Raw genomic sequence first — 72,089 nt, 5'->3', positions numbered from 1 at the left:
TTCTGCTTATGGGGTTGACTCTATATTAAGAGATTAGACACCCGACATCTGCTTGGGAAGATCTACTGGAGAGATCTATATCACCATTAGCAGGAGACAACAAACAAAAGATATATGGCAAATAATGCAATCATGAATATCTGAATGTTGAAAGTATGCATGAATATGCGTAATTTATGTTTGATGAATGCTGACAAAACAGACATATCTAACACAAACAGGCCCAGGAATCAAACGCCCGGTACTACACTTTCAGAGGAAAGTCCAAGGAAAGCCAATCTGCTGGAGATCTAACTGCTAAAAAGCAAAGATCTACTGGAAAGCAAAATATCAGAGATAACAAAGAAATCACAAAATCTCTGAGTGATGGATCATCAATCAACCCAACTGGGGAACAGAAGTTCACAACAGGCAGAAACTGCCACAAAAGCTAATCCGTTGGGAAAATGGAGAAATCCCGAGATTTCTGCAGGGGATCCTCAGCATCAACCGGGAAACAAGAGTTCACTGCACAAGCAAGAACTGCTGAAGAGAACAGAACACGCAAGTAGAATCTAGCCGCACAAGCAACTCTACTGGGGATACTGTCAGCCACTCCATTGGGGATAAACCCACTGAGGAAAAAAATAGATCACACAAGTAGATTCTGCCACAAGCCACTCTACTGGGGATCAAAAGCATCAGGAAATCAACCAAATCTATGGATGATAGATCACCAACCAACCCGGCTAGGGAACAAAAGTTTACAACAGGCAGAAACTGCCGCAAAAACAAATCTGTTGAGGATACCAACTCCGTTGGGGATACTGCAGGGAAATCACGAAACTTCTGCAGGGAAATATCACAGACACAATCCACCATATCACAAATCTACTGGGGAATTATCTGAGGATGAGAAGGAGAACTGGTGATCAACCACCAAATACTGAACCTTCCAAGAGGAAACCACCAACTGCTGAGGAGGAAATAATCACTGCTCTGCTGAAGGGATGAGAGGTGAAAACCTCAACAAGCACAACCTCAACAAGCACTCTGATGGGAGAGATAGCATAGATGAAGCACATCATGCTAACAACTCCGCTGGCAACCGTACTGAGGAAACAGACGAAGCACCGGGATGTCAATCCACCAACTACCGAATCTTCCAAAAGGAAAGCACCCATGCCGGGGAGAGAATATTGTTGGAGGGGATTGTGAAGTTCTCAACAAATACTCTGCTTAGGGAACAACCCCAACAACAATCTGGATAAAGAGGATACAACCATGCCAGGAATATGAACAAATGTCTTACCCTGTTGGAAATCATGCCACCCTTGGGAGAGCACTGAGAAATTCTTAGGTATCCTTTCATCATTGTGAATGTTCACTTTGTTTAAAACAATTTTATGAAAAGTTTGTTTGTTTAAAACAATGACATTTTACCAATTAAAACATGCAAAACATTTGTTGAATTGGAGCAAATAAGAGTGCAAATAATTGGATAAAAGCTCAAATTGATTTGATGGAATGGTAGTCTGCAAATGGCAAGACTCCATAGATCTGTACAAGTTTGAAATCAGTGATATATATTGGAAGAGGGCTACATTGAACATAATGATCCTTTCTCTACCAATTTGAATTCGATGTATTCCAAGCTTCAGTTGACGACGAATCGAGAATCTCTGACGAACAGACGGCTGTGGAACATAAAGTCTTGTCAGGATGCAGTTACTTGCCGAATCCCTAATTTTTGCCTAGATTGCCTCGGGGTGAGGTACTCAATCTAGCGGGATGCAAATATTCTCTTTTTTTTTCATGTCTCTAACTTTTGCCTGGATCGCCCTTTCGGGTTCTCCACCGAGACGCTCATTTTTGCCTAAGCCGCCCTTTCGGGTTTTCAACTTAGCGAGCTATTCTGTTTTTCTTTTATATACTTTTTTTTAGGCAAAGTAATTCTTGACTGCATCTGAATTCACAGGACGAGTGAAATCCTCCCCATCCATTGTTGTAAGCATCAAAGCACCGCCTGAAAAGGCTCTCTTAACAACATACGGCCCCTCATAGTTTGGAGTCCACTTGCCCCTGGAATCGGGCGCGAAAGACAAAACTTTCTTGAGCACGAGGTCACCTTCTTGGAACACCCGAGGCTTGACCTTCTTATCGAATGCTTTCTTCATTCTCTGCTGATATAACTGACCATGGCACATGGCAGTTAATCTCTTCTCTTCAATCAAATTCATTTGGTCATAACGACTCTGAATCCATTTAGCATCAGTCAACTTGGCTTCCATCAAGACTCTCATTGATGGGATCTCCACCTCTACTGGGAGAACAGCCTCCATGTCGTAAACAAGAGAGAAAGGGGTTGCCCCTGTTGAAGTGCGGACAGATGTACGATATCCATGCAAAGCAAATGGCAACATCTCATGCCAATCTTTGTACGTAACAACCATCTTCTGGATAATCTTCTTGATATTCTTATTAGTAGCTTCAACAGCCCCATTCATCTTAGGTCTGTAAGGAGAGGAGTTATGGTGTGCAATCTTGAACTCAGCGCACAACTCTTCCATTATCTTGTTATTCAGATTAGATCCATTATCGGTAATGATCTTATCAGGCACACCATAACGGCAAATAAGCTGATTCTTGATAAACTTCACGACCACCTGCCTGGTCACATTCGCATACGAAGCGGCTTTAACCCATTTGCTGAAGTAATCAATTGCTACGAGAATAAACCTGTGTCTGTTGGACGCTTTCGGTTCAATCATGCCGATCATGTCGATTCCCCACATAGAGAAAGGCCATGGTGATGAAATCACATTCAGAAATGTCGGAGGAATATGAATCTTATCCGCATAAATCTGACACTTGTGGCATTTCTTCACATATTTGCAGCAGTCAGACTCCATTGTCAGCCAATAGTAGCCTGCTCTCAGCATCTTTCTAGCCATGGAATGTCCATTGGAATGAGTACCAAATGAACCCTCATGGACCTCAGTCATCAACAGGTTTGCTTCGTGTCTATCCACGCATCTGAGCAAAACCATGTCAAAATTTCTCTTGTAAAGCACTTCACCGCTGAGGTAGAAACTGCCTGACAACCTTCTTAAAGTTTTCCTGTCTTTTACAGATGCACCAGGCGGGTAGACCTGGTTCTGGAGGAAATTCTTGATATCAAAATACCAAGGCTTGTAATCATTCACTTCTTCCACTGCAAACACGTGAGCTGGTCTATCCAAGCGCATCACAGTGATATTGGGAACTTCATTCCAATACTTGACTATAATCATTGAAGCAAGCGTAGCAAGAGCATCTGCCATCCGATTATCTTCTCGAGGAATATGATGAAAGTCAACTTCTGTAAAGAACGTTGAAATCCTCCTCGCATAATCTCTATACAGAATGAGATCAGGCTGATTCGTCTCCCATTCACCCTTGATCTGATTGACAACCAAGGCCGAATCACCATACACATCAAGATGCTTGATTCTCAAATCAATACATTCTTCTAATCCCATAATACAAGCTTCATACTCAGCCATATTATTCGTGCATTTGAAAGTTAGCCTTGCTGTAAACGGAATATGCGTGCCATGAGGAGTAATGATTACTGCCCCAATACCATTTCCGTACTGATTTACAGCGCCATCAAACACCATCGTCCATCTGGAACCAGGTTCTGGACCTTCATCAAGTGTAGGCTCATCACAATCTTTCATTTTCAAATACAGAATCTCCTCGTCTGGGAAGTCGTACTGAACAGACTGATGATCTTCAATCGGCTGATGTGCTAAATGGTCAGCCAAGATACTACCTTTGATAGCTTTTTGAGCTCGATACTCGATATCATACTCAGACAACAACATCTGCCAACGGGCAATCCTCCCAGTTAAAGCAGGCTTCTCGAAAATATACTTGATTGGGTCCATTCGGGATATCAACCAAGTTGTATGATTTATCATGTACTGGCGCGAACGCTTAGCAGCCCAAGCTAAAGCACAGCACGTCTTCTCAAGCATAGAGTATCGAGACTCACAATCAGTGAACTTCTTACTGAGGTAGTAGATAGCAAATTCTTTCTTCCCTGATTCGTCTTGTTGACCGAGTACACAACCCATGGAGTCTTCAAGAACAGTCAGATACATGATCAGAGGTCTTCCTTCTACAGGCGGAGACAAGATCGGAGGTTCAGACAGATATTCTTTGATACTGTCGAAAGCTTTCTGGCAATCCTCGGTCCAATCAAGAGATTGATCTTTCTGGAGGAGCTTGAATATCGGCGCACATGTGGCAGTCATGTGGGATATAAATCTGGAAATATAGTTCAAGCGGCCAAGAAAACCTTGGACTTGCTTTTCAGTTTTGGGCGCAGGCATCTCTTGTATTGCTTTGACCTTTGCAGGATCAACCTCAATACCTCTCTCGCTGACAATAAAGCCCAACAACTTGCCGGAACGGACTCCAAATGTACATTTGTTCGGATTCAGACGAAGCTTATACTTCCTCAAACGCTGAAAAAGCTTCAACAAATGCTCAACATGCTCAACTTCCGTTCGGGACTTAGCAATCATATCATCAACATAGACCTCTATCTCCTTGTGCATCATATCATGAAACAAGGTAGTCATAGCTCGTTGATACGTGGCTCCGGCGTTCTTCAAACCGAAGGGCATCACTCGATAACAGAATGTTCCCCAAGGTGTGATGAATGTTGTCTTCTCCATATTCTCGGGTGCCATCCTGATTTGATTATACCCGGAAAATCCGTCCATAAACGAAAAGACTTTGAATTTAGCTGTATTGTCTACCAACATATCGATGTGTGGTAGAGGGAAATCATCTTTTGGACTAGCTTTATTCAAATCCCTGTAATCAACACACATACGGACTTTTCCGTCTTTCTTAGGCACTGGCACAATATTGGCCACCCATAGAGGATATGTAGAAGTCACCAGAAACCCTGCATCAATTTGCTTCTGAACTTCCTCTTTGATCTTCACTGCCATATCTGGATGAGTTCTTCTGAGCTTCTGCTTCACAGGCATGCACTCAGGCTTCAAAGGTAGGAAATGTTGCACAATATCTGTATCTAGACCTGGCATGTCTTCATACGACCAAGCGAAGATATCGGAATATTCTCGTAGCAAACTGATCAACCCCTTCTTGACAGACTCTTCAAGAAGTGCCCCAATCTTCACCATACGAACACAATCTTCAGACCCCAAGTTGACTGTTTCCAGATCTTCGAGATGCGGCTGAATGATCTTCTTCTCGTGCTCAAGGAGACGGGAAATCTCATCAGGAATCCATTCAACATCATCTTCCTCTGCCTCAAATACAGGGAATTCAAAATTGGGAGATGGCGTTGGATCATTATGTTCAATGGGTTTTAGAATCAACCTGCATAATGATTTTGGATAATAAAACTTTAGAATTTAAACAAGCAAATCATTATGCAGATGAAAAAAGATTGCTTTTATTCTTGTTTTTAGGGTTTTTTGTGATCACCGATTTCATGCAAAAGCGAAAAGTGAAAACAAATGGAAAAACAAATGTTTAACATGCATTAATTGAATGAAAATATCATTGTATATATGATGCCGACAATGTCATCACTTCTCCTTTTGGCATGGGAGAAGGGTTTTTCGAACAAAGTGAACATATTACGCTGACTTATGAATGACCGTAAGAACATCCACATCGACCCAATTGTGGCAGATCCCGCCAGGGATGACAAAGTTGCTCAAATCCTCTGCATCCTCTTCCAGAATAGTAGCAGTTTCTTCAGCTTGATCAGCATGGATGAAACCTCCACTCTTGAACATTCCTTTCTCATTGAATGCCCCAGAAGAATAGCCAATGCCAGCCCGGGACTTATTATCTTCAAGCTCGATCATCTTCCCTAAACCAGCAACTGCACCACATTCAATGGCCAGTTTCGTGTCACGGTAGGAAGCAAATGAAGGAGACTTCTTCTCAATCGGCTCAGCAATAGACAAAGCTTGGAAAGGCGTCCCAACTTCATCTTCAGCATCAATATATGAGAAAGAAGACAAGTGGCTAACCAGGAGAGCCTTTTCTCCCCCTACCACGACCAGTTTCTTATTCTTGACGAATTTCAGCTTCTGGTGTAGGGTGGATGTCACGGCGCCAGCCTCGTGAATCCATGGTCTACCAAGGAGACAGCTATAAGATGGGTGGATATCCATAACCTAAAAGGTAACTTAGAAATCACTTGGTCCAATCTTGATTGGGAGATCAACTTCCCCAATCACGGTCTTACGCGACCCATCGAAAGCTTTCACAACAACACCACTCTGCCTCATGGGAGGCCCCTGATATGACAATCTCGAAAGAGTGGTCTTCGGCAATACATTCAAAGATGACCCAGTGTCCACCAGTACGTTGGACATGGCGTCGGTCTTGCAATTCATGGAAATATGTAAAGCCATGTTGTGGTCTCTTCCCTCCTCAGGGAGATCAGCGTCACAGAAACTCAAAGCGTTGCAAGCAGTAATGTTTGCAACTATACTGTCAAACTGTTCAATAGTGACGTCGTGATCGACATAAGCCACGTCCAATACTTTCTGCAAAGCCTCCCTATGGGGTTCTGAATTCAGAAGCAATGATAGCACGGAGATCTTGGACGGCGTTTGTAGAAGCTGGTCTACAACGTTGTACTCACTCTTCTTGATGAGCCTCAGCATCTCATCACACTCTTCATTCACAATGCCACTCGGGCCAACAGAAGAAGCAGGAGTCTTTTGTACAGAGGAGGGTTTGGCAACAGCAAGTGCCGGGTTCGGAACATTCACTGCAGTCCCAACCGGACGCACAACAGTATCAGAAACAACATAAGGCTTCGGGGGTGCAGAAAACACACGACCACTACGGGTCAACCCGCTCACATCAGCAATATTAACCACAGAAGTTGAAGGCAACGACACTTCTTTCCCATCTTCAACAGCAACTGGGTTATAGCGGAAGGGAATTTCTCTGTCTGAAGCATAAGGCACAGGGCCTGCAGGCTTAATCACCAAAGAAGGAGAGACCTTCGGCTTGCCACCATCATAACGGATGACGACAGGCTCAGGAATCTTGAACACAGGAGAAATCACATTTACTTCTGGTTCATCTTCATCAACATTTCTATTTTGAAGAATCTCAATAGTCCCCTCATCCAACAGCTCTTGAAGCTCTCTGCGCACTTGGCGACAACCCAATATATTGACTGAGCAGATACGGCATTTGTCATGGTCGTGCTCCATATGACTGTAATCACACAGCAGACGATGCAACTCGACCAATGACTGTCGAATATGGCTTACATATTTGACCTTATATTTGCCAGGGCAACCCTGGACCATGTTAACCGACTTCCCATGCTCGGGCAATGGGTTCTTCGTAACATTGGGGCCTGAGTCCTCAAAGCTCAGAATGTCGCATCTCATAAGGTCTTGAACCTTAGTCTTCAACGGATAGCAGTTTTCTATATTGTGACCGGGAGCACCGGAATGATAAACACAATGCTAGTCGGGCTTGTACCACCACTGCGGGTTAGCAGGTACAGCCGGAGGATCCCTCGGGGTAATCAGTTTCCGCTCTATTAAAGAGGGATATAGCTCAGCGTATACATAGGAATAAGATCGAAAGTGATCTTCTTCCTCTCATAATTCAAATTAGCCTGATTACTGTTGTTGCGAGGCTGGTAAGCCTGTTGCTGTGGGCGATGTTGTTGTTGATACTGAGGTTGTTGCTGATTATGCTGATTGTTGTCTCTGAAGACAGGTGCTATGTGAGCCACCTGATGCTGGTTACTGGCATGACGCACAGGCTTCCTCTTAGCAGAGGGTCTTCTGGGTTTAGCATGGGATTGCACAACATGTGCCTCCTTATCTTTCTTCTTAAACGCCCCATATCGTTTAGAAGAGCCTTCATCTTTAGTCAAACGTCCTTCCCGGACTCCTTCCTCCAATCGCATCCCCATGTTCACCATCTCGGTGAAATCAGAGGGAGAACTAGCGACCATCCGCTCATAATAAAATGAACTAAGAGTTTTCAAAAAGATCTTAGTCATCTCCTTCTCTTCCAGCGGAGGAGTAATCTGAGCTGCCAGCTCTCGCCACCTCTGGGCGTACTCTTTGAATGTCTCTTTGTCCTTCTGGGACATAGCTCTGAGTTGATCACGGTCAGGAGCCATATCCACATTATATTTGTATTGCTTGACGAAGGCTTCGCCAAGATCGTTGAAGGAACGGATGTTGGCGCTATCTAGGCTCATATACCAACGAAGAGCTGCACCAGACAGACTATCCTGGAAATAATGAATCAGCAACTGATCATTATCTGTTTGAGTAGACATTTTCCTGGAATACATAACCAGGTGACTAAGCGGGCAGGTGTTCCGCTTATACTTCTCAAAGTCAGGAACTTTGAATTTGACGGGAATCTTCACACCGGAAACTAAACATGATTCAGCAGCAGACTTGCCGAACAAATCTTTCCCTCGGAGGGTCTTCAATTCCTTACGGAGCTCAAGGAATTGGTCATTCATCGCATCCATCTTTTCATTAACATCTGGGCCCTCAGACGGCTCAGAATGATAGATGGTGTCGTCTACCCTGGGAATGGTATGCACGACAGGAGGAGGCATCGCAAGGACCGGGCTAGATGCCGGCATGAAAGCAAATGTAGGCGCTGGAATATCTGGCATAAAACCTGGAGGCATACCCCACGGAAATCCGGCTGGCATGGCATTCGGCACAAAATGGGCACTGGCAGCTGGCACAGTTGACGAAGCAATCTCTGATATCACAGTCCTCTGGGGAGGAGTTACAGGCGGTGGAGACGGTTGATTCTGGGCAGCTAAGAATTGCTCCATCAGGGCACTCAGTCTAGCGACCTCTTCCTTCAGCTCACGGTTCTCTTGTTCAAGTTGATCCATCACTCTTGCAGAATTAGCTCGGGTGTAGTACCGATGAGTCAGCTTGTCTTCAAAATAAATGAAGAGCACAGAGTTAGGCCACAGACAAGAAGACCAGAACAACACCTGCTTATGCAAGATGATGCATGCAATGCTTGTGCATATGCTTTGTTTTTTTTTATTTCAAGGAACTTTTAGGGTTCTATTTGCAAATTTTGAAATATTAAACATTTAATAGCATATGGAAAAATATCTCATCAAACATATTCGAGACAAAGAAGTACAGCATTGTCGATCATATTACAAGGGAAAAGGAAAATGAACATCCTAGGATCCCTAGAAGCTCGAGATGCCGGAAGACGAGATACACAAAGTCTCTTGATCTCTCTCTCGTATGCTGCTTCCATATCCGCTTTCTCTTTAGCAAGTCGATCATACTTCCTCTTCCAGAATTTGGAAGACTGAGGAAGTAGAGAAGTCCAAGTATCATTCGGATCATCTATCACCCGATGCTCGAGGAATTCGATCAGAGCGTCCTTCTCCTTAAGTTGTTGAAGCAACTCTTCTCTTTCACGGATCCAGGCACGTGAAAGGTCTTCTTCTCTCAACTCCTCTACGCCTTGGTTAGGGAGGGTTGAAGGCCCAGCCACATCCAAAGGTGTAGGTCTCGGATAATCATATGGCATAAGATACTCAGACGCTCTCTGCCTGACCCAAGAAGTATACGGCTCCAAAGCAATGCAATTCTTCGGACCCAACTCATTTCTACCCTTCTTGTGAATCTTGCGCCAAGCGCGGACCATCCTGGCTTTCAGACCTTGGGGATCTTTACCCTCTTGAAAGAATACACCTTCTAACAGAATGTTATGAGGTTTATCCTTTAGGGGGAACCCAAGCTGACGACGTGCTAAGATAGGGTTGTAGCTGATCCCACCACATGTACCAAGAAGAGGCACATTAGGGAATTCACCACAATAATCAATGATCTGAACTGTATCATACACGCGATCATACCAAGAGATATCGTCATTAGTGAGAGACATAAGTCTCGTAGACCACCGTAGACATCCCTTGTTCTCCTTGAAAGCGACCGTCTGCGGTAAGTGAGAAATAAACCACTTATACAACAGAGGCAAACAGCACACAATGGCTCCTCCACCCTTTTCATTCCTCAGATGCAAAGAGAAATAGGTATCACCCAACAGAGTAGGAACGGGATTAAGAACAGAAAAGATCCTAATGGCGTTCACATCCACAAATTTGTCGATGTTGGGGAACAATACCAATCCATAGATGAGCAGCACGAATATGGCCTCAAAGGCATCCTCACTCATGGCCTTCCCATAAACGGTAACTTGAGTGATGAGGAAATCAGAAGGAAGACCCTGAATTCCACCTTTGGTGGTCATATGCGTTTCAATCAGGGATTCATCTATGTGCAACAAGTCTGCGATCTCTCGAGAAGTCGGAATACTCTCTAAGCCACTGAACGGCACCTGATCCAGAATAGGAATACCCACAAGATGAGCATACTCCTCAAGCGTAGGCAACAACTGAAAGTCCGGAAAAGAGAAGCAATGATACAGAGGATCATAAAACTGCGCCAAAGTATTCATCAACCCTTCATCAACCTGAGTGGTCAACAGAGGCAGAAGCTTCCCATAACGAGCTTTGAAACCCAAGGGATCTAATACATAAGATGTCAGATTCCTTAACTCTTTCAGATCGGGCTGTCGAAAGCTGTACTTCTTTGTATGCCTTTTTGGTCTTTCCATGTCTGAAAATTTTGCAAATAAACCCTTTAAGTTCCTTGAAAATTTTCTCATTTTTCTGATGACATGAATGCAGATGAATGCATGAATGTATGAATGCAGCAATCACACTCAAGGATCAAGCAAAACACACCAGACAAAGGTCATGGGAAAGCTCATAGTATCCTTAATATCAACCATCCATCTTGGTGGATTATGGTTTTCACCTTATCAACACCCAAGTTCCATTGATATTAACGATACATGAACCGACTCAATCATCCTTAATATCAATCATCCATTTTGGTGGATTATGGTTTTCACCTTATCGACACCCAAGTTCCATTGATATTAAGGATGTCTGAACGACTCAACCATGAATCACGGGTTTGTTGAGAGTCACGAGCATGGAGTCTCGGTTAAGAACCACCCAAAGGGAGTGTACTAGGGTTTAAACCTGCCGAACATGTTCTATCAGAGGTTCCCATAGTCATCATCCCATCTTTCGAATATTATTGGGGGAACGAATACTCGTATTCCAAAAATAGTCTCAAGAGAGACTCTTATGAGTGTAGTATCGCGTAACAATCGCATCAGATCTTACATTTGAACGACCTCCGCACTACGTCCTAAAAATAGGCCAAGATGGGCTTGGTAAACTAAGGTCCTTGGCTTCTAAGGCGCATGATTGAAAGAATAATGCCTAACCACAAATGACTTGTGTGACATTATTAATCCAACATGACCTCCACCAAGTGAATGGACTCGCAAGTCAACTTGCTAAGGAATACTCCACACAAGTCGACGAGACTATGCCATTCTCCTATCCTAAGGTGCACTCGATTTCGGGTATAGAACTCATCTCACAGAGATCACCAAGCAAACAACAATTATATATCAAGCAAATCAATCATTACAATCAATACAGTAATCCCAAATTGTACAAAAATATGTCATATAACAATTAAACAATATCATACAACAAGGGTGAAAAGTAGGCAAAACCACCAAGGAGATAGTCCCCAGTGGAGTCGCCACTTTTCTGTAGCGGTGTATTCGTCACTTTATGATTTATTGACTAAATCAAAAGCAAAGCATACAAAGAATCGAGTCGCCACCGCACTTTTATTTATCCAAAGGAATGGCTAAAAAGCGAACAAAAGCCTAAGAAGTTTTACACATAGAAAACTAATGAAAGGTCAGAGATATGGGTAAGGGGTTAATTACGCAATGGGAAGGTGTTAGGCACCCAAAACGTCCTAGGTACTCCTAGGGAGCCCTTTTCACAACTTGTTGTACGAAATGTTATTTGTTTATGAAATATTTATTGTGCAAACATGGATTGAAGGGATGAGAAAAGAATATACAAATTATTATTTTTGTGTTTGAACGGATGAACCCGTTGCCTACGTACCTTTCCATGGAAGGTAAGGATCAAAACGCCGTAGTTCGGCTAAAAGATTTCCAAAAGTATGGGTGGATTCATTTTAAACAAAAGCCCTAAGGTCTTTCGTTATCCACGGGAGAAAACTCAACCTATACAAACAACAAGTCCACCATGTAAGAAAAGCTTCAACTTGCTAGTGAGGGGTTAACCCTAAAATAAGCAAGGAAGTCTTACAATTCAATCACTAAGGACAAAAGGTGAGATTAACATCAACCAACTAGGATAAATCAAACCTATGGCTAATGTATGAAAACTTATCAAGAATGGACAAAGCCACAAAACAATTGAATGAGTGAAATTAACCAATTAGGATTATTCACAAAAGTGGTCAAGATATGATTAGAATTCAATTCAAAAGAAGTATTATGAAAATGAAGTTTGAAAAATCAAAGGCCTAAGGCCTAGGTTTCTAATTTGAAAACAAATGAAGATGTTTGCACAATAGTTTTCAGGTTTTGGGTTAACATGCAAATGGAGGTTTAAAGAAACAAAAGGTGGGAGGGTGAGGAGGTAAAACTTCTTAGATGTTCACCTCTTGAGATCATATGTAGATGATTCAAGTGATTCCTTTGGAATAGGCAACAATGCAATAAGCAAATAACAAGATGGATAAAGTAAATGGATATTGGATGCCAATCAATGGACTTATCCCAATCTCACAAAACAAAAATGGATACCGGATGCCAATCAATGGACTTATTCCAATCTCCTAAGACAAAGAAACAAGGATACCAGATGCCAATCAATGGACTTATACTAGTCTCCTAAAACAAAAAGAAACATGGATACCAAATGCCAATCAATGGACTTATACTAGTCTCCTACCATATCATAGGAAACAACTGCCAATCAATGGACTTATGCTTGCCTCCTCCATGGACAAAACACAATGTCACAAAGTAATGAACAATGATTATGAAATGATATACAAGTGATGATGATAAATGCACAAAGGCACACATAAGCAAATATACACAGATGAATCAAGTAATCAAACAAACAAGTCAATTAGCACACACTATACACAATCAATTAGGCTCAAGCAAGGTTAGGCTTTGCAGCCAACTGGAATGGGGTATTTTGAGCTCTTAACCCTAACATTGAGAGTTAGGGTGAAGCAGATGAAAAAGAGATGAGGGGTGTGCCTCATAGCTCTTATCCCTGGTCAGGGAGAGCTTTGATCAATGGAAAGTGTGGGAGTTCAGAAAGTTGGAACTCTTCTCCACAAATGATTGACTCTATAAGATCTTGGGTTATTATTCACCATGCATCAACACATGGTGTGAGCAAGGTGAATGACACACTGAGTAGCAGGAGATGGATTACACATCTCTTTTATCTGCCAATTGCCTCATAAGAGGACTTTACCTGCTTGGCACAAAATTAAACAATCACAAGCATTGCCTCTTAAGGAGGGCTTCAGACAGGTGCCTACCAATAACAGTAGGTCTTCCAGACTACATGAAGATTAGAGGTTATACCTAAGTGGTTAAGCAACCAAGCAAAGCAAAGTTCAAAATGAACTTAAAGCAACTTAGGTACCTGTGGAAACACCAAACAAATCAGTACAATGCTCAGACAAACAGACAACGGTCATAAGCAGTAGACAATCCCAATGTACAAAATGTGTAAGCCAAAAGGCAAACTCAAATGAGTTAGCATCAACCTACAAAACACACAATGTTAGTAATCAAGAGCAAACATCAACAATCACATGAGGAAGCATCATCAACTATGGAACTTGGAGGCTTAAACCTGAAATCAAAGCTCAAATGTAAGCAACAAACCACTAGGTCAAAGCCTAGGGTCAAAGATGGAGAAAAAATTCAAAACAGGGGCTGAAATTTAACACAAAGTAACTTCACACACATATTGACATATCCTAAAAAGGTTCACATCAAAATCAATCACCAAAAGCATTTCATGATCAAAAGAAGTTCAAGGCAATTTCAAAGCTCATATGTGATCAACATGAATGAAAAATTCAAATCAAAACAGAAATGATTCAAATAAATCTGGAAAAATTCATGCACATTCAAGACATCTAACATGATCAACATACAAAAAATCAGGGGAATTAGAGATTATTTGGCATGGAAATCACATGGTACAATTTGAACATTCAAAGGTGTGACACAAATTGTAACACCAAGTTAGCACAAGCATAAAACAGAAATGATAATTGAGAAAAATGTCAAACCAAAACCAAAATGTCCAGCAATGTGTCTAGAATCAGCATGCAAAATTTCACATTCATTGGATAAGAAACAAGCATTTCACAATGAGATACGCAAGGCAAGGTCAAAAATGGATACATGCTCAATCAACCTAGCACCAAACAAAATCCAGCCATGCACAATTTGCAAATTTATACTCATAAAAAACTAGACATGATAAGGAGCATTATGCAAAAAATTGGAGTGAAATTAATGCATTTTTCAATTTATTGTGATTTTTTGAAGTTAAGGAAAAAATTAAAAATGGAAATGGACATAGCATGTGAAAATAGGAGGGAAAGTGAAAATAGCATGGCATTTTGAAAAAAAACTCGCTCGCTCAGACTCGAACCCGGTGCATATTCAAATTTGGCACTCAACATGAAACGACGCCGTATTGGCCTTAAACCCTAGCGCGCCCAGAACTCCAGAATTCGTAGCAAACTGATGAATTTTTCGTAGCAAAATGGTAGCGAACTGGTAGCGAACCTGGAAAGCTTAAGATCTTCATATGTTGAAGATGAAGATCATGATGATCTTCATCTGGATTTCCAGATTTTTCAAAATATGTCTAGAAATTAACAAGACTAACACCAAACAATTCATCATGTCATGTACATTCAAGATCCATAAGCAATTCATGCAAAAACATCAAAACAAACTCGGATCGAAGAAAATCATTTCAACATGTCAAATATTCAATCATCCATAATTAACTCAAAACAGCACCAAATCACACGATTCAAAGCTCAGATTCATCAGGACAACAAGATCTACAATAATATCCTAATGAATTCAAGAATTATTGAGATCGAATCCTGACCTCTTGAAGTGCAGAGCCTTTGAATCGCGCGCTACAAGCTCAGCCAAGCCTCAAATCTTCTCTACAATGCTTAATGAAGTGATTGATGATGAATTTGAAGCTCCAGCATACACAAATCCAGCTCAATTTACAAAATCCATGGAACCTTCAAGCTTCGAGTATGGCTCAATATGGCCCCAATTGCTCCAATTCCACATCCAATTCTACTCAAAAATGCTTCCTCATCATGAATCAATAAAGAGAAATGGCTTTTGTGTGAAGAAATTGGAAAAAAAATTGAGAGAAAAAATTTGATGATTTTTGAATCTAGATCTGAAAATGAATGCTAATGCTGAAAACAGTGAGGATTAACAATATATATCCCATGCTAATCATGTTTAGAACCTGTTTAAGCCAAAGCAAATGAGATTAGCAACTTATGAGGTGTATGTGCAAAATTGGTATTTTCACCCTCATGCATGAAAAGCCACGTGAACAGTACCCAATTTTGATCCAAAATCACTTAAACAAGGTCCATGCACACTTTTGAATTGGTTTTGTATGCATACAATCATCCAAAATGGTTTTATGAAATTTCCTTCAAAAATCTTCATGAGTGAGAACATGATAATGCAAATGGAATTCATGCCATGTAATGGATGTTTTGGAAACTACAAGTCATGATGAACAAAATGCCAAAAGAACCACCGAAATTGGAGCTTTGGTTGAAAAGTTATGCCCATTTGAATTTTTGAACACACTTTGCCATGATTTGATCATATCTCCTCAACCACACATTAGAAATTCATGATCTTGAACATTTTGGAAATGGGAGAGAAATATCTATAACTTTCATGTTCAACAAAAGTTCATTTGAAGCCTTCTTGATGATGTAATATTGAGTTGAAGTTGGTCCAAAATCTTTCCATTTTTGGAAAGTTCAAATTATAGGTCACTTGCTATTTTTGGAAATTCTTGACCTGACTTCAAATTCTTCAATGTGAGTGTTTGAAATGTCAAATGAGACTTGTTTGAACATGAATGAAGTATTTCTAATCACTTCCCACTTCCAAATCCACAATTGACTTTGCAGTTGACTTTCTAGGTCTTCAGATGACTTGACAATGTTCTGATGGAATTCAAGCCTCTACCACTTGGGATTTTGCTTCAAAATGACATCATAACTCATATGAACTCTTGTGAATGATTGTGGGGTCCAAATCTCAAGAATGACCACCATCTATTGCTCAATGAATGCCTTTGATTGCCTTGACCTATTATTGCTTCATCTGCAAGACAAAGGTTAGATGACATATTTTTGTACTTTTGGTTAGTGATTAAAAGAAAAGCAATGATATACAAATGCAAACACGCTTGGTGATCAAGAATCACTCTAAAAAAGATGACCCACCCACAGGGAAGGAAGCAAGGTGTCCAATGATCCTTGAGGCAATGCAATGTTATGATATGATGCCATGAGGGATCTTAGGGACAAAATTGGGGTCTTACACTTACGATGTTCTACAATTAACTTAAGTGCATCGTACCTTACGGTGTTCCTTAGTTACTCTATCTCTCATCAATCTGTCCTTTGTGTGTGACCCTGTAGGTTTTCGCGGCATTGGCAATTATATTAAATCACGTATTTAACATAATAAACACTGAGCGGTATCTAGCAACACATCACTTCTACTCAAGACACGAAAATGTCATGTGATCTGACAAAACCTTCTGTGATAATACTTATGTGTATAATTACCCTTTTGCCCTTATGTCTATATTGAACACAAGGCATAGACCGTGTCATCCTTGTCTAGTTCAATGTTGGGCCCATAGACATTTATCTTGTTATGCAGGATGGGGAAATTCCATCTAGGTCACTCATGTCCCTCAGCATGCTTCGTGGAGTACCCATCAACTGTCTTTATGGTTATCCAGTTACGGACAACGTTTGATCAACAATAAAGCACTCGACTCTACATCTAGGGTCCATAGTGGTTTCAGGTCGAAGGGTGGTATACACCACTATCACCATGAGAATAACTTATGATACTTTGCATAACATTCTATATAGTATTCTCATAGCGGGTTAATCCAGTATAAATATTACTCTTAACATTCATACCTATGTTTAAGACTTGATAACTCCTTATCCATGATCCATGAGATGTGATCATCAGTCTATATACATAATAGTCTTAATGCTTTAATGTTATCCCACTTCACAATAAAGCTCAACTACGGATACTTTAAGAATAATGTCCTTATGTTTAATGTGATCTCATGATCAAGTCACACTTGATACATTAAACGGACTAGCTATTCTAGGGACTTTATTAAACAAATGTAATAAAGAAAAAGCCTTTTATTATTAATAATTAATTCGATACAAGTACCAAAAGTATTGGCCTCTAGGGCTTACACCAACACCATCTTGTGATATATGCCAGGAAATTGTCTACTCAAACTGATAATGATCAGTTACTGATTCATTATTTCCAAGACAGTTTGACTGGAGTTTCCTTGAGGTGTTATATGGGTTTGGACAGTGCAAGCGTTCGTACTTTCAACGACTTGGGCGAGGCCTTTGTCAAGAAGTATAAGTACAACGTGGATATGGCGCCTGATAGAGACCAATTGAGGTCTATGTATCAGAAAGATAAGGAGACATTTAAAGAGTATGCTCAGAGATGGAGAGAACTGGTTTCCCAGATTAGTCCATCTCTTGAAGAGAAAGAAATGACGAAGATATTCTTGAAGATGCTGAGTTCTTTTTATTACGAACATATGATTGCAAGTGTCCCCAATGATTTTACCGAAATGGTAAATATGGGGATGAGGCTGGAAGAAGGAGTCCGTGAAGGACGGTTGTCTAAGGAAGAAGCCTCATCCAGTAAGAAGTATGGTGAGAGTTTCTCCAAGAGAAAGGAAGAAGAAACTAATTCAGTATCAGTTGGGAGACAGAGGAGGTCTCATGTCAGAAAAAGTTCTCAACCTCGTTAACATCAACACTAAGTTTCATCAGTAGTTCCTGTATTTTCCAATAATTCTAATCAATCAGTTCCAATTCAGCAACAACAACACCAACAACAACTGCAAATCCTTTGCTTAATTATACTCCATTTTGATCAACTCAAGTTGACGTTTGTGAGTTTCTATCCTCACCACCTTTGCTTTGTCAAACCACGCGTATGCATTCTCCAATATTTCCCACGCTTGCTTCAATGATTCACAACCACCAACTTTCTCAAAGTTATCTATATCCAGACATTGATGGATCAAAAGTAGCACCTTGAAATCTTTCTTCTTTTCTTCCTTATGCGTTGCTCGTTGTGCGTTGTACCTTCGAAAAGAGGATTCACACTATTCTTGATCACTTCAAGAATATCTTCATAGCTAAACAACACCTTCATTTATTTGCACCATTTATAATAGTTCTTTGCATCAAGTATGAGTAGGTTTGCATGAATTCTTTCATTGGAGACTTAATTCTTGTTGTACAGTACTAGGTGTTTGGTAGATCGAATCAAGCTCTTGATGCCAGATGTTAGAGTAGAGAGTATAATTGAGGGTGAGAATGCACTTAACATTCATAACAATGATACCTCAAAGGTGTATATATATATATATATATATATATATATATATATATATATATATATATATATATATAAATTATAATAGATTGAGACACAAGTAACAAAACTGAAAAAATTGAAACTAACTGTCTGTAACCGATTACAACTATTTCTTGAAAACAAAATCAACATAGTGATAACCGATTATCAAAAACTAAAGTTACTACCACTACAACAAACAAGACCTTAGACAACGCTTTTTTTAGCCTTAGACAGCGCTTTAAAGCGCTGTCTAAACCTCCGCTGCTAAAGGTTTAGACAGCGCTTTTTTAAATCTTAAAAGCGCTGTCTAAGCCCCCCCCCCTAGACAGCGCTTTGGCCAAAAGCGCTTTATAAGACCCTCTTATTTTAAAAATTTTAGGTATACCTTAGACAGCGCTTTTCAAAAGCGCTGTCTAAGCCCCGCCCCCTTAGACAGCGCTTTGGCCAAAAGCGCTTTCTAAGACCCTCCTATTTTAATTTTTTTAGGTATACCTTAGACAGCGCTTTTCAAAAAGCGCTGTCTAAGCCCCTCCCCTTAGACAGCGCTTTTGCCCAAAGCGCTTTCTAATCCCCCCCTTAGACAGCGCTTTTTACAAAAGCGCTGTCTAAGGTATACGAAAATTTTTGAAGCTTTTGTTTTAAACCACATTTTTTCCAGGTTTATAAACCAGAATTTCTACCTGTTTTCAACCAGATTTTGACAGACAATTATCACATTTTATATATGCCATTTTGGCCTTTTTTCTACCAATTTTTGGCTAACAAATATATATATACCAATTCAAACCAATTTTGCCTTAAATGTATCAAAATATATACAAATTTATGTACACATTTACAAGTCATTACATATACTACAAATGTACACATTAATTACACAAATTTATGAACAAACATTGAGCTCTATCATGAATTGACACCACTCCTCTTTGATTTCGTCCACTTTATCCTTTGTATAAAATGCACACTTGAATTCCTCAAAGTACTACATAATAATATAATATATTTTGAATTAATTCCAACTATTTAATTATATGAGATATGTGTAAATATAAAAATAACTCATAAGTTAGAAATACATACATCGGTGAGAATCTTTAATCGGCCCAAAGCAAGAGTATCTCGCATAAACCTCAACATGAAATACCCGCAATCTATTTGATTACGTTGTTGAGGACACTACATATGAAAAAAAAAATATGGATTATAAATCCTAAGTTTTATCAAGTGTCATCACTAATATAATAAAAAATGTGGTAATTAAAAATATACCGCCACTTTAATCCATGTAATGGAGTTGGCGCCCCTCCTTGAGGTTTGGATATCTCGTTGGGCCCGAAAAGCTTGTAGGACGCTAATAAAATAAAAATGAAGCAATTAGAACAATTCACATAAACTAAGAAAAATTTTGAACATTCTCACTTACGTGTCAATTAGGACCTTCATATCCGGGTATGTTGTCCAATCATTTCCTAACGAGTCAAGATAATACACAATTTCTCGGATAGGATTGATTGCGAGCAACAACCAATGTCCACTGTAATGATTAGGCAAATGTTAGATGGTAACTTGGAAAATAATTATAATAGATGAATTTAGAATGAAATGCTAACCCGGTATTAAACGGTATAAAAAACAACTTCTCCGCATCTTTATTGTCCATGAGGATCCGAAGAACGTACTCCGTCACGGTATCCGGTCTACTTAAGATTAAACCTAAGTTGACGGTCGCGGGTGCTAAGAATCCGAATGACACGTCCAAACCATTGGGGCACATCAATTTGTCATACAAAAACCTAATATAAAAACATCATTAACACCTCTTTTGAAACATAAAGTAAACCGGATTAACATAAAGTAAACATCATTAACATAAGTTGTTTAATTAATAAAACAAAGTAGACCGGATTTACCTAATATATGTATTGACAACGGTGACGCCGATTTCTTCATGACTAAAAACTTGCATGAAGTCTTCATTACCAATCATTTGGTCGTAATCAAAGCCGAAAATCCCTACCTCCATATGTACAGTCCGAACACCTCCGGTCGGTATATCGGTCATCTCTAGAAATGTCCTGAGGCACGACCTATACTTGGTGGTAGGTTTTTTCCTAGCTACGGTCTTCTTAGCACCAGAACTATTATATGTAATTACCTCTGGAATGTTCGGCTGAAAGGTACAGTTGATACTGTCTTTGTAATTACCTCTGGAATGTTCGGCTGAAAGGTACAGTTGATACTGTCTTTGTCCGAAGCATCTCTGTATACTGTTGAGGCGCTAGCCTCTCTTTCTCTCCTCAATGCATCAAGCTCAGCTTGCATGGCTTCCAATCTTGCATGAAGCTCCCGATTACTAGGAGCCTTTCCTTTTTTAATACTCAGGGAGGTCGGAGTGACTCCAAATCCCTTACCCCTCACCCGACCAGAATACTCAGGGACATCTAATTCCCGACTAAGTATGCCCTTAGTATCATCGGGAGATAAAGACTGAGATAGCTCCTCCTGAAAAATCAGATGAATACCGTATACTTGTCAAATATTTGTGTATAAAAATGTTATTCAATTAATGAAAAAATGTTATACTTACACATTTCTGGTATACGTGTAAAACTTCTTCTTGAGGAACTCCAGATTTGCCCACACGGGCTTCCTTCCACAAAACATGTGCAGGAAGAGATGTTTCTGAACTTTCCTCCTTCTGCAGCTACACATTAAGTCATACAATTTGATCAGATAAAACTAATATATGATGAACAAATTTGTTATCGCAATTTATAAATACTTACCATGGATTGTTCTAAGCGTCCATATCCGACACGTCCTTTTCGGTACGGATATGCGGGACTTGATGCTCTTTCCCGATTTGTAGCACTTATTCTTTGAAAAACCGGGTCTTGTCTTTTGGATTTGAAAGCTTCCCATTCTTCAGCCGATATCAAACTTTCATATTTTTTAGGAAGCTCCGCATCCACAAAATTACCATCCGCATCCTTAAGGAACTTGGATGATAAAAATGTCCGAAACCCTCTTAGAAGCTTTCCGGCCAATTTCATACAAAAACCTCTTCTTTCTTCTTCGATGTTAAAACATCGCTAAGAAAAACATACAGATTGATAGTTAGTATCGGTAATTGAAAAAACATAATTGATACCGTATAATTAAGGGCCAAATGATTGTACCTTTATCTCACTCCAAATTTTTTCTTTGGACTCATTCAGCTCTTTGTTTCTCCAATCATCACATGTAATGGGAATTTCATTCCTTACTAGTGCACCGATAAAACTAGTTAAGGTATGACCATTAGGTTCTATAAGCTGTCCCTGGTTGTTCCAATAGACATCTAGTATGATGCCTCGAGATCTTCCTTGGACCACCCTTCTCATTACTGTGATGCCTCTTCGAATTTCTTCTTCCGTGGATACTTTTTTACTAACTTCCTCATGTTGGTCATCAGCCATGTCTAACCTGTAATAAACCAAGGAAACCATCAAATATCAAATATAACTTATAATCAAAGCAATTGAAAACAAAAAAATAAAGAAATCATGCATTATCAGATATAACTTATAATCAAAGCAATTGAAAACAAAAATATAACGAAATCATGCATTATCAGATATAACTTATAATCAAAGCAATTGAAAACAAAAAAATAAAGAAATCATGCATTATCAGATATAACTTATAATCAAAGCAATTGAAAACAAAAATATAATGAAATCATGCATTATCACATATAACTTATAATCAAAACAATTGAAAAAAATAAATAAAGAAACCATGGATAATTTACCTAAGTCACTAACATCTCTTTCTTTTCTTTGTTGGAATATTAATCACTTGTTTCTTAGCAATGCGTACGGATGAATTGATCCAAATTCCCTCATTATGATCGTTTCTTATATATGACTCATCCGGTATAAGATCCTCAACTTCATCATTTCTATTCAACTCATTCCGTCTAATGCATGACTCATTCTCAACATCAATATCACATTGATCGACACCGCTATCATCAGTCACTTTGTTAGAGAAAAGCACTATAGACCATTTTGTACTCTTCGGGTCATTCACATAGAACACTTGTTTAGCTTGGATGCTAGAATAAAAGGTTCATCTTTGTACCCCACCCTAGTAAGATCAACTTGCAAAAATCCAGACTTATCCATTCGTCTTCCTTTCTTCACGGGTGCTAATTCAGTTCTCATTCCCATTTTTAACATGTCCTCCCTTGCTTTAAGGCCATCCTTAGACTTGCCTTTTATATTGAGTAATGTACCGATCCATGTTTTATCCATGGTTTTCCTACTTATTAAAGTAAACAATTAATCCAAACGAAAATACATAACTAAGGTAGTATCTTTGAATATCCTAACAATTATAAAGTTCAATTCATTTTAAACTTCAAAAACCTATACATAACCAATGTTAATATAAACTTCAATAACGTATCCGATACGCCAATATACCAACTTTAATTACCTCATCACTTTCATTTTTTATATTACAAGAATCAAACTTTTTCTATTACAATATACCTATAACTATACCTATAACACGTTAATTTTTCTATAACTAACTTTAATTTTCTATTACAACATTATTACTTATCAAACATAACAACTTTAATTACCTCATCACTTTCATTTTTTCTATTACAAGAATCAAACTTTTTCTTCCATTACTTTTCTCTTATTAACATTATTCTATTATCAACATTTTTCTATTATCAACATTATTACTTATCACACATAACAACAACAATGTACCTTATGAACTCAGTTTTTACAAACTCAGTTTTCTAATCAAACATAACAACAACAATGTACCTTATTGTTTTCCTTACAAACATCAACATTTTTCTATTGTCAACTTCTAAACTCAGTTTTTATGAATCAAAACAACTTCAACAAGAATAATACACTAAACTCAGTCAACAAGATTATGCACATTCTCAACATTAGTAAACTACCGCAAGATTATAAACATTCTCAACAAGATTATAAACATTCTCAACATTCTCAACAAGATTATACAGTAGAAACGAAGAAATGAAGAAATATTGAAGAACATACCGCAAGAAATGAAGAACAGTAGAAACGAAAAACGAAGTCAACACCCAAATGTCGAGACACGTACGATTCTTCAAACACGTTCAATGATTGAAACCGAAAAATGGAAGTGTATTCGTGTTCGCTGTTATGGTTTTCGCTGATAGGGTTTCAACGTTCGCAGGAGGGAAAACAAAAGAACAGAGAACGAAAATTGAAATGGAGTCTGAAATTTTATTTTAATTAGACCTTAGACAGCGCTTTTGTGGAAAGCGCTTTCTAAGGTATGCCGTAGACAGCGCTTTCCAAAAGCGCTTTCTAAACCCCCCCTTAGACAGCGCTTTTGGTTTTAATTTTTTTTTTAATTTAAAGACTTTAGACAGCGCTTTATCAAAAGCGCTGACTAAGGTCTATATTTAAAAGCGCTTTCTAAAAGCGCTGTCTAAGGGGGGGTCTTAGACAGCGCTTTTAGAAAGCGCTGTCTAAGACCCCCCCTTAGACAGCGCTTTCATTATTTTTTTGGAACATTTTCCGTGTTTTATTTTAATTTTAACCTTAGACAGCGCTTTCTCTTAAAAGCGCTGTCTAAGATGCGCTGTTAAAAGTCATTTTTGACGTAGTGTACACTCTGTAGCCGGTTACTGACTACAACACTTTAATTATTGATTTTTCATAACAAATGCTTATTACCCACCAGTCATTAAATCTCTTTCGATAATAATCAAAGGCAAGCTTATTTGTCATATGTGTTTCAGTGTCCTTTTGAATAGATTACCAAACCACCAAAATATGATTGATATTGGTAAGAAAATCTTTCGTTATACTTATATGTTCACTTTTCTTTTTTTAGACTCAACTAGTTACTATTTATTATTTGGCATATGAAAACATTTTTTTGTTTGTTTACTATGTCATGTTGCAGCAACAATAGTTACAAAATTAAATCACTTCATATTTGGAACAAGCAAAATTGGTTTTTCTGCATCTATTCTCAAGGGAGTGTGGAAGCTTTTTCATGCTTGCATCATAAAGCAGTTTAATTGAATGATTAGTTTGATTTCTACCGTTTACTTTGGGGAGTCTTGATTTTGAAATAGAATGACATAAAAGCATTGCTATCAAGGGTACTTCCATACATAATACTATGATACTGATTACGTCAAAGCATAATGTTCTATCTAGTTATGAGATTTGGAGGAATGAAGCGGTCTACTGATGCTTACAAAGAAACTGATCATAGTGTAACCTCTATTTTTCGTGCAAATAGCATGTTTATAGTTTCACACAAACAAAATTATAATCATCAGAATCTAAAACTTATATATATATATATATATATATATATATATATTCATTAACATAAACATCAAAAAATAACAAGCAGTATATCAGTCATTTTGTTTCAACATAAACATAAAATGTAATGATCATAATATCATTCATGCCAGGTGACTGCTTGCATCAGCAACATCATTAGTCGGGAGCTCGTTCAAATCAAAGTTTCGAACAACTCTTGGTCCCAATTCATGACGTGATTCTATCTTTATTTCACCTTCATTCCTATTCATCACTATTTCATCAAGACCACTTGTTGGAAGCACACGTTGTTTCTGCATCATCTCGGTATCATTCACATTTTTACACTGAAGAGTGCATAAAAATTAATCTCTTTATTAAATGTGTTTACAAATACAAGATCTAATTAAATCTCTTTAGTAGACCATTTTGAATATCGAAAACTAAGATAGTTGATTACATATAGCAAATACGATTTGATGGAAGTTACAAATGTAGGTTAAATATACATGTTAAATATTCATTTGACAAAATAATTTAAAAAGATTCGGTTAACATAATCCCTGTACTTAAGCCTCAAATTTTTAATAAAATAAATTAGATCTTATTAAAATTATCAAAATATATATTAAAAGATTTGGTTAAACTATCATTGCCTATATTTTCAAATTTCCAAAAAACTATAACATGGATAGATTAGCCCGTAATTATTGGTGGGGAGTTAAAAAAAATGAAAGGAATATATAATGGATTAGTTGGAACATGTTTTACCTTAATAAGAACAAAGGATGACTTTTTTTTACACAAGAACAAAGGATGATTTGGTTTTCAAAAAGTAAATATTTTTAATGATGCTTTTTTTGGTAGAAAATATGGGGGCTCACCATCAACAAAGATACTTTAATCCATAAATGTATTAAAGCCAAATATTTCCTTAACACTTCCATCCAAGAAGCCAAAGGTAAACCTAATGACAACTGTCTAAGGAAAAGTATTCATCAAACTAAAGACAAACTTTTAAAAGGTTGTTGCTAGAGGGTAGTGAATAGTAATAATATTAATGTGTGAAAAGATTCTTGACTATCTTATCAAGGATGGCCCATCACCTGAGCTATTGTCTCGAGAGCATCATAAATCACACGATCTTTTCTAGTAGCCATTTCTTCATGTGCAATTAGCCATAAACAAGTTAATCAGTTGTAATCAATAAAGTAAATATCCATTAAATGAATATAACACTGAGAGTGTTAACACATATGTCGTATACACAGATATAATATATGTATATCACACAACCCGGATAAACCAATCCTCTCTAATACCAAGTATGTCACACCCTAAATCCACAATAAAAAAATTATTTTTATTTATAAAACATTGCACAATATAATAGAAACGATGGGGGCGTCACTTAACAAAGTACTCAACTTTTATTTTAAAATAAAAAATTAAATCCAAAACATAATAACTCAACTTAAGCCAAAATAAAGCAATTAATAAAAGACCCCATTTCGATGTTACAATATCAAAGCAATTAATAAACTACTAGCTTCCATTCGGTCCTCCATCACCAAATTTTAACACTGCTGGTTAAGGTTAACACTGGTTCTTGTGAACCTAATAACATTGCCAGTTAGGTTAACACTGATTCTTGCGAACCTAATAACACCGCTAATTAGGCTAAATACCGGTTCTCTTGAACCTAATCATAAGAAACACCAGTTCTTATAGAACCTAACACAAACAACACCGGTTCTTACCAAACCTAAACACATACGACACTAATTCATAACAAACCATAAGGTATTTAAAATTCTTTCACATACACTATTTATATCTTACTAACACAAAACTTGTGTCCCAACTTACAACTCGACTCATAGATAATTTACCCTAATAATACTCATAATTATGGCATGCATGCTTTAAGTATATTAATGCTCACTAAACTCATGTCATGTATACAATTATTCATCTTTCACATTTCATATTCACGGGGTTACCAACAATTGAATTCTTTTACCATGAAGGTATCACTACCTACTACTTCGGTCCTAAAATATCATGAAATAAGTCGAGGAATCAGAACCCCTACGAAAATTTGGGTTAAACATGAAAACAGTTGAAACATGCTTGATGGTCGGACCATCGTGACCATGACGGTCGTTGCCCCTTGGGGTTACCCGTCACTTCACTGACGGTCTGAAAACAAGAAAGGTGTTTGTCATTCAACACTGATGGTCTAGGAAGGTACCCGTCAACCGTGTTGATGCCCGTCAGTTGGACAAGACATCGTCATCCACCCCAATGAGACGACGCTCAGTCTGTCCCCAAGGTGACGACTGTCATTGCATGCAAGTAATCGATTCGTACGTTTTTCACTCAGCAACAGTCCCTAAATCCTAATTTTTAACTCCATGACAGTCCCAACACACATGGATCGGCTTATACACATCATACACATTTATCACATCAAAATTCTTACGAATTCAACCTATACATGCATCAATCATTACAAACATAATAATTTTTCATCAATTCGGAACATCATTACATTAACATACCTTCAAATTCAGCACCAACATAATTTCATATTTCAACACCATATCAGCATAATAATTGCACAGAAAATACACAAGATATGCATGGTATAATCTATTAACATACGTCAATCATAAACATAGAGGTTTTTCACAAATCTCACAATTCAATGATCATAAAAACTAATAGGGGTTAAGGGAAACCCCATTATCCCGATGTTGAAGCACCAAGTCTAGAACAATCTCCCCTACCCCTTACCTCGATTATGTCGAAAAAATTATTGAGTTCTTCGTGATGTGAGATCCTACTCTTGCCATTCTTACTGCTAGGGTTACCTCCTTTTTCTCAAGAACAAATACGTGTTTTCTAAGAACAAATACGGGGTATGCCTGATTGGCTCTAGTGCTAGTGGGAGATTGTGGGTGCACTACGCCAAATAAGGGAAAAGAGGGCGCTTATTTTGCCCTATAACAGCGCTTTTAAGCGCCCTCTAAAGTGGCGCTGGCATAGGTAAAGACAGCGCTTTGTTTTCCTGGAGAAAGCGCTGTCTAAAGTGGCCCTTTAAGGGCCACATTATAGTGCGCTTTCAGAAAAAAGCGCCCTCTGGAGTGGTCCATAAAGGGACACCTTAGAGGGAGCTTTCTGGAAAAAGCGCCCTCTAAAGTTGTCAATGTAAAGTGTTTAGAGGGCGCTTTCTGGAAAAAGCGCCCTCTAAAGTTGTCAATGTAAAGTGTTTAGAGGGCGCTTTCTGGACAAAGCGCCCTCTAAAGTTGTCAATGTAAAATGTTTAGAGGGCGCTTCCTACATAAAGCGCCCTCTAAAGTGTTAAGCGCCCTCTAAAGTTGTCAATGTAAAGTGTTTAGAGGGCGCTTTCTGGATAAAGCGCCCTCTAAAGTTGTCAATGTAAAATGTTTAGAGGGCGCTTCCTACAGAAAGCGCCCTCTAAAGTGTTAGTTATTTTAAAAAAAATTGTTTGAAAAACAGTGGATATTTAATTGGTAACCTGTTCGCATGCTGCAAAAGTGTAAAATTCATATTGATTTCATCCTTTAATCCAATGTTATACACCATTAATCCATTGATATTTACAACATGAATCCATTTATATACAACATTAATCCTCCATATATACAACATAATATATGATTCTTTGATCAACAATATACAACAACATATTCATGAGTTAGTAAAAGTACAACAACAATATACAACATATATACAACAACAGCATACAACAACAACATTCCATACATATATGTACAACAATATACAACCTAGCTATATGATTCTTTGATCAACAATGAATTGACACAATTCATCCTTCATTTCATCCAAATGAGCTCTTGAGTAAGATTTGTATTCCTCAAAGTACTACAATTAAGAGAATAAAACATATTCATGATTTAGTAACAAATTAGATGAAATATCCGATAATATTAAAATAAACCCTAAGTTATTATTCCATACCATTTTTGGGATGTCTATACGATTCAACGCAATGATATCTCTCATAAATCTCAATACAAAAAATCCGCAATCGACCGAATTATTTTGCTGAGGACACTACACAGAAAAACAAACAATATATATATAGTTAATTTCTTACAAACACTATTATAAGCAAAAAAACAAACACTATTATAAGCAAAAATAAGATACTTAATATATACCTGAACTCTGATCCAGGTAATGTCCTTCCTATTGCGATAATTCTTTTTCGATCTAAATTTTATTATTTCCCTAACAAAATAAAAACGTATATTGAGATCAATCTGACAGACATAATTAAATATACAAATACACACGAATATTTAGGGGAATTTCACTTACGCGTCAACCGTCTTCTTCATACTCGGATATTTACTCCAATCACCCGATAACGAATCGAGATAATACACTATTAGTCTCGAAAGATCCATAGCAACCAACACCCAGTGACCACTGTAAAATAAAACAAAAATTTAGATGAATGAAAATTTTCTACGTAAAAGATATACATAGATTAGAATGAAATTATTAGAAAGAAAATCTAACCCGTTGCCAGAATTAAACGGTAAAAAATACAAACTGGGTGTAGTATTATCGCCGGCCGCCATGAATCTATCGACTAGATCATTCTTTACGGATGTTGGATTTTTCGTTATTAACGTTGCGTTGATACGGGAAGCAGCAATAAAATTGAAACGGTTACACAATTCAGTTCCCCGCAGCAATGTTACATACATATACCTTAAATAGAAACATAATAAACATTAGACTACTCATTGAAATGTGTAAATAAATTGTTCAACTAAGTAAATTATAGATTGATCGGAGTACCATATGTATGTATGAATGACAGCGATGCCCAATTCGTCGTGTTCAAAAAGTTGTTGCATGTCCTCCTTTGCAATTATTTCGAAATGAGCAGCTCCGAAAACACCTTCATCAAAATCTATACTACAAATGGCCCCGTGCATAATATCGGACTCATTCACCATTTTCTCAAGACGCATCATAATTTGAGATTTTGTCCCGGACGTCGTTGGAGGAATATCGTTACCAACTTTTTTCAACTTTCGACCGGGAACCTAAAAATTCATATAAATTAAATCATGACTTTTTGTGATGCAACAGAATCGTTGTGTATATAATTCAATAGGTATATATATTTGTACCTCTTTTAGAGATGCAACCGACTCGATGCGTCTTGAAATCCCTTTACCAGCTTTATGCGTGGGTCTTGTAGGAGTCTAACATTACCATGTAATAAGGATTGATTAAATATCATAATTGTAGCTGAATTGAAATGTGAATACTAAAGATTCATAATCATTTAGAACATATATACCTCGGCATCTGGGAAAATTAGATCTGACGGCCATCCAACAAAGGATCTGACTGCTTCTCGCATCAACGTTGTCTCTAAAACAACGTCAGGTAATGGTAGAAGCGCGTCGGTATCTAATACAAGGTCAACCGAAACTTTCATATATCCCACCGGGAGGGGATTATGGTGAAGTAATTCACCCGAAGTGTTGTGCACTTTTCCCTTGCCAACCATGCGATAAGTTGGTGACGATAGATACAGCTGACAAGGTGAAATGCCCTAAACCAATAATAAATGTTATTGTTAACGTGTATATGTGTCAAGTAAAAAAGTGCTATTTTAATTTCATAATAACATATATAATTACCTCGGGAAATTTCGGTTGACAATTGATACTAGCTCAGTCACTAGTATCTTTTGCCTCGGAGGCGCACCTTTCCTCTCTATACCTTGCATTCTCGTTTTGCAGTTGGAGTACTTGTGCCCTTAACTCCGCCAAGGTCTCCATCACCTCTTTGTTGGTAGGATTTTTTGTTTTTGGTTTTTTATAAAATGACGACAGAGTCACACCAAAACCCTTACCCCTCACACGACCGGAATACTCAGGAACATTTAGTACTCGACTAAGTACGCTCCTGCAATCCTGGACCTCGGTTGAAGGTACGGTTTGGGATAAAGTCTCCTGAAATATTATTAGAGGAGATTAAAAATGAATTATATGTCTAACAAAATTTTCGATATAATTAAAGAAATAATGTTACATATACTTACACATTCGTCATAAACAGTTTGGACCGCTTCAACGACAGCCCCATCCTTCCCAACCCGAGCAGCCTTCCATAATACGTGCTCCGGAAGAGATGTTCACTTTTCTCCTCGGCTAGATACACATTGAATTAGATTATAAGATCATCAATTATAACATATTATGACAATGTATAAGCTCATAGCATTTGAATATACTCACAATTCTTTGTGTAACCGTGCATATCCCGTACGCCCTTTTTTGTACGGATACGCGGGTTTTGATGCCCTTTTCCGATTTATGTCGCTTACTTCCTGGATAAAAAAGTTTAAGGCATATTAGAACCAAGTAACTTAACAATTGTATAATACCATAATTAATAGACATTACATGGAATTTTTCGTTTCTTCGTTTGGCGTCAAAGTTATTCCATTCATCGGCTGAAATAATCTCGGCATACTTCATTGGCCGTTCTGCTTCAACAAATTTTCCTTCCTCATCCTTGAGAAATTTGTTGGACAAAAAGGATCGAAATCCTCAGAGTCTTTTTCGGCCAATTGAATACAATATTTTTGCCGGCTTTCATCGATGTGAAAGGATCTCTAAAAACATACACATGGAGTGTGTTATTATAAAGTAATATTATAACAATATATGGTCAACAAATAGTCAACAAAAAAAACATATAACAATATATGGTAAGTACCTGTATCTCCGACCATATTTTTTCTTTGCCAACCTTCAAGTCCGGACTTCTCCAATTATCACATGTAATCGGAATATGTTGTCGAACAAGGAAACCAATGTAACTTGCCAACATTGAACCGTTAGGCTCAATTAGTTGGTCTTCAGCACTCCAATGTACTTCAAATTTTACACCCTTGTCTCTTGCACGAATGATTGACTTCATAACAGTCAATCCTCGTTTGATTTCTTTTTCAACATTGTTACGTGATCCATTCGCGTCATGGGTATCGTCTTGGTTAGCCATTTTATCTGTAATATAGAAATGATTCAATAAGACCCAAGTAAGACAATGATTCAATACGTGAACACATTCATATACCTTCCATTTCTCACATTCAGTTTGCCCTAAACAACATTAATCAACATAATGCACAAAATGTAAAACTAAGTTTAGAAAATGCCCTAATCAAACACATGAAGAAAGTGAACGGTAAAGATGGAGAAGAGAAATACCTTCAAGGTGACGGTAACGATGGAGAAGAAAGTGAACAGTGACGGTGGACGTGAACGTGAACGCAGAAGCAGAAAAAGGCGACGGCGACGATGACGGTGAGGGAGGGAGAACGAACGGAGGACGAGAGTAATCGCAGTAGAGAGTAATCGCAGTAGAGAGAAAACCCAGTTACGTAAACGAAATAGCTTATAGAGAGGGAAAATAAAGAGACATGCAGTATATGTTATAATTTTAATGTTTACTAAAAGGGACCTTAGAGGGCGCTTTTGTAAAAAAAGCGCCCTCTAAAGGGGGCCTAAGAGGGCGCTTCTGAAAGCGCTCTCTAAGGCTTTCCAAAAGCGCCTTCTAAACTGGAAATGTACATGGACTTAGAGAGCGCTTTTTTAAAAGCGCCCTCTAAGGGTAACCTTAGAGGGCGCTTTCACTAAAGAGCCCTCTATTGTTGTCCCTCCATTTCCTCATTATTTTTTTTTTGCTTCACTTTAGAGGGCGCTTTGTTACAAAAGCGCCCTCTAAAGGGGGCCTAAGAGGGCGCTTCTAAAAGCGCTCTCTAAGGCTTTCCAAAAGCGCCTTATAAACTGGAAATGTACATGGACATAGAGAGCGCTTTTTCAAAAGCGCCCTCTAAGGTTACCCTTAGAGGGCGCTTTCAATAAAGCGTCCTCTATTGGTGTCCCTCCATTTCCTCATTATTTTTTCGCTTCACTTTAGAGTGCGCTTTGTTACAAAAGCGCCCTCTAAAGTGCGCTGTCTATTCCAATAGTATGTTCCTTATTTTTTCTCTTCACTTTAGAGTGCGCTTTTGTAATAAAGCGCCCTCTAAGGGGCGCTGTCTATTCCAGTTTTTGGCGTAGTGGTGTAAGCCCTAGAGGCCAATACCTTTTGGTACTTGTTGGTGTAAACCCTAGAGGCCAATACCTTTTGGTAGCAGTGATGTGTTGCTAGATACCGCTCACTGTTTATTATGTTAAATGCGTGATTTAATATAATTGCCAACGTCGCGAAAACCTACAGGGTCACACACAAAGGACGGATTGATGAGAGATAGAGTAACTAAGGAACACCGTAAGGTACGGTGCACTTAAATGGAATACGAAATATGGTAAGGTACCACACGCTTAAGTGATTTTGGGCATATTATAAGATATGAGCCAAAATACACTTAAGTGGGCTTTTTAGCTTGAAGCCCACACAAGTGGTTCTATAAATAGAACCCTTGGGTAGAATCATTGTCACTCTTGAATTTCGTTTCTCTCTCTCTCTCTCTCTCTCACTCAAAGCCTTCATTTGTAGCAGCTAGCACTGAGATTGAAGGAATCTGTTTGTGTGGACTGAGTAGAGGCGTTTGAAGGAAAATTGTGGTCCAAAACGCAGCGGAAATTAAAATTTTCTCCTTTAGAGATCCTTACAAATGGTCATGATCAAAGATAGAATATTTACCTCTTGTGAAAATTGAAACCTTTGGTGCAGATCTCTTGTGACAATCAAAACCTTTGATCCAGATCCACGGAGCGATCACGAACGTTGAACGATGACAACGTCTCTACTCAGTCCACACGAACGGGTTCCTTCAATCTCAGTGCTAGCTGGTACGAATGAAGGCTTTGAGTGAGAAAGAGAGAGAGAGAGAGAGAGAGAAAACGAAAATAATGCAACCGCAAAAAATGCTTCTGCACAAGGGTTCTATTTATAGAACCACTTGTGTGGGCTTCAAGCTAAAAAACCCACTTAAGTGTATTTTGGCCCATATCTTATAATATGCCCAAAATCACTTAAGCACATGGTACCTTACCATATTTCGTATTCTACTTAAGTACACCGTACCTTACGATGTTCCATAACTCACTTAAGGGCACCGCACCTTATGGTATTCCTTAGTTACTCTATCTCTCATCAATCCGTCCTTTGTGTGTGACCCTGTAGGTTTTCGCGGCGTTGGCAATTATATTAAATCACGTATTTAACATAATAAACAGTGAGCGGTATCTAGCAACACATCACTGCTACCCAAGACACGAAAATGTCATGTGATCTAACAATTCCTTCTGTGATAATACTTATGTGTATAATTACCCTTTTGCCCTTATGTCTATATTGAACACAAGGCATAGACCGTGTCATCCTTGTCCAGTTCAATATTGGGCCTATAGACATTTATCCCGTTATGCAGGATGGGCAAATTCCATCTAGGTCACTCATGTCCCTCGACATGCTTCGTGGAGTACCCATCAACTGTCTTTATGGTTATCCAGTTACGGACAATGTTGGATCAGCAATAAAGCACTCGACTCCACATCTAGGATCCATAGTGGTTTCAGGTCGAAGAGTGGTATACACCATTATCACCATGAAAATAACTTATGACACTTTGCATAACTTTCTATATAGTATTCTCATAGCGGGTCAATCCGGTATAAATATTACTCCTAATATTCATACCAATGTTTAAGACTTGATAACTCTTTATCCATGATCCATGAGATGTGATCATCAGTCTACAAACATAATAGTCTTAATGCTTTAATGTTATCCCACTTCACACTAAAGCTCAACTACAGATACTTTAAGAATAGTGTCCTTATGTTTAATGTGTTCTCATGATTAAGTCACACTTAATACATTAAACGGACTATCTATTCCAGGGACTTTATTAATCAACCATAATAAAGAAAATGCCTTTTATTATTAATAAATAATTCGATACAAGTACCAAAAGGTATTGGCCTCTAGGGCTTACACCAACAATCTCCCACTAGCACTAGAGCCAATCAGGCATACCCCGTATGCCCATTGATCTAGTATGGCCATCATGCTTCTGCTGTGCAAGAGGCTTTGTCAGTGGGTCAACTATATTGTTAAGTGTAGGTACTTTACATATTTTCACATCTCCTCTATCTATTATCTCTCGAATGAGATGACAACGCCTGAGTATGTGTTTGGATCGTCGGTGAGATCTAGGCTCCTTAGCTTGTGCGATAGCACCATTGTTATCATAATAGAGACCAATGGGATCCACAATGCTAGGGACTATGCCAAGTTCACTTATGAACTTTTTTGATCAAAACAACTCCCTTTTCTGCATTTGAGGTAGCAATATACTCGGCCTCGGTTGTAGAATCAGCAACTGTATCTTGCTTTGAACTTTTCATGCTCACAGCGCCACCATTTCAGCAAAACACATAACCATTGGAATCATTCATATTAAAGCGTCTCAGCACCTTGTCTATGTACTCTGACTTAGGCCAAGCATTTTATGATCTATCTCTATAGATTCTGATTCCTAATATATAGGCTGCTTCACCTAGGTCCTTCGTAGAAAAACATTTCCCCACCCAAGACTTTACTTGTTGCAGGGTAGGGATATCGTTTCCAATAAGTAATATGTCATCTACATATAATACCAGGAATACGATCATGCTCCCACTAACCTTCTTGTAGACACAAGGCTCATCTCCGTTCTTGATCCATGAGTAATACATCACCTTGATCAGTTATGAGATATCCATATCTTTCAGGTAGGTGACGTATCCTGCCTGACCTACGATGGTCTTGTTCTACTTGAGCAGGTTTCTCTTACACAACTACTTGTGTTTCTGCTCTAATTCATCCATAGGTGTATCAATGCTTTGTGATTCTTGAATTTCTTCAAACTCTACTTTCCTCCCACTGATTCCTTTGGAAATAAAATCCTTTTCTAGGAAAACTCCAGTTCGAGCGACAAACACTTTGCCCTCAGAAGGATTGTAGAAGTAATACCCTCTTGTTTCTTTAGGATACCCCACTAATAAGCATTTTTCAGATTTGGGCTCAAGCTTAGTTGAAATATGTCGTTTCACATAAACTTCGCAACCCCAAATCTTCATGTAAGACATATGTGGTTTCTTACCACTCCATATTTCATATGGTGTCTTCTCAACCTTTTTGGATGGAACACGGTTAAGTGTGTAAGCTGCTGTCAATAGTGCATGTCCCCAAAAGGATTTTGGAAGATCGGCGTGACTCATCATGGATCGGACCATGTCTAACAGGGTTCGATTTCTTCTCTCAGATACACCATTCCAGTGGGGTGTTCCAGGAGGAGTAAGTTGGGATAGGATCCCACACTCTTTCAGATGGTCATCAAACTCTAGGCTTAAATACTCACCATCTCGATCTGATCGAAGAGTTTAATATTCTTACCTAGTTGGTTTTAACTCGTTAGGTTTCACCCTTTTAGTATTAATGTTATTAATAGGCATTTCGAGATTAAGGACATATAGTCCATTGCTCATTTGTGCAGTAGCATAGAATATATCATTCAAATAAATTGAGCAACAATTGTTCTTTATTATAAATGAAAAACCAAACTTGTTCAAACAAGAAATGGAAATGATATTCCTGCTAATCGCAGGTATATAATAACAGTTCTCTAACTGAATTATAAAACCACTAGGTAAAGTCAATACATAAGATCCTACGGCTAAAGTAGCAACCTTTGCTCCATTGCCAACTCGTAGGTCAACTTCACCTTTTGCCAAATCTCTACTCCTTTTCAGCCCCTGCACATTTGTACAAATGTGAGAACCACATCCAGTATCTAATACCCATGATGCAGAAGTAGAAAAATTTATTTTAATAACAAAAATACCTGAAGTTGAAGTCTCTACTCCATTCTTCGTATCTTCCAGGTACTTTAGGCAGTTTCTCTTCCAGTGACCGGTCTTACCGCAATGGAAGCAGGTGCCTGCCTTTGCTATGCCTCCACTAGGCTTCAAAGAAGCAACAGTGGGTCTGGGTTTGGCAACTTCCTTGCCTTTCCCTTTATCACCCTGCTTGGTGGGCCTTTTGTTCTGTCTCTTTCCATTTCCGATCATCAGAATGGACGTCCCTTTTGTCTTCAGATTCTGCTCAGCTGTTCTTAACATGGCGAGCAGTTCAGGAAGAGATTTGTCCATATCAATCATATTGAAATTTAGGACAAATTGACTGAAACTATCTGGCAACGATTGCAAGATCAAATCAGTCGCAAGTTCCTTTTCGAGGGGAAAACCCAATCTCTCAAGGTTTTCCACATACCCAATCATCTTGAGTACATGGGGACCTACAGGGGCTCCCTCAGCTAACTTGCCTTGAAAAAGGGCTTTGGAAACTTCAAACCTCTCATGCCTTGCTTGTTCTTGATAGAGCATCTTCAGGTGATCGATCATATCGAACGCTGACATGTTCTCATGTTGCTTTTGCAATTCTGAGTTCATGGTAGCCAGCATGAGACAAGCAGTTTCATTGGCATCATCGACATGCTTCTTATAAGCATCTCTTTCTGCCTTAGGTGCAGAACTAGGAGGTTCCTCTTCAGGAACAGGTGTCTCCAAGACATACAGCTTTTTATCATGTTTGAGGACAATCCTCAGGTTTCGGTGCCAATCCAAAAAATTTGTCCCAGACAATTTTTCCTTGTCAAGAATTGATCGCAAGATGTTGTTAGAGGTGTTTGCTGTCATTGTTATCTACATAAGGATTAAGAAAATATAAGTATCATTGACATATTTAATTAGGCCTTTAATCAAATATGCTCCCACTATTTTACTCAAAACAAATGACCCTCATCATTTGATTCGGAAAATCCCGTTGGAAGATCTTCTAGTGGGTCGAGATCCATATTTCACTTCGTTCTAGGTCCGCGTAGGCGGATTACACAAAACTAGGTTATTTAGGTAGGAACTCCTTCCAGTTGTATCTCATACAACTCTCGAAAATTTCAGTTGGGTGAATAACTCCTTATTCCAATCCATCATATGGATTATTCCCAACTCTTGCTTCTAAACATATATAAGAAAATTATAATTAAGTTTGACTCATCGTTTTAGCAGTTGGATATTACAATTATCCCATCGCATCTTAACTAATACAAAACATGCACCTCGCGTAGGCGAAACCTACATTATTCGATACCAGTCTTGATGAGTGCTAAAACTTGGAAGGCAAACATATATAATATTCTCATAATTTGTTTAGTTAAGTTTGACCCATTGTTTTAACAGTTGGATATTACAATTATCCTATCGCACCTTACTAATATATAGATCATGCACCTCGCGTAGGCGAAACCTACATTATCCGATACTAGTCTTGATGAGTGCTAAAACTTGGAAAGCATAAACTTAATATTTAGTTTGAGAGAATTGCAATTGTCCTGATCTCACCGGCTTATTTATCATATAAATCGTCTCTCACATGCATCAACATATATTCACATGCATCAACATACATACACATGCATCAACATACATACACAATGAAACAGTTATGGCCCTTAGCGCAATTGTTCTCCCAAGCCAATAAGAGAACCTAAGCTAACCTAATAACGATCTAAGCTTCTCCAAGCAAGATCTTCAAGGTTGTCCTCCTTTAATATTGAATTCTTCTCTAAGCTTCTCCAAGCAAGATCTTCAAGGTTGTCCTCCTTTGATCTTGAAATCTTCTCTTTCTACATAACATTGTCTTCTTCTCTTTCTTCATAACATTACATTCCAGAAGAAACTCGTTTTACATACGAGGGTTTGAGATGAGAAAAGAAGTTACATTAAGAGATCAAAAGGAGAGGCACGACACGCAGGTCGTATTTAAAAACCCAAAACAAAATGAAGGAAGACTAAGGCCATAACTGATCACAACAAGGCAACAATAACAAACACAGTATTATTATTAATTTTTATTTCCTTTAATTAATTAAAACCAAATTAAATTTCGGCGACCGATCACACTACACAGAGTTAGTCGGGGGTTCCGCTGCCCGGTCAGCGGACGGTGGTTCCGCTGTCCAAAATTTTAATGAAGAATTCATTTGAAATGGACATTGTTTTGCATCAACACAACCCTTGTGTAGTCACAAAACAGAAACCCCAAAATTTTGACTCTGTGAGTGTGACGACCGTCACAGGCGTGTGACGACCGTCACAGGCAATTTTGGATCTGTGAGTGTGACGACCGTCACAAAGCATGTGACGAACGTCACATGCTTGTTACGACCGTCACGGGCTTGTTACGACCGTCACGCATCCAGCTTGTTACGCTCGTCACGAGCTTCACGCGGCCAAAATAACAGAACTCTGAAACAGTCTACAGACCTCTTCCAAAAAGCCCTAAATTCACAACTCCTTGACGGCACAACCCTTGCGCTGTCATCAACCCTAATGCACCAATTTCAGACCGTCAAACACACCTCGATTGTTGATTCAGTATGATTGATCAACAGGTCATTGCTTCACCATACTAATGTCGGATTCCGAAGCAAATGACCATTGATCGCTCAAAGGAAAACAACCATTTAGTGTTTGAATGAACGAAACAGAAATAGTATATCACATATACCGTACTTTGCATTAGGATTACTTATATCATATATAAGTTGATCGGTCTCAATTGCGTAATCTATGGACGATCGATGTATCGCTGCTTCACCATACTAATGTCGGTTCCGAAGCATAGTCAACATCAATCATCCAACTCGTACACTCATGATGCCAAATTCAATTACCCCTTTAATTAATTGATTCATTCTGTCTTTTAATCATATTAATACAGAAATTAAACAGCTATCTGATTCATGGTTTCGTAAGTGACTCTGACACCACTGAAGGAAAATTGCGGTCCAAAACGCAGCGGAAATTAAAATTTTCTCCTTTAGAGATCCTTACGATCGGTCATGATCAGTGATAGAATATTTACCTCTTGTGACGATTGAAACCTTTGGTGCAGATCTCTTGTGACAATCAAAACCTTTGATCCAGATCCACGGAGCGATCACGAACGTTGAACGATGACAACGTCTCTACTCAGTCCACACGAACGGGTTCCTTCAATCTCAGTGCTAGCTGGTACGAATGAAGGCTTTGAGTGAGAGAGAGAGAGAGAGAGAGAGAGAGAGAGAAAACCAAAATAATGCAACCGCAAAAAATGCTTCTGCACAAGGGTTCTATTTATAGAACCACTTGTGTGGGCTTCAAGCTAAAAAGCCCACTTAGGTGTATTTTGGCCCATATCTTATAATATGCTCAAAATCACTTAAGCACATGGTACCTTACCATATTTCGTATTCTACTTAAGTACACCGTACCTTACGATGTTCCATAACTCACTTAAGGGCACCGTACCTTAAGGTATTCCTTAGTTACTCTATCTCTCATTAATCCGTCCTTTGTGTGTGACCCTGTAGGTTTTCGTGACGTTGGCAATTATATTAAATCACGCATTTAACATAATAAACAGTGAGCGGTATCTAGCAACACATCACTGCTACCCAAGACACGAAAATATCATGTGATCTGACAAATCCTTCTGTGATAATAATTATGTGTATAATTACCCTTTTGCCCTTATGTCTATATTGAACACAAGGCATAGATCGTGTCATCCTTGTCCAGTTCAATATTGGGCCCATAGACATTTATCCTGTTACGCAGGATGGGCAAATTCCATCTAGGTCACTCATGTCCCTTAGCATGCTTTGTGGAGTACCCATCAACTGTCTTTATGGTTATCCAGTTACGGACAACGTTGGATCAACAATAAAGCACTCGACTCTACATCTAGGGTCCATAGTGTTTTCAGGTCGAAGAGTGGTATACATTGTTGGTGTAAGCCCTAGAGGCCAATACTTTTGGTACTTGTATCGAATTATTTATTAATAATAAAAGGCTTTTTCTTTATTACGTTTGTTTAATAAAGTCCCTGGAATAGATAGTATGTTTAATGTATTAAGTGTGACTTAATCATGAGAACACATTAAACATAAGGACACTATTCTTAAAATATCCGTAGTCGAGCTTTAGTGTGAAGTGGGATAACATTAAAGCATTAAGACTATTATGTTTGTAGACTGATGATCACATCTCATGGATCATGGATAAAGAGTTATCAAGTCTTAAACATAGGCATGAATATTATAAGTAACATTTATACCGGATTGACCCGCTATGAGAATACTATATATAAAGTTATGCAAAGTGTCATAAGTTATTCTCATGGTGATAATGGTGTATACCACTCTTCGACCTGAAACCACTAATGGACCCTAGATGTAGAGTCGAGTGCTTTATTGCTGATCCAACATTGTCCGTAACTGGATAACCATAAAGACAGTTGATGGGTACTCGACAAAGCATGCTGAGGGACATGAGTGACCTAGATGGAATTTGCCCATCCTGCATAACAGGATAAATGTCTATGGGCCCAATATTGAACTGGACAAGGATGACACGGTCTATGCCTTGTGTTCAATATAGACATAAGGGAAAAAGGGTAATTATACACATAAGTATTATCACAGAAGGATTTGTCAGATCACATGACATTTTCGTGTCTTGGGTAGCAGTGATGTGTTGCTAGATACCGCTCACTGTTTATTATGTTAAATGCGTGATTTAATATAATTGCCAACGTCACGAAAACCTACAGGGTCACACACAAAGGACGGATTGATGAGAGATAGAGTAACTAAGGAATACCGTAAGGTACGGTGCCCTTAAGTGAATTATAGAACATCGTAAGGTACGGTGTACTTGAGTAGAATACGAAATATGGTAAGGTACCATGGGCTTAAGTGATTTTGAGCATATTATAAGATATGGGCCAAAATACACTTAAGTGGACTTTTTAGCTTGAAGCCCACACAAGTGGTTCTATAAATAGAACCCTTGTGCAGAAGCATTCATGGCGGTTGCATTTATTTTCGTTTTCTCTCTCTCTCACTCAAAGCCTTCATTCGTACCAGCTAGCACTGAGATTGAAGGAATCCGTTCGTGTGGACTGAGTAGAGACGTTGTCATCGTTCAACGCTCGTGATCGTTTCCGTGGATCTGCATCAAAGGTTTTGATCGTTACAAGAGATCTGCACCAAAGGTTTCAATCGTCACAAGAGGTAAATATTCTATCACTGATCATGACCATTCGTAAGGATCTCTAAAGGAGAAAATTTTAATCTCCGCTGCGTTTTGGACCGCAATTCTCCTTCATACACCATTATCACCATGAGAATAACTTATGACACTTTGCATAACATTCTATATAGTATTCTCATGAGAATAACTTAATATTCATACCTATGTTTGAGACTTGATAACTCCTTATCCATGACCCATGAGATGTGATCATCAGTCTTTAAACATAATAGTCTCCATGCTTTAATGTTATCCCACTTCATAATAAAGCTCGACTACAAATACTTTAAGAATAGTATCCTTACGTTTAATGTGCTCTCATGATTAAGTCACACTTGATACATTAAACGGACTATCTATTCGAGGGACTTTATTAAACAAACATAATAAAGAAAAAGCCTTTTATTATTAATAAATAATTCGATACAAGTACCAAAAGTATTGGCCTCTAGGGCTTACACCAACAATCTCCCACTAGCACTAAAGCCAATCAGGCATACCCCTAATGCCCATAGATCTAGTATGGCCATCATGCTTCTGTTGCTCAAGAGGCTTTGTCAGTGGGTCAGCAATATTGTCAAATGTAGCTACTCTACATATTGTCACATCTCCTCTATCTATTATCTCTCGAATGAGGTGATAACACCTAAGTATGTGTTTGGATCGTTGGTGAGATCTAGGTTCCTTAGCTTGTGCGATAGTGTTAGATGCCCAAAAGTGTTTATTTGAGCTATCATATGTGGGCATCTTTCACTCTTTTACCCTGCTAAAATTGTCAAAGTCACATTTATTTTACATGGAATGCGTACATTGATAAACAAGCTTGGTGCCTTTGATGTGTTTGTTATTGTGCAGGAAAGGCATGAATTAATCGATAATAAAGACACAGGAGAATTGGCAAAGGAACCAAAGCAAAGGAGCATTTCATCTGCCAGCTCGCTAGGCGAGGATGTGGCGAAGCAAAACCTTCGCTAGGCGAGCTCCTGGCGAAAGGCTCCAGTAAATTGGTTAATTAATTCGCTAGGCGAACTGAAGGCGAAGTGGCAGCGAATTCAGTCTGTTTTGGTGAAAAGAGCAGCCAGCACTAGCTCGCTAGGCGAGGCTCTAGCGAGTCCCCAGCGAGCATTCCAGTAGCAAAACCTCTCAACCTCGCTGGGGCGAAGGTTGAAGCGAGTTCTTCGCTAGGCGAAGGTCTGTTCGCTAGGCGAACATGACAGTTCCACAGGCCCAGTTTCTCTGGGCGCAGGGGCATTTTGTGCCCACTTTTGGCCTTCGCTAGGCGAGCCATCTGCTCGCCTAGCGAACGTGACAGTTCTGCACTTGTCTATAAGTAGCAGGTGCCACTTTTTGTGCCGATACCACTTTTTACCAACTTTTCCATTTTTTGTACTTTCTCTTAGATATTTTACAGCATTGTTAGGAGGGATTTTTGATGCCCTAATTTCTTTTCTCTTCATCTATCAACCATCTTCCACAAAAAGAAGGTGGATTCCCATCCAGCTTCGATCATTCGACTTGGATGTTGATCAACCCTCTTTTCTTACTTGCCGACCAAGCTACCATGAAAATGAGTAGCTAAGTCTCCATTTGTCAAGGTTAGATGTAGGTGATTTCCAAGCTTTGTGTGTAAATGTAAGGATCCTCATTTGTAAACTCTTTAACGGTAAATATATGATGAAAACTTTGTTTCTATTTAAAACTCTTTGTGTTGGTATTTGATCGAGAGATGTTTACCGATTCTTGACCTAGGTTTTCATCCAAACTTGTTTGTTAGCTAGAGATAGTAACGAATGATTTTGTTCACCATAAGGTTGAACCAAAACGTTGTCTTTTTGATAGATTGTGTTCGAGAGAAACAATGGATCAAAATGACAAAACTCACAATGGGTGTTCGAGAGAAACGCATTGAGAGGACTTTGTGAAATTATTTATCATCTAAAGGAGTTTATAATATTGTTGACCGTGCAAAAACATGCAAAGCAAATGTAATCATTGAAACCTAACTCTGACAATATTTCTCATATTAATCAAAACGTAACTTTTACCGCAATTAATTACTTTGTATGCAAGATAACTTGATTAAAACCCAAAACCCTAGTGTTACATTAAGTTAAGATTAATTCAACCATTGAACGGCAGTGATATCTTACAATCTCTGTGGATACGATAACAAAACCCGACACTTAAAAACTGTTTCAACAAAATGTCGCCGTTGCCGGGGATTGTAAATTGATATTGCGAGCATCGCATTGGTTGTTTAAGTTTTAGCTTGTGAATTTTTGACTTGTGCTTGTAATTCGTTTGGTTTAGTGTGCAGCTTACGTTTTATGCGAGGGAAAATCCCTGTGGACGAACTTCTTTTTGATCCTGAGATCGAGAGAACCGCAAGGAGGCTCAATAGCAAAACAAGACGTAGGAGGCAACAGGCTAGGCAACGCCAAGAGCAAGGAGAAAGTTCTTCAACCACAAATCCACACCCATTCGTACCAAACATGGAGCCACAACCACCACCACCGATTTCTACTCCATGTATCAACAGTCCAAGGAACACCGCTCAGTTTGCTAACCACACAGGAAGGCAAGCTGAGATGAAGACGGGAACTCTGAATTTATTGTATGGGAGTCCATTCACCGGAATGGACCATGAAGACCCATTTGCTTTTCTCACAAAATTCTATGAGATAGCATTGGCTGCCGGAGTGGATCAGGCTCAGGAGCTTCCGTTGTTCAGACGTTTATTTCCTCACGCTTTGCTCGGTAAAGCAAAGGATTGGTATCTCGATCAAACACCTGCAGTAATGACAGATTGGAATGTGTTAGAGGAGAAATTCATTGAAAGATTTTTCTCTCATAACCGATTCATGGAATCAAAAACGGCCATCTCGGTGTTTTCTCAAGGAACCAGTGAATCGTTGAATGAAGCGTGGGAGAGATTCAAGTCCATGCTAAGGAAATGTAAAGGGCATGGATTTGATGAATTAACTCAAATCCATATCTTCAGAAATGGACTTCAACCAAACTGTAAGACGTTGTTGGATGCCACCTCGGGTGGCTCGTTGATGTCGAAGAGTGCCGAAGAAGCCACCAACATTATCAACCGTATGGCTTTGAATGATCTTCAAAGTCAAAGTCGTGGAAATTCTTTGAAGAAGGTGGGAGTGCTTGAGTTAGGGACGAATGATGCCATACTTGCCCAAAACAAGCTCATCTCACAACAAGTGGAACTTTTAACGCAACAAATCAAAGAGTTAAGAGAACCGTCAAAAGCTAAACAAATAGCTTGTTGTGAACTTTGTAAAGGTGAACATGACACCGGATTTTGTCCACCTCCCGGTTTTGACGAAGTAAATTACATGGCAAATCAACGGGACTATCAACCAAGACAACAACAACCTTATCAACCGCACCCTCAACAACAACAACAACAACAACAATTCCAAGGGAACCAAGGGTTCCAACCTAGAAGCAACTATTATCATAACCAAGGTTATGGAGGTGGTTCTTCTAGCCGTCAAAATCCTCCCCAAAATCCGTATCAATCTCAACAACCGCCGGTAGTCAATTCTAAATTGGAAGAGACATTGACGCAATTCATGCAAATGTCAATGGCCAATCAAAAGAGTAATGACGCGGCCATAAAAAATCTTGAAACTCAAGTGGGGCAACTTGCCAAGCAACTAGCTGAACAACAAACCGGTCCTTCTTTCTCGGCCAATACGCAAACAAATCCTAAGGAGCATTGTAAGGCGATTGTGACGAGAAGTGGAAGGGAGTTGGGTAGTGAAAACGAAAAAAGAATGGCGAGTGAAAAAAGAGAGAAAGAGAAGGAGATTGAGGAGGAAATAGTGGAAGAAAATGTTGATGGTGAAGTAGGAGTGTGGAGTGATGAGGAGGTAGTTGAAAAGAATAAAAATAATGGTGAAGTTGAAAATGAAAAAAATGTGGAGATTGAGGAGAATAAAAATGATGAGGTAATAAGGGAGGTAGTGAAGAAGCCGAGATGGAAAAGCGCTAGAATAGCGAAAGGGAAGGAGGTAGTGAGCGCTACTCCTGTCCAAAACCTTCCTTACCCTCACGCCCCGTCAAAAAGGGAGAATGAACGGCATTACGCCCGGTTCATGGATATTTTTAAGCAATTACAAATAAACATTCCGTTTGCTGAAGCTTTGGAACAAATGCCAAAGTATGCCAAGTTCATGAAGGACATACTAACCAAAAAGCGGAGGTATACGGAACCGGAGACCATCGTCCTTGATGCGAGCTGTAGTGCCATCATTCAAAGGACGCTTCCTAAGAAAGAGGTTGATCCGGGAAGAGTTACATTGCCGGTTAAAATTGGTGATGTGTATGTCGGAAAGGGACTTATTGACTTGGGGTCGAGCATAAATCTTATACCTTTGTCAATTATCAAGAGGCTTGGCAACATCGAGATTAAGTCCATCCGAATGACATTACAATTGGCGGATAAGTCGACAACCCATCCTCATGGCGTAGCCCAAGATGTGTTGGTGAAGGTCGACAAATTCTTCTTCCCGGTGGATTTCATTGTAATTGATATGGAGGAAGATGATGATGCTCCGCTCATATTGGGCCGACCATTCATGAAGACCGCAAGAATGATGATTGATGTTGATGACGGTTTAATGAAGGTGCGTGTTCAAAATGAGGAGGTCACCTTTGATCTATTCGAGGCGATGAAGCATTCCAAAGATAGACATGATGGCTTTCGAATCGATGTGATCGAAGACGCTATTATGGAAGTTTCAAAGCATATTCACGAGATATCTCCTATGGAGTTAGCTCTCGACGACTCATTGGAGGTTTTCACTGTTGAAGAGGAGCTAGCTCTTGAGGAATGCTTGAAGGAACTTGATAGCTTGGAAGACCTACAACCGTGGGAAATAGAGGAAGAAAATTTGAAGAAGGAGGTAATTGATGAGAAAGCGCCAATTGAATTAAAAGAGTTACCTTCGACTTTGAAATATGTGTTTTTAGATGAGACCGAGGCAAAGCCGGTCATCATAAGCAACCTCTTGACAAAAGAAGAAGAAGCCCGTCTAATCATTGTGCTCAAAACCAATCAAGAAGCTATGGGTTGGACTCTTTCCGATCTTAAAGGAATTAGTCCATCCTATTGTATGCACAAGATTTTGATGGAGGAGGATTTCAAGCCGGTGGCTCAACCACAACGCCGCTTAAATCCTACGATGAAAGAGGTTGTAAGAAAGGAAGTGGTGAAGCTTTTGGATGCGGGAATGATTTACCCGATCTCGGATAGTCCGTGGGTTAGTCCCGTGCACGTGGTTCCGAAGAAGGGTGGAATGACCGTAATCCGTAATGACAAAGACGAATTGATCCCGACTAAAGTTGCCACGGGATGGAGAATGTGTATAGATTATAGACGGTTGAATACCGCGACTCGTAAGGACCATTTTCCACTCCCATTTATGGATCAAATGCTTGAAAGACTATCGGGCCAACAATACTACTGTTTTTTAGACGGCTACTCCGGGTACAACCAAATTGCGGTTGACCCGGTTGATCATGAGAAGACGGCTTTCACGTGTCCGTTTGGAGTGTTCGCATACAGAAAAATGCCTTTTGGGCTTTGCAATGCGCCGGCGACATTCCAACGATGTGTCCAAGCTATTTTTGCCGATCTAATAGAGAAAACAATGGAAGTCTTCATGGATGACTTCTCGGTGTTTGGTGGGACGTTTAGTCTATGCTTGGCAAATTTGAAGACGGTGTTGGAAAGGTGTGTGAAGACTAATTTGGTGCTGAATTGGGAAAAGTGTCACTTTATGGTGACCGAGGGGATTGTGCTAGGCCACAAAGTCTCTAAAAGGGGGCTTGAAGTGGATAGAGCAAAAGTTGATGTAATTGAAAAATTACCCCCTCCGGTCAATGTGAAGGGCATCCGTAGTTTTTTGGGGCACGCGGGGTTCTACCGGCGCTTCATCAAGGACTTCTCAAAGGTGGCTAAACCTTTGAGCAATTTACTCGCCAAAGATCAGGTATTTCTCTTCACCGACGATTGTTTGCAAGCTTTCGAGGTTTTAAAAGAAAAATTGGTTACCGCTCCAATAATAGTCGCTCCCGATTGGAATGAAAATTTTGAACTAATGTGTGACGCGAGTGACTATGCCGTTGGAGCGGTACTTGGCCAAAGAAAGGACAAAACTTTTCATGCTATACATTATGCGAGTAAGGTTCTTAACGAGGCTCAAATAAATTATGCCACAACGGAAAAAGAACTACTCGCAATAGTGTATGCGCTAGAAAAGTTTAGGTCCTATCTTATAGGGTCTAAAGTCGTGGTGTACACCGACCACGCGGCGATTAAATATCTGCTGACCAAGCCGGATTCGAAGCAAAGGCTCATCCGTTGGATCCTCTTGTTACAAGAATTCGATGTCGAAATTATAGACAAGAAGGGGTCGGAAAACTTGGTAGCGGATCATTTATCCCGCTTGGTGAATGTCGAGGTTACCGCATCTGAAAAGGAAATCCGGGAAGAATTTCCTGATGAAAAATTGTTTAAGGTTCAAGTTAGGCCGTGGTTTGCAGACTTTGCAAACCACAAGGCTAGTGGTTGTGTGCCGGCCGATCTAACTTCGAACCAAAAGAGGAAGTTCCTTTCGGATGCGAAGTATTATGTTTGGGACGACCCATACTTGTTTAAGTTGGGTAGCGATAACCTGTTAAGGAGATGCGTAACTGGTGATGAAGCCCAGAGCATCCTTTGGCATTGTCACAACTCGCCTTATGGCGGTCATTATAATGGGGTTAGAACGGCCACTAAAATTCTTCAATCGGGATTTTATTGGCCAACTATTTTTAAAGACGCACATACCCATGCGCAAAGTTGTGACAGTTGCCAAAGAAGTGGTGGGATAGGTAAGAGAGATGAGATGCCTCTCCAAAATATCCAAGAAGTGGAAGTGTTCGATTGTTGGGGCATAGATTTTGTTGGACCTTTCCCACCCTCTTACGGGAATGAGTACATGCTTGTAGCTGTTGATTATGTCTCTAAGTGGGTTGAGGCGATTGCCTCACCTCGGGCGGATGCCAAAACGGTGATAAATTTTTTAAAGAAAAACATCTTTTCTCGTTTTGGAACACCCCGAGTGTTGATAAGTGACGGAGGGTCACACTTTTGTAATGCACCTTTGGAAACAATTTTAAAACATTATGGTGTATCGCATAGGGTGACAACTCCGTACCACCCTCAGGCTAATGGCCAAGCCGAGGTCTCTAATCGTGAGATTAAGAGAATCCTCGAGAAAACCGTGTCGAACTCGAAAAAGGAGTGGTCCCAAAAATTGGACGAAGCATTATGGGCCTACCGTACGGCCTTTAAAGCTCCAATTGGCCTAACTCCCTTTCAATTGGTATTTGGTAAAACTTGCCATTTGCCGGTTGAATTGGAGCACAAGGCCTTGTGGGCCCTCAAATTTTTAAATTTTGAGAATGAGTCGGCCGGTGAAAAAAGGAAAGTACAACTACTTGAGTTGGAGGAGATGCGCAATGCCGCATACCACTCAAGTTGGTTGTACAAGGAAAAAGCCAAGAAGTATCATGACAAAAAGATCCGAACCAAAGAATTCGTGCCCGGACAATTGGTCTTATTGTTCAACTCCCGGTTGAAGTTGTTTCCCGGGAAGTTGAAATCGAAATGGTTCGGGCCATTTCGGGTGAAAAAAGTAAAAGAGTACGGGGCCGTTATCATTGAAGACATGGACGAGAAAGACAGTTGGACCGTGAACGGCCAACGATTGAAAGTGTATCTCGGCGGTCATGTGGATCGCGAGAGTTGTGCTCAGCCGCTCGATGCTCCTCTGTGAGCATCGCACCGTCGAGCTTAGCCGACGTTAAACAAGCGCTAGTTGGGAGGCACCCCAACATTGTAAGTATTTCCTGTTTTATGTTTGATGTTGTATGAGTATTGTGTGCTTTTTCAGGCTGGATGACATGCAAGTGCTGCATTTGCAAAAGCACTTGCTGTCATGCTCGCTTGCAGCTCGCTAGGCGAGGCTGCAGCGAGCGCTCTCGCTGGCTGCTCGCTAGGCGAGGCAGTAGCGAGCGCACCAGTACTGTTCTATTTAAACAGTTCAGCAGGGCAGTTTTGCCCTTACCCTAAAAATTCTTCTAAACTGCTCTGCTGAAGCGTGCGATTTGCCTTCTCAAATTCTCTACTGTGCATCCATATCAACAACATTTGTGTGTCGGTCAATTGCAAACACTTCCCACTTCTCCTTTCCAAATCCGTTTACCTCAAGGTTTGCCCTATTGCATGTTTCTTTTGTTGCATTATTTATTTCCAAATTTGAATGGTAAATAGGATAGGTGTGATAGGAACCTTGAGGTTGCATGCAATTTTGGGAGTTTGCAATGTTGTGCATTTAGGTTTTTAAATTGGGGATTTACTCTTACTTAGGTTTTCCATGAAATTAGGCATCCCCAATAGCATAGAACAATTCATAGTCATGAGAAATCATTGGGTTTTGCTGTGGAAACCTTGTATGTACAGGTTTTGGGGGAAACAATTTTGAAAATGCAGAAAACCCCAAAACCCGTAAGGTTCGCTAGCACTCGCTAGGCGAACCTGGGGCGAGCATTCGCTGCCACTTCGCTAGGCGAAGCAGCAGCGAGCAAACCAGTCCCTTATAAAAACTGTTTTGGTTCTAATCTGTTTGTTTCGTGTTTGTTGCTTTATCTCTTGTTTTGCAGAATGGAGTCAAGATCTAGTGCTGGCAAGAAAAGAAAGGGTGCGGCAACTACTTCCCGAACCGTGTCGATCCAATTCGATACCGACAAGTTTGTCGGTGCAAAGCAAGCGGCACGGTACATCGCTTTGGAGAAGCGAAAAATTTTGCCTGAGAAGCGTTTTCTGATTAACCCACAGGGCACGTATCAGAGTTTTGCCGGGTTGATCGATACAAAGAAATGGGATAGGTTGATAAATCCCTTGGAACACTATGACATCGCTACAGTGCGGGAGTTCTACGCTAACGCATTGCCAGATGATGATGAGCCCTTCACTTGGGTCTCTAGAGTGGCCGGTCGGCCAGTTCCTTTTGACAGGGATACGATCAACCAAATCCTCGGGGAGCCGCTTCAGCTGGGTGCTGATGAGAGAGACCAGTACCATATTGACCTCCGGCTGCACAAGGATGTCCCAGCAATTACGGCCGCCCTGCTTTTACCAGGGAAATCAGTAGAGCCGAACCCATCTGGGGTTCCTATGAGATATCATCGGGAGGACATGACTCCCATGGCTCAGCTGATTCTTCTTCTGGTTTTGACCAACATACAACCCAAATCCCACACATCTACTGTGCCGATCCCAGTGGCACATTTAGTACATTCCATCCTCGCCAATGTTGAGATTGATGTGGCGAGGATCATTGCCAATGAGTTGAAGACGGTAATAGAGAGCGGACTGAAGTCGGGGGCTCGGGTGAATTGCCCCCTTGCATTCCCTTGTTTGATTATGAGTCTGTGCATTAAGGCACGAGTGCGACTTCCGTCTCGGGGTCAGGTTAGGATCCCGGCTCCAATTGATGACCGGTATGTGGCAAAATACTGCAGAGCTAAGGCCACCGGCAGCAGTGCGGCCTCGGGAAGTACTCGGGCTGCTGATGGTCCTAGTGCTTCTACTCCCAGGGTCGATCCATACCTGCGGGCTGCGTGTGAATTCAATTTCCAGTGGATGGCAGCATCGCAGAGGGCTATGATTGACATGCACGACTCGATGCAGCGTTTGCAGCTGCAGGGTAGTGGTGCACATGCTTTGATGACACGGGAGCAGTTTCTGGCTAATGCAAATTGGCCCGTGGACGTGCCAGTCTATTCTGAGGGGGTGGGAGCTGACGCTGATGATGATGATGAGGATGATGATGAGGCGACCGGTTCTGAGGCCGGTAGTGAGGAGGAGTCTTGAGCCCTTTGTGGGTTAAGTTTTTGTTTTTTGTATTTCAGTTTTTATTATGGCATTTTTTTTATTTTGTACTTTTGAATTTTGTATTTTGACCATGGGTTGTACTATTGGGGTGTTTTGTCCCCCACGAACAAAATTTTATTTTTCAGTTAATGTTAATTATGTTTGTTGGTAATTTTGTGTGTTTAATAAATTTTTGGTTGAATGAGTGGCAAACCCTTCTAGATTGGTTGCTCCTCAAGAAGTACCCAATAAAGGTGCATCCGAGCTTGGATGGCGATGATAAGAATAACAAGTGAATGAAGCTAAGGTACATGGTTACCGTCGGCTAGAATTTTAGAATGCATTAGGAACTTTACTCTTTTTGGTAAATTGAATATTGTCTTTGTGCAACATAATTGAATGAATGTTTCATCTAGAACCTAAAACCACAAAGTGTGAGGAAACCTCCATTGTTCACTTAAATGCTGGATTCTAATAAGTTTTGTTGATTCATGTGATTCATTATTTGTCTGTTATTATTGTGAAATTGTGGAAGCAATTAGAAATGATCAAGGCACTTGTTTTCTTTCGAGCACAACTACATCCAAAAACAACTTACCTGTGAGCAGAGAGAGTATTTGTTAACCCCTTTGAGCCTAAACAGTTGAATCTCGGCTTGAAATAAAGCGAGATCTCAAAAATCTTTTTTTTACAACCCGGAAATTATTGATTATTGTTCTTTTGCCGTAAAAAGGTAAGAGCATTCACTTAGGGTGTGGAAGAAATAAGTTGGGGAGAACGAAAAAGAATTGGTAAGCACCACAACTCTTGAAAAAGAAAAGAAAAACCGAGCAAGCATAGAAAAATTTATGTATGGAAAATATAGAAAAGAAACATCTGTTTTGTACATTTGATGTGAAAGAAAAGAACAAAAATATAAAGAATGAAAATGAATGCTTGCTTGGAAGAAAAATAGTGAAAAATAAGAGTTGAGTTGTGGAATATGTGTTGTGAAGGTTACAAATAAGAAACAGATGAAACAAGTCGAGTAGTGTGAATAATACTGTGAATGTCTCTTTTGCATCGGCACTTTCGTTTCAATGGCCTTAGAAATGACCCTTGTTTGTTAACCTGACCAAGCTTCAACCGAAAAGCCCTTAGTGATCTTTTTGCTTCCACAGTACCATTTTTAATTGATTAGACATTGTATGAATCTATTTGATATCTTCATTATTTGTTAGTGAGTGAGATTAGTCCCGCGGTTGCAAACGCGCAAAATCTTCATTCCTTATTCGAAGAGGAGAGATAGGATGATTCATTCAGAATAGCATTGTTGTAGATAGATAAATATTTTGCATTACTATTTAAGTTTTAGTTCTTATGTATTATTTTATTCAAAACCGTTGGAAACGTGTATTTGCGGATTTCGCTTGTGTTTGAGCCGTTTATCCAACTTCGGAGAAACTGTTTCTTTATGCAAATCCTCTTGTCTTTCAAGAGGCATACTTTGCTTGAGGACAAGCAAGAATCTAGTTGGGGAGAGTTGTTAGATGCCCAAAAGTGTTTATTTGAGCTATCATATGTGGGCATCTTTCACTCTTTTACCCTGCTAAAATTGTCAAAGTCACATTTATTTTACATGGAATGCGTACATTGATAAACAAGCTTGGTGCCTTTGATGTGTTTGTTATTGTGCAGGAAAGGCATGAATTAATCGATAATAAAGACACAGGAGAATTGGCAAAGGAACCAAAGCAAAGGAGCATTTCATCTGCCAGCTCGCTAGGCGAGGATGTGGCGAAGCAAAACCTTCGCTAGGCGAGCTCCTGGCGAAAGGCTCCAGTAAATTGGTTAATTAATTCGCTAGGCGAACTGAAGGCGAAGTGGCAGCGAATTCAGTCTGTTTTGGTGAAAAGAGCAGCCAGCACTAGCTCGCTAGGCGAGGCTCTAGCGAGTCCCCAGCGAGCATTCCAGTAGCAAAACCTCTCAACCTCGCTGGGGCGAAGGTTGAAGCGAGTTCTTCGCTAGGCGAAGGTCTGTTCGCTAGGCGAACATGACAGTTCCACAGGCCCAGTTTCTCTGGGCGCAGGGGCATTTTGTGCCCACTTTTGGCCTTCGCTAGGCGAGCCATCTGCTCGCCTAGCGAACGTGACAGTTCTGCACTTGTCTATAAGTAGCAGGTGCCACTTTTTGTGCCGATACCACTTTTTACCAACTTTTCCATTTTTTGTACTTTCTCTTAGATATTTTACAGCATTGTTAGGAGGGATTTTTGATGCCCTAATTTCTTTTCTCTTCATCTATCAACCATCTTCCACAAAAAGAAGGTGGATTCCCATCCAGCTTCGATCATTCGACTTGGATGTTGATCAACCCTCTTTTCTTACTTGCCGACCAAGCTACCATGAAAATGAGTAGCTAAGTCTCCATTTGTCAAGGTTAGATGTAGGTGATTTCCAAGCTTTGTGTGTAAATGTAAGGATCCTCATTTGTAAACTCTTTAACGGTAAATATATGATGAAAACTTTGTTTCTATTTAAAACTCTTTGTGTTGGTATTTGATCGAGAGATGTTTACCGATTCTTGACCTAGGTTTTCATCCAAACTTGTTTGTTAGCTAGAGATAGTAACGAATGATTTTGTTCACCATAAGGTTGAACCAAAACGTTGTCTTTTTGATAGATTGTGTTCGAGAGAAACAATGGATCAAAATGACAAAACTCACAATGGGTGTTCGAGAGAAACGCATTGAGAGGACTTTGTGAAATTATTTATCATCTAAAGGAGTTTATAATATTGTTGACCGTGCAAAAACATGCAAAGCAAATGTAATCATTGAAACCTAACTCTGACAATATTTCTCATATTAATCAAAACGTAACTTTTACCGCAATTAATTACTTTGTATGCAAGATAACTTGATTAAAACCCAAAACCCTAGTGTTACATTAAGTTAAGATTAATTCAACCATTGAACGGCAGTGATATCTTACAATCTCTGTGGATACGATAACAAAACCCGACACTTAAAAACTGTTTCAACAGATAGCACCATTGTTATCACAATAGAGACCAATGGGATCCACAATGCTAGAAACTATGTCAAGTTCACTAATGAACTTTTTGATCCAAACAGCTTCCTTTGCTGCACTTGAGGCAGCAATATACTCGGCATCGGTTATAGAATCAGCAACTGTATCTTGCTTTGAACTTTTCCAGCTCACAGCGCCACCGTTTAAGCAAAACACATAACCAGATTGCGATCTAAAGTCATCCTTATCTGTCTGGAAGTTGGCATCGGTGTATCAAATTACAGCCAACTCTTCCTGACCTCCATATATCAAGAATGAGTCCTTAGTCCTTCTCAAGTACTTAAGGATGTTCTTGACAACTACCCAATGGGCATCACCAGGATCAGATTGGTACCTACTCTTTGCACTTAAAGCATACGAGACATCTGGTCGAGTACATAACATGGCATACATGATAGATCCTATTGCAGATGCATATGGAATCTTATTCATGCGATCCCTTTCTTCCTTGGTTGAAGGTGATTGTGTTTTTGATAGACACAGGCCATGTTGCATAGGTATGAATCCTTTCTTGGAATCATGCATGTTAAAGCGTCTCAGCACTTTGTCTATGTACGTACTCTGACTTAGGCCAAGCAGTTTTTGTGATTTATCTCTATAGATTCTGATTCATAATATATAGGCTGCTTCACCTAGGTCCTTCATAGAAAAGCATTTCCCAAACCAAGACTTTACTTGTTGCAGGGTAGGGACATCGTTTCCAATGAGTAATATGTCATCTACATATAATACCAGAAAAACGATCATGCTCCCACTAACCTTCTTGTAGACACAAGGCTTATCTTCGTTCTTGATGAATCCATATTGTTTTACTGTTTCATCAAAATGAAGATTCCAGCTTCTGGAAGCTTGCTTCAATCCATAGATTGACCTTTGTAACTTACATATCTTTTGGGCTTCTTCTGGTATGTTAAATCCTTCAGGTTGTGTCATGTACACATCCTCAAGAAGATTCCCATTAAGGAAAGCAGTTTTGACGTCCATCTGCCATATTTCATAATCATGATATGCAGCGATAGCAAGTAAAATCTGAACAGATTTAAGCATTGCGACTGGTGAAAAGGTTTCATCATAGTCAACCCCATGAATTTGTTTATATCCTTTTGCAACCAGTCTTGCCTTATAGGTATGTACCTTACCATCCATGTCAGTCTTCTTTTTGAAGACCCACTTGCATCCTATAGGGTTAACTCCTACAGGAGGCTCTACCAAGGTCCAAACTTGGTTTGTGTACATGGAATCCACTTCAGATTTCATGGCTTCTAGCCACTTCTCAGACTCGGGACCAGTTATGGCCTCTTGGTAGGTCACAGGCTCATCTTGATCCATGAGTAATACATCACCTTGATCTGTTATGAGATATCCATATCTCTCAGTTAGGTGACGTATCCTGCTTGACCTACGCTGGTCTTGTTCTACTTGAGCAGGTTGCTCTTCCACAACTACTTGTGTTTCCTGCTCTAATTCCTCCATAGGTGTATCGATGCTTTGTGATTCTTGAATTTCTTCAAGCTCTACTTTCCTCCCACTGATTCCTTTGGAAATAAAATCCTTTTCTAGGAAAACTCCAGTTCGAGCGACAAACACTTTGCCCTTTGAAGGATTGTAGAAGTAATACCCTCTTGTTTCTTTAGGATACCCCACAAATAAGCATTTGTCAGATTTGGGCTCAAGCTTTGTTGAAATTTGTCGTTTCACATAAACTTCGCGACCCCAAATCTTCATGTAAGACATATGTGGTTTCTTACCACTCCATATCTCATATGGTGTCTTTTCAACCTTTTTGGATGGAACACGGTTAAGTGTGTAAGCTGCTGTCAATAGTGCATGTCCCCAAAAGGAGTTTGGAAGATCGACGTGACTCATCATGGATCGGACCATGTCCAACAGGGTTCGATTTCTTCTCTCAGATACACCATTCCATTGGGGTGTTCCAGGAGGAGTAAGTTGGGATAGGATCCCACACTCTTTCAGATGGTCATTAAACTCTAGGCTTAAATATTCACCACCTCGATCTGATCAAAGAGTTTTAATATTCTTACCTAGTCGGTTTTGTACTTCATTCTTGAATTCCTTGAACTTTTCAAAGGACTCTGATTTGTGTTTCATTAAATACACATAACCATATCTACTGAAATCATCAGTAAATATGATGAAGTATTGAAAACCTCCTCTGGCTGGTATGTTCAGTGGTCCACATACATCAGTATGTATGAGGGCCAAAAGATCATTAGCTCTTTCACCTTTTCTTGTGAATGGAGATTTTGTCATCTTCCAAGTACTTTGGGCAGTTTCTCTTCCAGTGTCCGGTCTTACCGCAATGGACGCAGGTGCCTGCCTTTGTTATGCCTCCACTAGGCTTCAAAGCAGCAACAGTGGGTCTGGGTTTGGCAACTTCCTTGCCCTTCCCTTTATCACCTTGCTTGGTGGGCCTTTTGTTCTGTCTCTTTCATTTCTGATCATCATAATGGACTTCCCCCTTTTGCCTTCAGATTCTGCTTTAGCAGTTCTTAACATGGCTAGCAGTTCATGAAGAGATTTGTCCAAATCATTCATATTGAAATTTAGGACAAATTAACTGAATCTATCTGGCAACGATTGCAAGATCAAATCAGTCGCAAGTTCCTTTTCGAGGGGAAAACCCAACCTTTCAAGGTTTTCCACATACCTAATCATCTTGAGCACATGGGGACTTACAGGGGCTCCCTCAGCTAACTTGCCTTAAAAAAAGGGATTTTGAAACTTCAAACCTCTCATGCCTTGCTTGCTCTTGATAGAGCATCTTCAGGTGTTCGATCATATCGAACGCTGACATGTTCTCATGTTGCTTTTGCAATTTTGAGTTCATGATAGCTAGCATGAGACAAGCAGTTTCATTGGCATCATCGACATGCTTCTTACAAGCATCTCTTTCTGCCTTAGGTACAGAACTAGGAGGTTCCTCTTCAGGTACAGGTTTCTCCAAGACATACAGCTTTCTATTATGGTTGAGGACAATCCTCAGGTTTCGGTGCCAATCCAGAAAATTTGTCCCAGACAACTTTCTTTGTCAAGGATTGATCGCAAAATGTTTGTTAGAGGTGTTTGTTGTTATGGTAATCTACATAAGGATTAATGAAAATATAAGTATCATTGACATATTTAATTAGGCCTTTAATTAAATATGCTCCCACTATTTTACTCAAAACAAATGACCCTTATCATTTGATTCGGAAAATCCCGTCGGAAGATTTTCTAGTGGGTCGAGATCCATATTTCACTTCGTTCTAAGTCCGCGTAGGCGGATTACACAAAACTAGGTTATTTAGGTAGGAACTCCTTACAATTGTATCTCATACAACTCTCGAAAATTTCAGTTGGGTGAATAACTCCTTATTCCAATCCATCATATGGATCATTCCCAACTCTTGCTTCTAAACATATATAATATTATTATAATTAAGTTTGACCTATCTTTTTAGCAGTTGGATATTACAATTATCCCATCGCACCTTACTAATATAGAACATGCACCTCGCGTAGGCGAAACCTACATTATCCGATACTAGTCTTGATGAGTGCTAAAACTTGGAAAACAAGCATATATAATATTATTATAATTTGTTTAATTAAGTTTGACCCATTGTTTTAGCAGTTGAATATTACAATTATCCCATCGCACCTTACTAATATAGAACATGCACCTCGCGTAGGCGAAACCTACATTATCCGATACTAGTCTTGATGAGTGTTAAAACTTGGAAAGCATAAACTTAATATTTAATTTGAGGGAATTTGCAATTATTCTGATCTCACCGACTTATTTATCATATAAATTGTCTCTCACATGCATCAACATACATTCACATGCATCAACATACATATATATAATGAAACAGTTATGGCCCCTAGCACAATTGTTCTCCCAAGCCAATGAGAGAACCTAAGCTAACCTAATAACGATCTAAGCTTCTCCAAGCAAGATCTTCAAGGTTGTCCTTCTTTGGCACTGACTTCTTTGCTTTCTTCATAACATTACATTACATAAAGAAACTCGTTTTACATACGAGGGAGTGAGATGAGAAAAGAAGTTACATTGAGAGATTAAAAGAGAGGCACGACACGCAGGTCATATTTTAAAACCCAAAACAAAATAAAGGAAAACTAAGGCCATAACCGATCACCACAAGACAATAATAAACACATTATTATTATTATCAATTTTAATTCTTTTGATCAATTAAAACCAAATTAAATCTCGACGGCCGATCACATTACGCAGAGTTAACCGAACGGGTGAATTTTGCCTTGCGTTAACCGGTTAACCATATACGTTAACCGATTAACACTGTTTGCAAATCTATTCATAATTTGTATTCTGTTTTGCGTTAACCGGTTAACCAAATACGTTAACCGGTTAACACTGTTGAAAACTGTTAGGAAGCTTTATTCCATCTCGCGTTAACCGGTTAACCATATGCGTTAACCGGTTAACACTGTTTGAAAATCTTTTAGAAAACAGTATTCCGTCTTGCGTTAACCGGTTAACCATATGCGTTAACCAGTTAACACTGTACGAAAAATTTGTTAGAAAGCACAACTCTTGTGCAATCATAACCCCAATCGCATAACTCTCTGACAACACAACACTTGTGCCGTCACTAACCCTAATGCACCAATTTCATACTGTTAAACACATCTCAATTGTTGATTCAGTATGATTGATCAACACGTCATTGCTTCACCATACTAATGTCGGATCAAGAAGCAAACGACCATTGATCGCTCAAAGGAAAACAACCATTAAGTGTTTGAATGAATGAAACAGGAACACTATATCATATATAATGTATTTCGCATCCGGATTACTTATATCATATATATAACTTGATCGATCTCAATTTAATCTTTGATTCATTCCGTCTTTAATCGTATTAATACAGAAAATAAACAGTTATCAGATTCATGGTTTCGTAAGTGGCTCTGATACCACTGAAGGAGAATTGCGATCCAAAACGCAGCGGAATTTAAAAAATTTCTCCTTTAATGATCCTTACGAATAGGCATGATCAGTGATAGAATCGTTACCTCTTGTGGCGATCACGAACATTGAACGATGACAACGCCTCTACTCAGTCCACACGAACGGATTCCTTCAATCTCAGTGCTAGCTGCTACGAATGAAGGCTTTGAGTGAGAGAGAGAGAAACGAAATTCAAGAGTGACAATGCTTCTACCCAAGGGTTCTATTTATAGAACCACTTGTGTGGGCTTCAAGCTAAAAAACCCACTTAAGTGTATTTTGGCCCAAATCTTATAATATGCCCAAAATCACTTAAGCGTGTGGTACCTTACCATATTTCGTATTCCATTTAAGTGCACCGTACCTTACGGTGTTCCTTAGTTACTCTATCTCTCATCAATCCGTCCTTTGTGTGTGACCCTGTAGGTTTTCGCGACGTTGGCAATTATATTAAATCACGCATTTAACATAATAAACAGTGAGCGGTATCTAGCAACACATCACTGCTACCTAAGACACGAAAATGTCATGTGATCTGACAAATCCTTCTGTGATAATAATTATGTGTATAATTACCCTTTTGCCCTTATGTCTATATTGAACACAAGGCATAGACCGTGTCATCCTTGTCCAGTTCAATATTGGGCCCATAGACATTTATCCTGTTACGCAGGATGGGCAAATTCCATCTAGGTCACTCATGTCCCTTAGCATGCTTTGTGGAGTACCCATCAACTGTCTTTATGGTTATCCAGTTACGGACAACGTTGGATCACCAATAAAGCACTCGACTCTACATTTAGGGTTCATAGTGGTTTCAGGTCGAAGAGTGGTATACACCGTTATCACCATGAGAATAACTTATGACACTTTGCATAACATTCTATATAGTATTCTCATAGCGGGTCAATCTAGTATAAATATTACTCTTAATATTCATACCTATGTTTGAGACTTGATAACTCCTTATCCATGATCCATGAGATGTGATCATCAGTCTTTAAACATAATAGTCTCCATGCTTTAATGTTATCCCACTTCACAATAAAGCTCGACTACGGATACTTTAAGAATAGTGTCCTTACGTTTAATGTGCTCTCATGATTAAGTCACACTTGATACATTAAACGGACTATCTATTCCAGGTACTTTATTAAACAAACATAATAAAGAAAAAGCCTTTTATTATTAATAAATAATTCGATACAAGTACCAAAAGTATTGGCCTCTAGGGCTTACACCAACACTAACATCCTTGGTACTCCATGGGAACCGTTTTGAATGTTCTTTGCAAGAATAGGTGTTATTATCTTAACATTACTCGCGAAAGGGGAAACTGGGGTTAATAGATAATTGTGCTCGCTAAGAATTTGGGCCCTCGTGCCTATATATCCTCATTCGTGCAATGAGGAAATCAGAGCTTCGTAGTTCATGGAATTAGGACGGATGCGTTAGTTGTTTTTAGTGGACAGTATTAACGTTCGCGTTCTACTATTGACTGGCTTGTATGCTCGAGCATGGGAGCTTTAAGAGTCTGTCTGTTTGCGGTAGAATGGATGAACTCGGATCACACTCTAGCAATTAGACATTGCTTGCTCCCTCATGGAGGCTTAAGTGTCATTCATGGTAGAACGAAAGTAATATGTCCTTTCTGAAAAGGTTTTAAACTGAAAGTGAAGCCCAAAGGCAAAACTGAGTTTGATGAGGTGAGTTTGCTTTTATTCTGAAGTGAAAGTCATGTTTCGAATCGTACTAAAGTCTATGAATGGAGGTGAATACAATGAGAAACTAGGTCATTCGTCCCACACCCAAAGATATCCAGAATGGGGGTAGGAATTCTCCAGTCCCATTGCTTTTCCATTGCTTAAGGCTCGTTTCGTACAATCCTAATCATAGGGTTAGTTGTTTTTGAGTTTATTCACAAAATGGTTTTAGTTTTACTGGGAGAACAAGAGGATAGAAAGTGAAACCCTGAAAGGTGGAAGTTTGATTTTCAGTCTGATCTTCAATTTGATCTTCAATCTATGTAGAAAGACTTATCAATTATTCGATTTAAATTACACTAAAGTCTATGTATAGAGGTGAATACAATGAGCAACTGGGTCATTCATCGCGCACCCAAAGATATTCAGAATAGGGGTAGGAATTCTCCAGTCTCATTCCTTATCTACCAATTAAGGCTCATGACGTGCAATTTGCATCATAATCGATGAGTGTTGAATTTGAATTTCCTTGCAGCTTCCCATGATGAAGGGTTGTCTTTGAATGATAAAGAGGCTTGTTAATTAACTTGAATCGAGTTGTGCTAAAGCCTATGAATAAAGGTGAATACAGTGAGCAAACGGGTTATTCGTCCCGCACCCAAAGATATTCAGAATGGGGGTAAGGATTTTCCAGTCTCATTACTTCTCTATTACTTAAGACTCATGGCACACAACTTGGCTCATAATTAACAAGTGTTATATTTGACCTTTGTAGTGCTTGAATAGTAGTCATGTCTCGTACTGATTTGAATTGCTTGAATAGTAGTCATGTCTCGTATTGATTTGAATTGCTTGAACTCTCGATCTTGATCTTCGAATCTTGATTGAACTTGGAGATCCAGTATCCAACATCTTGATCACAAGGACTTGCTTTATCAAGTGATCAAGGGTCTTTTGATCACTTGACTAAGATTGGGGAATTGGGCACAGTCAAAGGATTTAGTCAATCAAAGCGTACTTTGATCGACTTAATCTGTGGGAAAAAAATAGTTGAATTGAGGGTACAACTACCTAAAGGGTTAATGTTATTTGGAATTATTTCCTAAGTCCTAAAACTAAGGGAACATGCAAGAATTAGACTATTTCTACACCTAGGGGCAAAATAGTCATTTGACAATTCGATCAATATTGAATTAAAATTCTAATTATCAATTCTAATGAAAAATCAATTAAATTCTAAACTATTCTATTTTCTGAAATTCAATTAAATTCTAAAATTAATCCAATTTCTTATCAAGGTTAATATTCCTAAAAATTCTATTTTAATCTAATTCCTAAAAACAACGTTCTAAATTCGATCCTAATTAAATTCCAACCACTAATTAATTTCTAACTAATTCCAATACATAATTAAAATTCTAAAAAAACTAATTATCTAACATTTTAACCTAAACCTATTTCTAATTAATCTAATCCAGTTAATATTCTAATTAAATCCTAAAACCTACCTAGTACAATCCTAAATCTAATTAACAAAACGAACTAAACAATAAAGAAAGTTGTTAGATTAAACTCACTTAGTTGATCACAAACTTAGTTGGTTGTTGGAAACTCATTCAGTTAGTTATAGGATTTAGGTTTGGTTAGTGATGAATGTAGAGTGAAAAATTGGATGAATGATTGACTTACTGAATTTATAAAGGAGTGAGTTAACAACAGGGTCCAAACTCAGTTAATCAGTTAGTTCCACTAAATCCATGGTTGGTTAGGATCTAATTCTATTAGTTAATTCGAATGAAAGTTAGTTAGGTTTGTGGTTTTGAGTTAGATTATTGGTGAACTTTCCTTATGATGTCAATTTGATTTTATTCTATTTTTCTCAGGTAACACTCTAAAGAACAAAGTCCTTGCTCCTGAGTTGGTCGATCACAGTACGAACTCATTCCAGAAATCCTCTTCGCACTTTGCAGGGGTTGCTGTGTTGACTGCCGGCGTTCATGTGCGACGATATCCACTTGAGGAATAATAGAAATCGTGGATGCAATCTCTTGGACATAAGCGTGTGACCCCGTCGACCTTGAAGTCAAACCGCTGGAGGTTTCCCATTGCTTGCCATGGCGTCTTGAACGTGGGTATGAAATGAATTTGTCTCGCAAGTCAATTTGTGACAGAAGGAGTTGATGCTGGCTCTATAATTGAACACATTGTCAGCAGAACTTGATACTTGAATTTTTACATTTATTCGAGGCAAAATGTTGCTTCCTTCATGAACTGTTCTATGCCCTTGTCTTTGCAGCGGACGGAAAGAAGCAACTGACCAATAGCAACCCTAGCCCGTATTCCAAGTGGCTTTCCAAAAGCTCCTCTCATACCAGTCTGAAGTCTATCAGCTCCAGCACACCAGAGCATCTTGTTGATCCTAAGAACATGGAACATAGCCAACTCTTTGTGTTGTGCAGTTTGTGAGATGTACTGCTGCTATGTCGAATATGAACTGTTGTTTGCAAGTTTCGTATTGGTTGTTTTGTTGGATGGTGACGCTAACCGTTATGTGTTTAGTTACGGCCATGATGCCAGACTGATGTACCCGGCTTGAGGAAATGATTTGCTATTAATTTTGGATGCTGCTGTTCTCGTGTGATACTCACGTCCGTTTTGCAGCAGCTTCCGAGTTTGGCTCAACTTTGCAGCTTTGTAGCTAGCTTCATGTATATTGCATTTAATTGCAATCCATGTTCCTGCTGCATTTTGTTTCTTGCAGTGTTTTGGAAATGCTTTTGGGAATGGGTATTGGACAAGGCATAAAGATGGTGTATGGATGTAAACAAATAGATTTGGACAATGGATTAATTGAATTTGTGTGGTTTAGGAAATGGATTATTTGGTTATGGATCGGATATTTGGTTATGGAATGGATTAACTCAAGAATCAATTTGAAAAGAATTATGACACGATGATGAAATGACGAATGTAGTGACACCATGCAAATCGGATTGAACTGTGGTTGAAATGAATGGATAAATGAATATATGCCATAAGAAACATATAATCAGGAACCAAATGGCTAACCAAGAATGGTCATGGATCAAGAATCAAATGAGACGTAAAACCATATGGTCACCTGATTAATCAGAATACGTGGCAAACCCTGATGATCAAGCCTGATCAAATGCATCAAAGTCAAGAAATTTACCAAGAAAATAAAATTATTCACCAATGGCATACACCAAGGGATTAGGGCTAGATGAATTGATCCTCTTCAAATTGTGGACGAACCAACGTATCCACCGGGTGCAAGTGCAAGCCATGAACTCAAGTCACGCGTCTCTTTGTGTCAAACCATGCTTATTCAAATGAAATGAATGGATGAAGATGATATGCAAATGTTTGGGGTTAGTGACCTATATGATTATGTGACGGGTAGGGCGAATTTTAGGATATGACTGGTATCCATGTCATTTTATCATTGAGACCCTGAACGTTCTTAATAAGACAAAGAGGCCTAATATGACCTTTATCACCACAATAATGACAAATAGCTTTAGATGAAATATTTTTTCTATTTCTTCTGGGAATATGAAGGGTTTTCTTAAAAACGACATCTCTATCACTTGAAGAAGTAGCGCTAGTAGAATATAGTGAAATAACATATGTTAATTATCCTTTGAGAGTGTCAATTTCAAGTTTTAAAGTTGGACAAGTAATACATTTTACTTTTTCTATCTTTTCAACTAAAGTGTCAAAAATATTAAAATACTCATCAACTAGAGATGTATGTGCTTCCTTAAGGAAATCCAAAGCGCTATTAAGATCATTTATCTCTTTTTCAAGTTTTAAAATCATTTTTTTTTGTATAGAAATTTTCTTAAAAGTATTTATAGAATCCCCATACATATCATTAAAAGCTTTTGACAGCTCACTATATGAATATTCATCACAAGGATCAGAAGTATATACTTGTGAGATTTCACCTTTTTTACATGCCATCAAACATAGGTTGACACATTTAATATTTGAACTTAAGCAAGAATATGAGGAGGAACTCCCATCCTCTTCTTTCCATGTGATATAGGCTCTACGACCTTTGACACCTTTTCCTTACTGTCGCACCTCGAAAAAATGGGGATACGACTTCAAAGCGAAGCGCGATCGCACGCTCGCAATGATGGACTGAATAGAGTCGCCACCGAACTTTATTTATTCCTAAAAAGGAAAGGGGAAATATCGATAAAACCCAAGACAAATGAAAGGATAAGATATGGTAATCGCAACCAATATCAGGGTTCGGGAGTCGGTTACGCAAGGGGAAGGTATTAGCACCCCTCACGTCCGTTGTACTCAACGGGAACCATTAGGTCAGTTGTGTGCGTTAATGTTAGTTTGAAATATTAGGCTTTTCAGTTATTAGGTGGGAAAGAAAGAATAGAAGAGAGAAGAAATGTTTTTGGATTTTTGATGAAGGACTAAACCTAAGTTTTTTATTAGTGGGCCTGACAAGATTTAAAAATCCTGCTCCTACGTATCTCAAAAGAGAAATCAAGGCTTACGTAGTTCTGGGTAGAAAAATGTTTGTTTGTTGGTCGATTTTAGCGAAAGCTATACTGTATTAATCGACGAAAACATTGTTTTACCCAAAACAGATGAGGAGTGGACGCATACCACACATCGAACGGATTTATAAATCTACATTCGGAAAAGCGTCATTTATCTCTACTCAACAATCGTGGCCGAAACATTGTTTGGTATCTCTTAAGACAATATATCTTTCATTTATGAAAAAGGTTTTTGATTAATCGCACGGCGGCGAGAAAGAGTTTGATTGGTTGGATGTATTTTGAGTGATGGCGAGAACTTGGATGAGCGAGATATACATCTCGAATCCTAGCCTCAGGAGTGCACGGTATACACCATGTTCCATTTCCATCTTTATTGAAAAAGTATTAAGGTATGAATTAGGTATTTTGAAGTTTGAAAGACGAGTACTTGTGACCTACAAGCTCTTACAGCTTGGGTCTAATACTCGGGACTACGTCTGGACATTCCACCCAGGCAGTCTGTTTCTTTCCCATATTGCTAAGAAAATGATTCGAATATTTATGAATGTTTTGGAGGGAAGACGAATATTTATGGCTTGCAAGCTCTTACAGCTTGAGCCTAATATTCGGGATTACGACTGGATATTCCCTCCAGGTAATCTTTTTCTTCCAACTTTATTAAGAAGATGGTTTGAGATATTTACAGGTGTTTTGGAGAGAAGACGAATATTTATGGCTTGCAAGCTCTTACAGCTTGAGCCTAATATTCGGGATTACGACTGGACATTCCATCCAGGTAACCTTTTTCTTCCAACTTTATTAAGAAAATGATTTTGAATATTGGAGTGTTAAAGAGAAGACGAATATTTATGGCTTGCAAGCTCTTACAGCTTGAGCCTAATATTCGGGATTACGACTGGACATTCCATCCAGGTAACCTTTTTCTTCACGCTTTATTTAGAAGGTGATTTGAGGTATTTACGGATATTTTGGCGAGAAGACGAATATTTATGACTTACAAGCTCTTACAGCTTGAGCCTAATATTCGGGATTACGACTGGACATTCCATCCAGGTAATCTTTTTCTTCACGTTTTATTTAGAAAATGATTTTGAATATTGGATTAAAACAATTAAAGCACCGAGGTTTGAAATTATTGATAGTTAAGTTGATGTTGCTTAAGAGCTCATTGTAAGAAGGCCCAAGAGTAAGCCATGTGAGGTTGATGGCGATGCTTAAAAACAATCGACTTACAAGGGTATGAAAATGGACTCGACATTGAATCGAGAAATATGATTTTAATAGTTTTAAAATGGTTTTGAATGAATGATGAAATTAATAAATAAATAAAAAACAGATCAACCATGAGTATAATAAAAACATAAACATAAAATGAAATGCTAAAAGAAATGAAATACTAAAGGAAATACAAACACTAAAAGAAATACAAATACTAAAAGAAATAAAATGCTAAAAGAAAATAAAATGCTAAAAAAAGCCACACATGAGTATTGAACCCACTCCACTTAAGACTATGTAAACCACTCCTCTCCACCAGGTCATTTATCATTAGTTATTATCTTAATGCTAACTTAAATATATAAACTAAGATAGATTAAAAAAGAATTAAAATAAAAAAACTAAATAATAAAAAAAACTGTTGGTCTACTAGTAATTAAACCCAGCCGCATGGCTGTTGGGTTTACAAAGGGGAATAAGTTGGAAATGGTAAAAAAGAATCATAGTTAATTACCAATATTAATATCTACATCCAAAAGTCACTAAATGGGATTAAAAGGTTTTTAACCAGACTTAAAGTGAATAATAAAAATAAAAAAGGAAATGAAACGGATTGGACAGAATTCTTCCTCTCTCAATTTCTCGTCCTCTCCATCGCTCTCACCATCTCACGATTTCACCTCTCTCACTCACTGCCGCTCTCTCTCATTCACTCTAACTCAACAAAACGCCTCTCAATACAAAATGCAAACTGTTCTTCCCAACAGAAACAAAATCCATTTGGAAAAGGCGAAGAACAATACAAAGATTCGGCAACAAACGAAACATATACCTTCGATTGGCCCTGAATAGTGGTGCATCACGAAATAAGAATGAAATAGAGGTCAGAGATGAAGACTCACCTCTTGCAATGGGATTGATCAACAAAATTTGACGACCAGGTAATCGTCCTCTTCAACTCCTCCGAGCGCTCCTTTTTTATATTTCGTTAAGCTTTTTTGAACTGTAGCCACAAAGATCCTCTTGGGTTTCTCCGTCGCCGCTATCTCTAACCCTCTCTCAATTTTTTTCGTCTTTTTTTTTTCCCTCCTCTCTGAATCGCTTTCTTCCTTTTATCCTCACAGATTAGGGTTTTGGTTTGATGCTCAAAAGCTCAAAGAAGCAAATTCCAGAAGTGCTTTTTCTGCTCAGAAACGAGTTTGTCCTCTTTGATGCTATCTTCCAGAAACGGTAATATGGGCTCTTGCTTTCTCTTCGCTTTTCGTCTCTATTCAAATTTGGGAATTTTTTTGGAATTTCACTGCTTGATGGTTATCTTGTTTACTGCAGTGAAGTCATTGGAGATTCCAAAAGCAATTTTCGGTTTTCGATTATCTCATGCAGCTGACTAATAGTTGGGCGCTCCGCTTCTAAGACACTCCATATCAGTTTCTCGCTTTCAGTATATAATTCAAAAGAGAGCAAATGTGTTTCCAATGAATCAGGTGAACTCTTCTGCAGCAACTTTCTCTTTGAATTCTGAAAGATTTCCATCTTGTAATCTAGATTTTGAAACTTGGGAATTGACTCCAATAACTGCTAATCCTGTTTTATCCGATGAAATGGCAGGAACAGATTTGAGAGGTCGTGCGCTTGTGCTTTACATTTTTCGTGCAAACAAACTCCTTTGATAAGGGTGCTGTCATTCGGGCTTCCAGATGCTACACATTTGACCTTTACATAATTACCGGGATCCATACTGCCGCCTTTACTAGTGTCTGGTTACAGAAGATGTTCCTGTCAATAATGTTGTTAGGTTGCAGAGGGAAATGGCATGATATGTTTGTGGTCCAGGCTGAAGAGTGAAACATGCAGGGTCAGCCTTCCTTTTCCGCGGTTATAGAAGAAAAGCATGGCATTACAATTGCTCACAAAACCCCGATAGAAGTTGGTCAAGAAGGATAAACTTTATCGGATGGAACACTTACGGTTAATGGATAACAAACTGCGAATGCACACTTAACAAACGGCAGCAAGTTGCAGTAGAGAAGAACAACCATAAGCTGCAGTGGATTTTTAGGCGTCCAAAGCTTCTAACGAGAATCGAAATCAAAGTTGTTGCCGAGACAAACTGCAAAAGCTGTTAATGGAAAATAGAAGCAGCAACAACCAAATGACATGTCACAGAGTTGCTACAAAACCGCATACCACCAAACTCCATTCAGCGGAAAACACGTGCAAGCTTCAACGACAACACCAACTGTGGAAATTTGAACTTACAATGGGACTCGACCTTTCTACGGCATTTGTACTATGGCTAATGGTATTGGAATCATTATCCATTTTCTTTAAATTATCACGCACGCAGGATTTAGAGATTGAGTATGATTTTGTTAAGGATTGTTGCAGGGCCTGCTATCACTACCGTTATGACGTTTTGGGCGATACAAGGCATAGCTCCAGTTCAAGGATGTTAAGTTCCCGCAAATTGTAACAAGCTAAACATCAGAAGCAACTCACCCTATAATTATTAACCAATCACAATAACAGCATCCTCGTCGTCAACCGAAGTGAGCATAACAATTAACACTCCATTATATCTTCTGCTGTGGGGAGCCAAACAATTATCAGCGGTTACGGTGAGTTTTTTCGATGCTGTCACGTTCTTTCCAATTTTCTGTTGTGGCCTTTGTAACCGAAATATGGACTGCTGTGATGTGCTGGAAAACAAAACAGGGTTGTAATAAAATGACCATTTCTGTGTGTATTATGCAGGTTATGGTTGATGTGATCGGTTATGGACCGGGAACAAAGAAATTGGTTGTAAGCTTCATAATAATTTGCAATTCCTTTATAACAGTTGTAGGCTTCTGAGAAATTGTTGTATTGTTTGGTTGAGTCAATTTGTCTTCCATTTGTGACGGTATCCGATCCCTTGTTTTTTTTGGAGCGCTCTAATATTGAACTGCAGTTTTTCATTGTGCAGGCCTTAAGAAGACCATGATTCCAAAGTTTGATCATGAATAATGTCCAACACCAATGTAGAGCTCGGAATGGGATCAACTCTTCTGCACGATGCTTCGAAAATGCCTCACAAGCCCACGGCACAATGACCACCAGCCAGTGCCCCTTGTTGTTTTTGACGGTTGCAGTCTTGGATGTTATACTAGATGAATGATTAACATGAGAATCCATCTTCCTTCCCGTGATCTTAGAGTGAGAAGATTGTTAGCAAAATCAGACACAGTATCGGTGGACGAAACTTTATTTCGAATAGCCGTTGTAGGTTGCTATTGTTGCATACCATGATGTGAGACATAGTTCTGTCATTTGCTCAAATATGTTTCTAGCCATATGCAGTTTTCCAGACTTAGCATACATAGTAATAAGATAATTATTTACAGGGAGCTTATTACCATGGAAAAATTGATAACTGTAACAGTGAACTTCCTTGACAAATCATAGACATCCAAGCTGGGATAATGTTTGAATGAGACCAATTAGAGTAACAGAGTCAATATTTAGATTCTTTTTTTTTGCAGCAGACGAAACAAATTTATGGCTTCGTCAATGTGGCAGTGAACAAAAATGACCCAACTCCCATGGCTTTGTCAATTGTTGGGGTCCAACTCCCATGGCTCCATTAGCTAATGCGTTTTTCCTTGGTCTCGCATCAGTGATATATAGCTTTCTCCTTGCCATCAAGGTTGCTGCAAAGTGCAGCCACAAGTTTTTCATCCATGTTGCTCCTCATATTCCTCATGAGACCAACTAAAGGCTGGGAAGAACGTGCAAGAGCTGCGCCAGTAACAGGATGACACCAAGAAATTACAGGCAGTCGGCATCTTGCACGGAATTTGCAAGCCTGGAGCACTTCATCATCACTAATGCTCTTTGGAACAACCAAAGCAAATGGATAATTCTGGCACATTGTATAACTGGAATTCACACCACTTATTCTCCATAAGTCATTTGACAAGGTGAAGGACCCACTTTCAGTCATGTCCATTGAAGCATGATGTGAAACTTTGCCAATAAGTCGAAAATATTCATCTAATAAGCGCACCAACGAAGAAGTGTTCTGAAAACTGGAAGGCCTGGCCATAAAAGCATAAAGATCCCATAATATTGTTGGCTTTGTACACTTCAGTAGTGCATCATATATTGCACGTCTCTGTTTCGCACGAGGCCTAAAACCAAAGACTATAATTCTCATATCTTTCCCAATCACCTGCAGCAGTCTCTGTGTTGGTGTCTTGTCTAATTGACGAGTATTTGACTGAACCTTAAGTCTTGTCTAATTGACGAGT

General features: G+C 39.1%; 1 protein-coding gene across 1 annotated transcript in view; it reads right to left on the bottom strand.

The window, feature by feature from the left end:
• Window positions 1–71,452: 71,452 nt before the first annotated feature.
• LOC127104282 (phosphatidylinositol-3-phosphatase myotubularin-1-like) overlaps window positions 71,453–72,089 on the bottom strand; it is a 727-nt gene continuing 90 nt past the window's right edge. Inside the window, exon 2 of the mRNA XM_051041472.1 lies at window positions 71,453–72,064. Within this exon, the coding sequence (XP_050897429.1) occupies window positions 71,453–72,064 (612 nt within the window). The remainder of the gene's footprint in view (window positions 72,065–72,089) is intronic.

The sequence above is a fragment of the Lathyrus oleraceus genome, chromosome 7 (genome assembly GCF_024323335.1).
Source record: "Lathyrus oleraceus cultivar Zhongwan6 chromosome 7, CAAS_Psat_ZW6_1.0, whole genome shotgun sequence".
NCBI classification, from domain to species: Eukaryota; Viridiplantae; Streptophyta; class Magnoliopsida; order Fabales; family Fabaceae; genus Lathyrus; species Lathyrus oleraceus.
Note: the sequence above shows the minus strand (reverse complement) of the source record. Positions and strands in the feature narration are given on the sequence as shown.